This window comes from Pleuronectes platessa, chromosome 9 (assembly GCF_947347685.1).
Source record: "Pleuronectes platessa chromosome 9, fPlePla1.1, whole genome shotgun sequence".
NCBI classification, from domain to species: domain Eukaryota; kingdom Metazoa; phylum Chordata; class Actinopteri; order Pleuronectiformes; family Pleuronectidae; genus Pleuronectes; species Pleuronectes platessa.
The window spans coordinates 15,372,472-15,444,358 of NC_070634.1; the positions used below are offsets into that span (position 1 = coordinate 15,372,472).

Genomic DNA, 71,887 nt, shown 5'->3' on the forward strand with positions numbered 1-71,887 from the left:
GAGAGAGACTCCCCTCCTGCTACGTGTGTATCTGGTTGCCATGGAAACTCAACTGAATGCAACTGCTCTCTCCTCACTGGGAAGAGATAAATCTAAACTCTGAGTGCACCACTCAAACAACTATAATTCAGAAACTATAAGTCCTATCTGTGAAATAAAGACATCGGGAGAATTCCAAGACTTTGCCGGACACACAGATATATTTGAAATTTGTGAGAGTAAAAAAATAGGACCGTGTGAGCAAGTTATCCAAGTTGATGCTCCTTCCAGAAAAGTTTTCTCTGAAATAACATTAGACCCAATAGAGAGGTATTGTTTTTTTCCTTAAAGCAGCTACACACCTCATGTAATGTGCTCCTAGCATTAACTTAAGCTTCCGTCAACTTTGCCTTCAACACATTCAAACTACACATTAACCAAAAAATCACCAGTAAATTTTTTGGGGAAATAAAACTTCCCTCATCAATCACCATGGCACCAAGCCCCTTTGATTTGAATTTGAATCTGAATTTGATTGGCAGTGATGGAAGCTGTTGTTTTTTTACTTTATCTTAAATACTAAAGTTAAACACCAAGGTTAATCTTCCCAATGTTACAAAACACATCGTTTGGTAGAATAAGATGTGAAATGGGAACATTTCCTGGTGCTACAGGTGTTTTGTCCACAATGCCTCGCTCTGCCTGGCCTCGGTGACCTAACGCTACTTAGCATCACGTTAACACATATCACTCATTAAGATAAGCAGCAGAAAACACAAAAGAAGCCAGCAACAATATTTTCACATTTGTCATAAAAGCAACAGAAAACCGCACATTATCAACATGTAACAGCAGAAGCTTCATATTATACAGTGGTTTAATTTCAAACTTGAATAATGAGCCTGAATTGTATTGGTTAGCATGCTGGGTAAATACAGAGAGAGGGTGAGACATGACTTACCTCAGTCAAGGTCAGAGTGCAATAGCAGCTGTCTTAAAATTTAACAGTATTTAAAGCAATCAACAGCCAATCAGAGGTCTCCTATCAAAATACCAACTTTGATGCTGTTCATCAAAGCATCAAAGGAGGTATTGAGAGAGTGTCCCTGTCAATCAAAATAATCTTCTATTTCAAATCTTAGCATCTGGTTGCTATGGTGATATAACCACCTACTGATGAGGAAGTTTTGCGATCATTTATTTCTGTAAATAAAAACAGGACGTTTCATTTTGGTGGACTTTTAATTGCGTCATTCTTGCAGCATCTGATCTTTAATTTTTTTAATGGCTCCTGTCTTATCACCTTCTTGTCTTAGTATTTATATATATATATATATACATATTATATATATATATATATATATACAATATATATTTACATATATGTTTATATACATTAACATATGCATGTAATAAATGAAACAAAATACATTGTTCATTTCGTCGTGTAACTCTTAGCCGCAGTATTTCATCACAAACGAACATGTGAACATTATACAACCCAGGATATTTCCAAACAAAATTCAGACTTAAATAGTTTAAATTTATTTTACCAAGAGGTTCATGTCACACTGTATGGAGAATATTTAAGATAAGACGATTTTCTACAACCACAAATTCCATTGCACAAGTGTTTTGCAGCAGAAAATACCTTCATAGGTGTCTATGGATGAGAGTAATTCAACTCAGAGCTCAAACAAAACCTAAAGAATCACGGAGACGGATGACCAATTACAATACATATGATTAACTGGATATGAAATGACTTCTACAAGAGGATATGACATTTTGATCATTTTGCGCAGCCCTAGTTTTCATTGAAATGCTTGTTCTCTCACATGAAAATACTTTGTTCTTTAAAATGCACAACAATGTTTGTCAGTAGGACTTCCTGATATCTTCCTCAACGATGAATGGACACACATTCTGTTCATCCACCGACTGCCCTACCTTACACATGGCATGACAGTATGATTTTGAAGGTCGGATTTCAAAAACATCTCAGAGTTAATTTTTACTGTTTTAGATTCTTAGTACTGGAGATTCTTAACATCTTTCTGTCTAAAGTTGATTTTAGGTCTATTTAAGAAGACGTGTACTGTTTGTAGTGATCTATTAATGCAAAATGCAACAAATTGGTAGCTAACATGGTCTATCAATGAGGCCTAACTGGTTTGACCGCTATAGAGGCTGTTGGAATATATGAACTTCATTTGTTTGGTTAATCTTTATAGTTATTTCTAGTTTCTTGGTAGTTGTTTGTTCTGCCTTAAAAGATATAAAACAAGCACGACGATTTCCATGACTTTTATAACTTCAGACGACAAGAAATAGCAAATAACGATTCAAAGGGAGCAAACAACATGGAACCTCGAACAAACACAGGAGAAATGATACATGTAAAATGATTTAGAACAGTCAATTATATTAATGATTAGATAATAAGATATAACAAATACGATTCTTAGTTTCAAAATGAACTCAAAGGAGAGACGTTTAAATGTGCAAGAGTATTGACATTGACAAATGTGACAACTGAAACAATAACATTTGTATTGGAAGCTATCAAATCTGCACCATCAGCAAATGTAGTCATCCTTATAAATCAAATTCAAAAATATATCAGGTAGCACTATTTTGACATGTGACCATCAAATACTACAAATTGCAGCACTGACTGAGCTTTCTCATAGGTTTGACCCAATAGTTAAGTCTCTGGGCTTCAGAAGAGAGTTTCCCTTTAAGTGCCACAATAAGAATCCTTTTCCAACAGGTTGGACATCTCCATCCACGACAGGTCCCACTGCACCTCCGTCACATCCAACTTGGTGGCAGGAAGCACCCCTGCTGGAACTTCCTGTTTGGAAACAGGCCAGCAGCTCCAAGTGCAGAACTTCTGGTACCTTCAAGAAAATACAACAGGCAGTGAATCATTTACTTCACCACCTGTTGGGCTTGTCGTTCATGCAGTAGAAAGTAGGAAGTCAAGACGGATGAAAATTTTATAAATACTAACCTGTAGTGACAAACGAGCCAAACAGTCAAAGGAATGACGATCAGAAGTAGAACCCCACATGAAGCAATGATCCATTTCCAGGAACCTGATCAAGACGACATAATACTTGTTTAAATAAATAAAACTGATATAATAACAACAACAATTGGATTTCCAATCAACTTGGCAGACAGATGTAGTAAGTGTCAGGAAAGGGCCCACTGTATTTTGGTATTAAGCCGATCCAGTCATTTTTTAACTCTTTCTTTAACATTGTGCTTTTAAAACGTTTTCCTAGGAAATAATTCTTGGACCTTAATGAAAAAAATCTGCCGTATGTAGAGGACTGATATCTATGAGTGTGTGAAATTTGGTGCAGCTTGATTGTATTTAAGGGGACTGCTGGGCCTTGTTGAATATGCGCTCTACTGAGTCCCATTGTAGTTTCTTTCATCTCATTAGATCCTGAGGGATCTTCCTGATGAAATTAGACCTTGATGAAAAGACAGAGCAGGAGGAGAACCAGACAACCAAAAGGCTTCACTCAATAATGGAAAATGTGTTGATTAATATTGAGTATTTCCTCCAAAACAAGTAGATGTATATGAATAAGAAAAATACCAGTGGAGGCTGGAGTCTCCTCTGATGTGAAGTTTCCTAAAAGAAACAACAGTTGATATGTGACACTGATCCACTTCTATAGAACACACAGCAGAGTGATGATGTTCAGCTGACCTCTGTCCGGTCTCACTGATAACCAGCTCTCTGGACTCTGCAGCTGTCTGTCGTGGGATGCACACCTGTAGAAGCCTTCATCTTCCAATGTCACATTCTTAAGAGTCATCTTTATGACTCGGTCTGAACCGGACGAACTGTTAGAGTCAATCAATTCTCCGTTTTTAAAGAAGCTGGTTTGTTTATGTTTGCCGCTCTGATGCTGATAACACAAGGTGACATCGTCATCCGTAAACACAGGGGAGGCTTGGGTCTTCAGAATTATGTCGCCATCTGTGGAAGAAAAATAGAAGGCAAGATTGAACTCCTACTTCTTTTAGCCCCTAAGGATGCTGAATTTTTGCGGGCGCAAACATTCAGCATCCTTAGGGGCTAAGCCCCCCCTTTCTTTCAACCCTAGAAACGCCCCTGGTCCCACCCTCACTAAACTCTCGCAATTAATCCAGACAGGCAGAGCCTCGATTAGCAGAGGACACGGGGGACGAGTCCCATCGCTCAGCGGGGCCACGTCACCCCACATGCACCGTCACAGGCCGGAAGAGGGAGAAGAGCTCTGCAGGTTGGTTCTGTAGTTAAAGTTTCGCACCAAGAATATTTAAGGTTGCATTTTTAGGTCAGTATCAGAATAGTTCTTACACAAGCAGTGGATGTTCTCAACCTGCCTGTTTGGAAGGGGCTGTTTGGGCCGGTGCTGATGCTGGTTGCATGTTATCTTGCTGAAATTGAGAAAGAAAGAATGACCCTCAGGAATTGAGCTGTGGCAAGAAAAGTCCGACGAACACAAAGAGCAGTTCACCTGTTTACTCAACGTTCAGTGAATCTCAAACTGGAGTATCAGTTTTCATAAAGTAACAAACACAATCTTCAGACACAAGTTTTCAAAATAAAAGCTCTGTAATTCAGCTCGATATAAAGTATTTTAGCAACAAAATTAAGAATGTGCTTTTATTTTGTGGACAAATTGCTTAAGATAATGATTCTGTGAATGGTGTCGCCATGAGGGAGATCAGCATCTGCGACACACACGAACGCTCAGGTCAGTTTGATGTTGTTAAATAAAAAAAATTCATAATTTTCAAAAGGATCTGGCAGAGCAGAAGATAAGTTCATCTCGGTCCACAGACTGAGGCATGCTGCCCAAGCCCCTCTGACCGCAAGGCGCTGTTTATACTGTTTATACTGAACCTACTGTGTGTGCTAATCACATCAAATTCAAAACTGCACATGTCAAGTGTGAAGCCTAAGACACGTGTTCCAAATACACACAGACTTCTGGAATCATCAGCTGAATACAATTGGAGTCGAAATTATATATTTTACTATCAGCTCTGGAAATCCAGAACAGAAAAGTTGAACCTCTGCACTAAAAAAAATACCCAGGGCTGTTTCAGCAGATACTGAGAATCACCGCCCCAGGTTGTATTAGCTGCTGTTTGCCTCCCACACTGAGCAGCATTCAGTTGTGGTGTACTTTATAGACAGGGCATGCGAGTGCAATAGACAAAGGTCAAGCTATTTCATTAAAAACATCTCCTCCTCCTCCACAGGCCACTGGGAGCGCTGCCAAGAGCGAGCGAGTGGAATCCCTCCGACACAATCAGGGCAGGAGGGACAGCGGAGTTACAGCGTCCATATGCATGGCCACATTCATACGTCAGGGGCTGCATTATGACCGATGGACAAAGAAATGCGCTGAAGGCAGGGGTGGACTGGGACAAAAATTCAGCCCTGGCATTGTCTGTCCAGACCAGCCCACTACATTATCAACGGACACCACATAGAAGTCCACAAATCTCGCGGCGTCTTCTCTCATGCATACTACTGTTACCACCTAGCTCAAAGATGGCAACAAGAAGGGAGGCCACACACAAACCTCTCATGCCAAAAGTAAATGTATTTAACTCCAAATCAAGATAGCTCTAACTACGTAGTGGGATTTGTCAAATATGTTACGCGTCAGTGGTGTAAACAGTGTTTGGATGTGTGAAAATAAGGTGTGATGTATGTTCTAAGGTGCAGAAGCAAAGAAAAACAAAGGCTAAGGGCCCCATGCCCCTGGAAGCAGCCTTTAGATCTGCAGCTGAAGCCCAGCCCAAAAGGGCAGGCCCAGGGTGACGCCCCTGCCAGCTCTACCTGTGTCTGGAAAACAACTCCTCAGGCTCTCACATGTCAAGTGGTCAACCTGAGAAGGACATGGATACATTATAATGTCTCTAATCATCACAAATTAAGTATGATTTCATAAAACATAAAACATGATAAACTCACCAGACTAGAGGAGACTAAACAGACAAACTTTGGTACAGTGAAGGCAGAGAGTGGAGGCAGACAGAGAGCAAGTCCTCGAACATGGACAGAGGGCGAACAACTCCTCAGGCTCTCACATGTCAAGTGGTCAACCGGAGAAGGACATGGATACATTATAATGTCTGAAAAATAAAGAAAATGTTTTCCTCTGTCCTGAACCTAGAGTTGAGAACTTTTTGGATGTGTGTTTCTTTTAAAACCTTTTGAAAATTATTATAATAATGAAGTATGAATTTATACATTAAAAAATACATGATAAACTTACAATTCTAACAGTGGTCCCAAATGTCCACATATAAAACAGAGGGAGAACGACTCCTCAAATATATCACAACAACCTGTAATAATTGATAATTTAGTGTACATGATCACATCATTAAGGATCAACACATAAGCACTCTCATCTCTATTTACAGCTCAGAAAGTTTACTGATGCTATGGCAACAGTAAACAACGTTAGTAGCTCTTAGCTAGCTTAGCTAAATCATCTGAACAATAATAACCCATAATATCACAATTCGGCATATTAAAACCAAATCAAAAACGTTTTCTACTCTGTTTTGGACATGTCTCAAAAATGTAGCCTAGCCAGCCCCAGGCCAACGTTACTTAACATGTCTGCCTCCACTCGCTCATCATTGTCGAGTCCTCCTCGCTCGTCTCCCGGCGCACCTGCTGCTGCTGGGCTGGTGAACCCGGCACCAAATAGGTCCGTCAGTTTGGCACATTTAGCAGCCTCCACCTCCAGAGACTTAGGCTTTTTTTCCCGATGCTTCTCAGCGCCACCCAGGCGTTTTTTACTCTTATTATCCATTTTAAGTTTCTGTCTCAGCAGCAGCCCGTCCCGCGACTCCCCACGCCAATGCCATGAGGTCCCGCCCCACCCTGGTTTGTGTTGTGATTGACAGCACTGTCAGGGCTCTCTGAGCCTGTCAGCCCATGATTGATTGACAATGACAAACAATAGACCAATAATATGTGTCGATACTGGCAACACACTGCTAGCCCTCTGTAGCCAATTGGCCGGCCCAATTGGAGGGAATTTAGAGAGGAAGAAGAGAAAAAAAAACAAAACATAGCGGACCAGACCGGCCCACATTGGGTCAACGGCCCACCGGGACGATGCCCGGTATGCCAGATGGCCAGTCCACCCCTGGTGATGTCACATAATGCTCTTTCGGAATGACAATTGGGTGCTTGAAAGAGTCAGAGAAAGTTGAATGGCAGAGTCTTCCTCCCACCTTGAGAAGCCCACCTGTGTCAAGAAATAGATCAAGCTGGTGCAGCTTGTTGTGATGTGGCAGTTCGCTTCCTTTGCTCAACAGCTTTATATCCTTTCCAAAGGCCTAGCTTTGCACATTCTGAAGTATAAAATGTTCAGCACGTTCCTGTTCACTTACTGAGGTTGGAGCATGTGATCCCATCTTCATAGCTCACCGTTGAAGGCGGGCCACAGCCTTGGTGCATTTGGACCATGAAGAACACTCGGAAAGATGATCTCCAAGACTCTTTGGTTCTGTGGTTTTTGTCAGCAGTGTCTGTGCGCAGTTCGCTTCTGCGCATGAGGTAAATATATTTTTTTGTTAAATTAAAAACAAAAACAAATGTATAATAACAAAAAGCCTGAAAAAAAAATATCCTTACAATTTCGATTGGGCCTCACTGTCTGGCAGTGCTCAAACTCTAGATATACATTCATACATTTTTCATTTTACCTAACAAGCTATCCTAAGCATGATATTGATATTCAAACAAATACATGTATACATCACAAATTACAATTTGTATGTATGTGTTTACTCTCTCTCATATATTTGAAATAACATAATTATTTCCCCACAATCAACTATAAATCCTAATGTTATAAAATATGTTTTATTGAAACACTAATCAACAACATTCACACACAAACATTCTGCTTACAAGGGAAACATTTATCCACCACGAAAAATGATTTGCACGTCGTTGAACTCCGTCTCCCACAATCCTCGGTACCGGGCAGGAAGGTGACGTGTTTTTACTACGTGTCAGGAAGTGGTGTGTTGTCAACATGGCGGCGCAGCAGAATGATGTCGACGAGCTGTTCGATGTCAAAAACGCTTATTACATCGGCAGTTATCAACAATGTATCAACGAGGCTCAGAAGGTGAAGGTAGGTGACGTGTTTCAACAGCTGGCCTGTCCATGTTGTGCCTCTGTGGCTCAAAGGAGCGGACACTGCGCCCACGAGCTAAAATGCTAACTGGTCTAGCTAATGTTGTCTCTCGCAGCCCAATAAGGTGTATTTAGCTGCTGTTTGTGTTTTCTGTCTTCGCAGCCGTCGTCGCCAGAGAAGGAGACGGAACGGGACATGTTTTTGTACCGAGCATACATCGCCCAGGTGAGCGTTCAATCCATTCCGCTGAGTTTCACGTCATCAGCTGTGAGTTGTTGTGTATGTATCGCCATCATATAGTCTCAACGGCCTCATCCTGATCTCTGTGTGTCCTTGCAGAGGAAGTACGCTGTCGTCCTGGAGGACATCAAGGCCAGCTCATCCCCTGAGCTTCAAGCTGTCAAGCTGTTCGCAGAGTACCTGTCAAGTGAAGGCAAAAGGTTAGAGCCTCCATTTGACGTTTAGGTGATCATAGAGCTCAATAGCGTGGGTAAAAAGTAACACACATCTTGTCAGTATACTGTACAGATGGTCAGCCTCTACACATCCATTCACAGCTAGCTACTGCTATGACAATCATATTCCATGTGTCTGACTCAAGCATCAATGATGTCTGACCTGCTGAGTGGGATTCATTGGTTTCATAATGCTGCCATACAAACCAGTAACCAGTCAGATTTACCTCTAGCCTCAGCGTACCCTCAAGGCCAAAACACATAATGACGCTACGGTGCACAACTGAGGTAACGTCCTTAAATTCCTCTGGTGACCGCTAACACCTGCTAACATCTACTGGTAGTTAGTTGGCAACTTAAATTGTGCAGAAGACCGTCTTGTCCTAGATTCTAAAATAAACATTGAGCTTAACAACGTGTGTAAAATGTAACATACACTTTGTCAGTATGCTGTACAGACGGTCAGACTCAACACGTCTATTTATAGCTTTAACGCAGGAATCGATCAGTCAGTGTCAGAGTTCTGTTTCTTCAGAGCAGAGATGACTTAGAGGAACATTGCATGTGTCTGACTCAAGCATCAAGTGGAACCTAGTTCTCCTACATTATGGATTAACACCTTGTCTCCTCAGATGACATGTGATAGAGCAATGCCTGTGTCGTTCCAGCTTTTCTTGTCCTTGGTGTATTACATACGGCACCATTTGATAGAATAGATCCACAAGTTATCCATGTGAGACTTCGACTTGTGATGATAGCCACAGTTTCATGTGAAATATGCTCTTTGATATGAATATAATACTTTAACTATCCTGCCAAATTGGGAAACTGTCTTTCTCAATGTTTAAAAGTAGATCTTCAAACATCTCCTGTGTTACAGATTATTTTCTTTGAAAGAAAGTAATCAAAGGTGCATCAGGGTTACTGCATTCTGCTTGAGAGGGGTCAACAACCAATTCTGTATCTTTTAAATGCTCAATATATCACCCAATTCATGTAGAGGTAACTGAACAGCATTTGTAGCTGATTTTTGTGTCTTCTACCTTAGTGTGATTTAAAGAATTCTCTTGTGTTTTAGAGCCTGATAATCAAAATCCTTCTGTCTCAATATTTTTGCAGGGATGCTATTGTGGATGATTTAGATAAGAAGATGGCAAAGAGTATGGATGCCGCCAACACCACCTTCCTTCTCATGGCTGCATCCATCTACCACCATGAGACGAACACAGACTCTGCTCTGCGGACTCTCCACCAAGGAGAAAGCCTGGAGTGGTAAGAAGCGGTTTAAAGTTTACTTTTAACCATGTCACGAACCAAACTGATCTCAAACAAATGTATCTGCAAAGAAAACTAAATTTGTTCTTCTATTCATCTATCAAAAATAATGAAGCAAATTTCATATGTGCATTTTATTTGTTATAAATCAACCTGGTTTCATATACATTACATAAAACGACATCATTGTTGTCAGTCAGATATATACATTCTAAATAGAGACTTTACCTTTCTCAAAAGCACTTTAAGGAAACTTCTTCGTCCCAGAGAAAATGTACAATCTTTGTTTTACAGGACAAATTTTCTTAGTAAAATACATATCATTTTGTTAATTCTAGTTTCAGTGACGACATCTGCTCCTCATTTCTCTGTGGGTTATGTGAGGTTTCTTAATTCTGAAAACTGAGGAAATTGACCTATTTGTTTTTTATTTTTCAGCATGGCCATGAGCATTCAGGTGTTGCTGAGTCTGGACCGTGTTGATCTGGCAAGGTATGAAAGCAAGCAGTGCAAGATTTATATTGAATTGTTGGGTCAGGGATTTCTAGAAATGTCACAACACCATATATTTGATAGTCAGGAGTGGGACCTCCTTATGGTCGGTGTGCAAACAGAATTAATTTTTTTTATTTTGGAATCGATTTGTGAGCAAAGTATTAGTTCTCGCGACATCTCTAATGGTGTCCTTCGAAGGTGGAAATATTTTTGATTGTGAAATCTACAGTAGGAACATACAGTACATGTGATTAGGTTTTAACCTTTATACACAAAAGCAAATACTTAATGTTTGAATTGGAGCTGTGTTCCTCCAATAATGAAGATTTGTTCTCTCTTCTCGTCCCCATTGACAGAAAAGAGCTGAAGAAGATGCAGGAGCTGGATGAAGATGCTACTCTCACCCAGCTGGCCACAGCCTGGGTTAATATTGCTGTGGTGAGTGGACAATATCAGTTGATTCATAATTAAAAGCTGTATGATTAATCCATGTCTATCCTGTACACAATAGAGTGGCTTGGATATCAGCTCTGTCTACACAAGTTAATCAAGTTTCTGTTTGCATTATATTTGCTTACTATTCTGTGGTCACTGACTCACACGCCTGTTGTTCAAGGGTGGAGAGAAGCTGCAGGATGCTTACTACATTTTCCAGGAGATGTCAGACAAGTACTCATCCACACCGCTGCTACTCAACGGGCAGGCAGCCTCTTACATGGCCCAGAATAAGTGGGAGGAGGCCGAGGGAGTGTTGCAGGAGGCCCTCGACAAGGTTAGATGAAAGATAAATCTTTGTTATTGTCTTTCTTGTTTTATTTCTTTCTCTCAGGGCTAGGGTTAGTTATCAACCTGGATGTAAATACATGGACAGTTGTTTATCCAGACAGTTTTTGATATGATAATATTCTTCAATTGCAACTCTTTTATGTATCCAGCTAATCTGAACATCCACTCAGTTTGATGTTACAACTTGAAATGATGATAATTATGATACTTTTTAGTGAATTATACTGGGTGCCCCAGGCTTGTATTTGTAGTGGCATTAAGAAATCAGAAATAAGGCCAAATCTTTCCTATTTGTTGAATGGCTCCGTCAATCACATAATGTTAAAATTGGCACAGCAAAAAAAAAGAATCACTGCTTGCATTGTAACAGCAGATGGCTCCACACACACTCTTTTGTGGTCTACAGTTATTGTGCTCTATCTATAACTGGATGAGGTTTGACCAGGGTGTGTGTGTGGGTATGCTCTGCTCTGTGGTCGTAAAAGTCACAGCTTTCTGCAACATGTTTACCAGTAGTATGAGGCCTGAGCTAGCCAGACAGTGAGAAAGGTGACTGTGAAATGGCTTAAAACTAAATCAGCTGTTTAACTGATCTTCAGGGAAGTGTCTCAGATCCTTTTATGAAATACACCATGTTTGCTATCCAGGTAGCTTTGACAACTTGGTGATCCTGCTTTATGAGATAAAGTAGACTCCAGGTTTATGATGCTTTGTGTGATACTTCAGTATTAACTGGTCAGACTTTTACAAAGTTATGGTTATTGCTTGATTTTATCTCTTGCTAATTAAGCATGCAGAACATAACAAAAGTAATGTAAATGTATATAAATGTTGTAGGGGCTCACATTCTAAAGAGCTAAACCAGACAAGTGATTTCATGTTGATGAATGGAATAAATATCAGACATTTGACACTTGCATGCAGAAATTGACACTTTTGGAGCAACTCTTCCTAGGTAGTGTTGAACTGAATCACTGCACAAAGGCTCCCTGCACCACACTGTTTGCTGCACATATAACAGAGGAAATAAAGCTTAATATGTATTGTATGAATGTACTATTCCATTTTATTATCTAGCTCCAAATTTTCTATTAAGACAATTTTTCTTCTGCATCAACCCTTCGCTTCTGTGAGCATTTATACTTGTGTCTGTTAGTTGCCAGTGGTGTTTCAATTCCACTGTCTTGAGTTTCTTTGTGAACTTCCAAAAATGGCAACTTAAACTCGGTGTATCAACACAGAAAGTAGAGAACATGTCAGAGGTGATGGAGTATAAGACCACTGATTTGACTCAAGCAGAGGGAAGGTGAATTTCCTGTACTTGCGTTGAGACGAGGAGCTACATTTCTCAGAGGTGCACGTCACGCTGCAGTGTAGAGGAGGCAGCTCCTCGTACTTACAGCATAAGCTCTATCATCAGAAGTACAAACTAACCTTTAGTCTCACACTGACTTGTCGTCTCTGTCTTTCTGTTTCCTACTTTTAGGACAGCAGCCACCCTGAGACGTTGATCAACCTCATAGTGCTGACACAGCACCTGGGCAAAGCTCCTGAGGTGAGACTTTGGACTCCAATCTGTTAACAACCTCGCCGTCTTAGCAGCCTTCAGATTTCCACTTTCCTATAGACAAGCTCACCCTCGTTCAATAGAGCATATGAGTGCAAAATTCCCCTCAGCAGTTTTGTATTTTTGCTTTGATTAAACCAGGCAAATGCATTCAAGCAAGGAATTTCTTGACTGGGTTTATTTTCCATCTTAAAAAGTGTCTTCTAGGCATATTTCCTAGTTTAGTGCTGGGTGTGAGTTTTACTCCCTTGAACTCAGAGTTCATGAGATTAAGACTCATAATCATTTGATGTAGTTGATGGTAATGCAATATAATTCTAACCGCTGACCTCTAAGCGCTAAGAAAACAGTGATAACCCCTGATTTGCACACCTCCCTCAAGGTTAACTGCGATAATGTGGACATTTTCTCACTAACAAGCCTGATCCTCAGCGGTAGAAGGGAGTAACCTTTGAGAGGAGTTTTAAATCTAAGATAAACAATGTAAACGTTCAAGTTCTGTTCATTTTCTTGGTCATTTGGTTTAATAATTTTTCAACTTGCATTCATATTGCACAAATCTTCTTAAATCTCCTAAACAAACGGAGCAAGTTGGACACTTTCAAACACAGATGAATAATAGGAAATGTTTACTAAACGATTAAACATTGTTTTCTACGCTAGATGGTTGTATAGATATTAGTTAGTTGAAGCAAAACAGGTTCACTTTTGCATCAAAGATGGTACACAGCTGTCAGCCAGATAACAGCTGGAGCAATGTGTGACCACATTCAGCTCAGGCATGTGTACGGGGCCCACTGGGGCTATCATGTGACATCTTTTACCCGAAGATGCAGGTCAGCAATATTTGAAGTACATCATGGCCTTAGAAAGAGTTTGAACCAGGTCACATAGTGAACCAAGAAAAGTTGAATTGAGGGCAACTTTGTTGTATTTCCATTATTGACCTCTCCTTCAAGAGGTTTCTTCAGGTCTGACTGGTCTGAGAAGCAGTTATTTAGTCCATTGATGTATCTGGATTTGTTAGTTCTACTGTCTGATGTAATGTCAGCTGATAGAGTTCACCTGAGGCTCAGTGTCGACAGCTGTTGTTTTGGAATCACAAAAAAAAAACGTACATTTTTACTCAACTTGGATGGTCGTATAATTTTTCCAAGCCAGCGTTGCTTATTCAAAACTAATCACAATCACTCAGATCATTGAATTATTATATTTTATACAGGAATGTTTGTTTTCAGCTCCTGAAAACAGTTGTTTTTATTTGACAAGCCTTCATAACCTTTACTTTGTTCTACTGTTTTAAGAGTCTTCTAAAACCGTGTTTATGAGGCTTTTACACTGTTATACACTGTTGTGAGTTTATATTTTAATGTGATCTGTTTACTGCTGTCCTCAGGTAACCAATCGGTACCTCTCTCAGCTGAAAGATGCACACAGAGTTCATCCATTCCTCAAGGACTATTTAGCCAAGGTAACTTGCTTGCGTCAGAATGTGTAATTCATTGCTCTTTGTTCGGCTCAAATTGTGAAAGACTTCCTTAATCGTTATTTAAACATCCATTCATAACTTTTGTACAGCAGTACTATACTGACTGCTTCTGAACTAGTAGATTGGTTATCTTTAAAAAATATCAACACAAATTACATGAGGAGAAAATCATGAAACATCAGACACCACTGAAAATTGTTGGTTCATAACCTTTACTCTGATGATCTGATAATACCGGGCTTGGTTGTTTTTATGGCCGGGCAGCAGGTAACCTTGGAGCAAAGCCAATGAGAGCATTAAACTCTGAATGTTATTGCCTTCACCACACATACAGTGCCTTGCATAAGTATTCACCCCCCTTGGACTTTTTCCCATTATGTACTGTTACTAACTGGAATTCAAATAGACTTAAATAAACTTTTTCCCATTTGATCAACAAAACATGCATAGTACTTTGGAGGTGCAAAATAAATTTTATTGTGACACAAACAATAATGAGAACAAAAAAGTTGACATCTGTTGGGTGCATAAGTATTCACCCCCCTGTGTCAATACTTGGTAGAGCCCCCTTTCGCTGCAATTACAGCTGCAAGTCTTTTGGGGTATGTCTCTACCAGCTTTGCACATCTAGAGATGGAAAGGTTTGTCCATTCTTCTTGGCAAAAAAGATGAAGCTCAGTCAGATTGGATGGAGACCGTCTGTGAACCGCAATCTTCAAGTCTTGCCATAGATTCTCTATTGGATTGAGGTCTGGGCTTTGACTGGGCCATTTTAAGACATTAACATTCTTTAATCCAAACCATTCCTTTGTAGCTCTGGCTGTATGTTTAGGGTCATTGTCCTGCTGGAAGATGAACCTCCGCCCCAGTCTCAAGTCTTTTGCAGACTGCATCAGATTTTCTTCAAGGATTTCCCTGTATTTGGCTCCATCCATCTTTCCCTCTATTCTGACCAGTTTCCCTGTACCTGCTGAAGAGAAGCATCCCCACAGCATGATGCTACCACCACCATGTTTCACTGTTGGGATGGTGTGCTCAGGGTGATGGGCAGTGTTGGGTTTTCGCCACACATAGCGTTTTGCATTGAGGCCACAAAGTTCAATTTTGGTCTCATCTGACCAGAGCACCTTCTTCCACATGTTTGCTGTGTCTCCCACATGGCTTCTGGCAAACTCCAAACGGGATTTTTTATGGATCCCTTTCAACAATGTCTTTCTTCTTGCCACTCTTCCATAAAGGCCAGATTTGTGGAGTAGACGACTAATAGTTGTCCTGTGGACAGATTCTCCCACCTCAGCTGTGGATCTCTGCAACTCCTCCAGAGTAACCATGGGCCTCCTGGTTGCTTCTCTGATTAATTTTCTCCTTGTCCGACTCTTCAGTTTGGGTGGACGGCCTCCTCTTGGTAGGTTTGCGGTTGTGCCATATTCTTTCCATTTTCTTATGATGGATTTTATGGTGCTCAGAGAGATGTTCAAAGCTCTGGATATTTTTTTATAACCTAACCCTGCTTTATATTTCTCCACAACTTTATCCCTTGGTGAGCTCCTTGGTCTCCATGATGCTGTTGTTCAGTAGTGATCTCCAACAAACTGTGAGTCCGTCACAGAACAGGTGTATTTATACTGAGATTAAATTGCAGACAGGTGGACCCTATTTACTAATTATGTGACTTGCAAATGTGACTTGTGAATGCAATTGGTCGCACCAGATCTTTGTTAGGGGTTTCACAGTAAAGGGGGTGAATACATATGCACTCAACACTTTTCAGATTTTTATTTGTAAATAATTGTGAAATCCATGTAATATTTCCCCCCACTTCCAAATGATGCACTATTTTGTGTTGGTCCATTACATAAACTCACGATGAAATAAATTTTAATCTGTGGTTATACCATGACAAAATGTAGAAAAGTCCAAAGGGGGTGAATACTTATGCAAGGCACTGTAGTCACACACAAGCAGATGTGCATTAACATGCTGAAAGCTGGTTAGACCATCACCAAACAAACCATACGATGCACAGCTGTTGCTACGGTCGGATGTTTCCCTGGTGTCCAACTGTTTTTTCTGCTCTTTATTTTTCTGCAGGAGAATGAGTACGACAGACTAGTGTTGCAGTACACCCCCACTGTTACAGCGTGAGACATCTGCATCTGCTGAGATGCCTCAACAATGGACCTAAGCTTAACACCATGAGGATCACACACTCTGTCCCTCTTACAAACATACACACAATACAATGTAAATGTACTTTGGCTATAGATGACACATGTCTCCCTCTGTATGCATTCTTTCTAAATTTGCATTTCTCTTATTGAAATCGAAACATCTGTGTAATGTAAGCATTCCTTCGAAATATTAATAAATGTTTAATACGTGTGATGTGTTTGATTTATGGTTTATGAACAAACAAAATAGGTTTTATCTGCAGACTCTAAGAATTTAAAGATCCAGTGTGTAATATTTAAGTGAAAATGATCTATTGGCTGAAACTGAATATAAAATAATCTTAGTGATGTTTTCACAAGTGTCTAATCATCTTCATCAGCCCTTTATATTTATATAATTCATATTTACAGTCCAAACTGGACAATTTGACCCCTTTTGAGTTTTTATGTCAAATGAATGCTGCCACAGGTTCCCTGTCATGTTTGGAAGGGGAGGGGTATTCAGCTGCAACATGCAACTTCACCACTAGATGTCACTAAATTCTACACACTGAAGCTTTAAGTCAGGGCTAGATTTTCATTTAGGAACAGTGGAGAACTGCTCAAGGCAGCCAGATCCACGTGGCTCCAAAAAACTTTAAGTTTACTCTAAATTATTTGGGTTTACATATATGTATTATTATTTCCATGTCTCAGGTGTTTAAAACAGAAACCTTGTAGTAAATTGTGGAAGCTGTGGAACTTCCTACATCCCCATAAACCTCAAGTTATTAATTTGGGTCTATGTAATTAGATTTATCAATTTGTAGGGAATTTACAGAGATTTGTAGAGATTATGCTATTCATAATAATATTTCCTCCAACCTCCATCTTGTACATTCTGTCCAAATCTAGTTTTAGGACCTTGGAAAAGGACATTGGTCAGGCACGGGTTCAGCAGGGTGGTCTGGACTGAGGTTGGTTCTGCTGGGTGGGGCATTGTCTTGTCACAGTAGTTTCCTTGCTGTCTTTTCTGCTTCTGTGGTGGGGATGCATTTGAAAAGTGAGGTTGCATCATATGGTACCATGGTTTTCTCAGGGTCTAGTCAGACTTGCGAGTTATTTTGTGGTGTGTTCTGTTTCCAACCAGAGGAGAGAGAATGGTGGCTAGGTGTTTGGCAATGTTGTGACCACCACCTATTTCCAATTCAGTGAGGGCTTCTACAGACAAAAACCCTGTTGTGCCATGGAGTCACCAGTGTCTCCTATAGTGGCCGATCTCTACATGGAAGAAGTAGAGAGCAGAGCCCTGAGTTCTTTCATACAAACTTCAGTTTACGTGGATGACGCCTGGGTTAAAAGGAAAACACAGATAGTGGAAGCCTTAACAATACATCAATGCAGTGGACGGCAACATCAAGTCCACTGCGGTAGAAGTCTGGCCTTCTTGGACTGGGCAGTGAATATTGAAGGTGATGGAAGCCTCAACATTGAGGTATATAGAAAACCTCCAGACACAGATCAATATTTATGGTTTGACTCACCATCCACTGGAGCGAGAAGCCAGGGGTTATCAGAACCCTGCACAATCAGGATTAGTCTGTGCCCACAAGGTCAGATGGTAAAGAGAAGGAACAAACACTGGGCCTTCGTCAAAACCACAGAAAAGAGAAATGGAACAGAAAGGGTGGAAAAGAAGGGTCAATGGAACAACGTTGTAATCCTAATGCTTCTGTAATATCTGAAAAACAAACACCACATCCCAGAACATTTCAAGCCTACCAACACACTGAGGCTGAAACTGGTCCACCCCAAAGACAAAACGCCCAGACATAAGCAGAGCAATGTAGTATATGCAGCAGAATGTAGTGAGGAATGCACAGACCTGTACTTTGGGGAAATTAAACAACCCCTTCACGAACTTACAGCACAGGAGAGGCAGCTCCTCAGGTCAGGACTCAGCAGTCCACCTGCCTCTAGAGGACAAGGGACATTCATTGGAACACAACATTTAGGCCAGGGAAGACAGGAGCTTTGAGAGAGTGGGAAAGGAAGCCATCTATGTCAAACTAGAGAAATCATCTCTGAACAGAGGAGGTTTAATACGTCACCTTTCAGCCACACACAACACAGTCCTGACTTCCATCCACACCAGTTCACACATTAGGACACATGACTCACAAGGGGTGGGTGGAGCCAGTCTCTCAGTTTACCTCAACACCCAGCAGATCAGTTAGAAGTGACCAGGCCCCGTGGATGAGAGGTGAAACGTCTTCAATTAACTCAACCTGTTTTCAGAACTTGGATATGTCTTGTCTTGTGTTGTTGGCCATGGCAAATTAATCCAAGTGACATAAATGAGGGGGTCCCTCGATTGTTTTTTTTTATTTTTAAGGGCTCCTTGGTAAGAAACGAAAATAGAGAACCTCATATCTGGTTGGTTACTGGGTGCCTTGGGGGTGAAATGAAACTATAATGTATAGAGGGGGCCAACAGCATATTTCTGCCCCAATGACCCCCCCAGGAGGTCAATACGGCCATGTTTTAAACCCACTGATGGAAATGAGGTGAATCAAGTGCTTTGTGACCCATGTGTGTGAAGCGTGTACAGTGCGTACTGTACTGTCTCTTTAAGTCATCCTTTTTAATCTTCAGCAGGGGCTTCAGAAAGAAGAAGGTCCTAATTACGTCACGCCCCCCCCCCCCGGTCTCTGTCTCATAAACGCGTGCTGTCCAGGTTTACCGGTCCAGTCGATCCTCGGTGAGCAGCGGAGCGCGGCTTGTCTCACAGAGCGCTGCCTCCCCGGACACGGCCCGCAGCAGACGAGGAGGAGGAGGACACGGCAGCTTCTTCGCGTCACACTTCGACAGTGCTCATTTATTCCGTCTCCTCTTCGCGGGGACACCTCGTCGAGAACCAGCCGCCGTGGCTCGTGAGTCGTTATATAAAGCGAGTAACGGACCTGGATGAGCGCGGACGTTCCGGCGTAGCGGCGCAACAACAGCCGCATGTGTTTGGCCGGGCTCGGCACTGGGAAGGAGACAGAACCCCTCGGAGCTGCGGGTGAATCCGTTAGCTGTGTGCGTGTTTTGGTGCTGAATTCATTCAAATAGCGAGCAGCTAGCTTTGCGCAGCGCGGCGGCGTGTTTCACTATTGTGTGCGTTTGATTTGAACCTAGCTAGGCGGCTAACGGGGACGCGCCGCTGCTGATGAACGATGATGATGATGAAGACTCCTTCACCACTCAGGCGCTAATGGCTCCGAATAACAGTCACATCCCGGTTTCGGTTTGAATTCATCATCGGATCCACCTTCAGCTCCAGTGAGTGCTCGGACCCGGTGGGCCCTGCTGCCGTCATTCATAAAACGGTCCTCAACGCGAAGAATGGGCCCATCTTTTAATTTGGACAACAAAGAATTCGGCTCCTGGAGACTGTAAGCTGCTTAGAGGAGCTCGTTTGAGCGTTTTTAGGCGAGCTAGCTTGCTGCCAGGCGGATTACTGTGGACCGCACCGCCCTCTGTCCCTCAACTGGACTAATTTGTCTCATTTTCCACGTCCCTGTTGTGTGCACCGCGCCACGATGAGCCCTCACACCGGGGACGCCGGCTCGGAAGTGGAGCCCATGCCGGGATACTTGGACCTCATCGCCCGAGCCTCCTCCACCATGCTGGGCGCGTGGAGGGACTGCAGCGCCTGCGGTCTGGAGCTCTCCAAACGGACTCTCCTGGATAACGCCTACATTACCTGGAGCGAAATCGCCCTGTTCTTCTTTTGCGCCTTTTTGTGGACGCAGGTCAGGCGGGGACTGACAGAACGTCTGTTTCAGGTGGGTGACACACGATCGCAACACACACATGCGCGCACACACACACCGATCTCACCTCCCAGTGTCCCATTGGGCCATTTATCTGCTTCCCTAATTAAAGGATTTAGCAGCTAATTCCTCCCACCAGAGCCCCGGCACCGCACAGGTGTGGCCGGCGAGGCTGCCATCTCTCTGGGGCTGTTACTGGAGGCACGTGCTCCCTGTGGATCTTAGCAGGTGACAGCTGTGAGCACATATTTGGACCAGTTGAAGTTTAAAGATAACAACAACAACAAGTCAGCAGGAACATTCGTAAAGCTCGAACACAGCCACGGGGTCAGGGCATATTAACCCGGGCCTCACAGTTTACCAACAGCTGCACACCGAGTTCACCGGAGGTCCTCGTTTGAGTTCAGTGCGAGTCATTCAAGATGGTGGCAGATTTAGTGCAGTGAGGAAATGTACACATGAAACCCAGTCAGCCCTTACAGATGTATGCGGTAGCTGCCTCTATGTGTGTGTGTGGGGGTGTGACAGGGGACTCCCAGGGGAAGATATGTGTGCATGTAACACAGTCCACACCCTAATCTCTACATGACTTGGGCAAACATTTGAACTGATAATGTGTAGTAAATAAGTGATGAGACACAGTTTTTGTTGTTGTGGCTCTTTTGGAAGAATGTTTGTGTAGTTCGTGTTACTTGAAGTGCAAGTTTGATTCCCTCATGCACTACACAAGCAGCTATGGGCGTTTCTGTTGCCAACTACTCCAGTAAAGTATTGTTTTATAGCTCCCAGATGATGTATCATAAATACTGCCGGTAGAGACTCTTAATGCTGTTCTTCATCTCGGATCCTTATCTGAGACAAAGTACAAGTGTCCACTACAAGCATAAACTTTTTTACATAAATATATGCTGATTGAATACAATCTACATATTTCTATATTCTTTCCTACCTCGGCCATTTAAAAAGACTAAATTTATGCCAGTGCTTTCTGGGGCATAGCGGCATGGTCATTAATTGCAATTATGTCAAATTACAAGTGGTGCACATGTCCTCCCCTCCTCTCTCTCTGTCTACGTCTCTATTACCCCATACAGATAAAAAAAACAGTGTATGGGATTTTTACCCCCAAATCAATATACTGCATATTCTAAAACAATACGTCTTGGTGGGAAAACCCATAGTGCAGCCATTTGTGATCTAACTATGAAGGTGAAAATTCCGTTTTAAAATCTACTAGCTATATACTAGCTTTAATTTTGGAAATGTGACTGAGCAACTGTGTTGGGAAAATACACCACGCTGCTACCATAAAAGTTAAAAACGTCATTCTTTACCTTTCTAAGGACCTAGAGAGAGCACTTACAATCCTGCAGTGTCTCTAAAAGCAACATCACTATATTGTTCTTGACAATATGTCTCTCTGCGGCCAGATACTCAGGCTGATGCTCTAACAGATTGGCTCTATGCCCAGGTCTCCTACATCAACCTCCCGAGTACCTCCCCCCCGTCGGTGCTTCCAGGGAGGGGTCCTCTCTCCACAGATTGGCTGGATGTTGCCTCAGGCTCGTTATGCTGCCAGCGTTGTGGGTGGGGGTGTAGCATGACGTCCACACGTGTTAGACGCTACGACGATGATGCTATACATGCTGCTGAGCACCATTACATGTCATCACCACATGTTCAAAGCCAGATGTGGCCAGAGAATGCAAAGAATGAGGCCGGTTTTCCCCTTCACCTCATGTATGTGTGTGTGACTCACTGACTCCTGGAACTGACGCTCTGAGATTATAAGTTCTGTGAAGGGAAGGAGGATGTGAGTTTTATTTTTATAGAGATGAATAAAGAATCAGTCAGCGAGTCTTTAGTTATTTAATTCCAACTGGTCATTGTTTACCCGAGTAATGAAGAGGATGGTTCAGTGTTGGGGCAGCTGTGCTGAGCAAATGCTTTACAATTATTGCTGTTATACATCACAAAAGCTGAGCTGGGTGGTCAAAGGACTAAACAAAACTCTTTGAGGACCTATATGAGCACAGCGTATACCACTGGCTTGAACACAATAGGGTGCTTTCTCACTTGTTAAGTTGAAAATTAAGAAAGCCACAATGCATTCAATAACCTGTCAGTAATGATTGATTGTGGTTTTAACAGCGATAAAGTAAACAATTAGTAAGGGCGCTGATTTACAGCAAAGTGGAAATCAGAGAACAATAGATTACACAAAGACAATTAAGAGTACACATACTTATGTGCAGAGCTCATGCGACCTTATTGATGTTACATGTTAAATGAGACACCAGCGGCCATAACAGTGTGATCCTATCCTGGGATCTTTTGAAAACTGTGATAATGTGATGTGAGAGATGAATGTTTGATCCATTGAAGTGCTTTGAAAATGGCAAATGGAGCACTTAACCAACCAGTCATGTAGCAATAGAGCTGATGGATATTTGTCATCTCATGGTCAGGTTTTTATGAATTTGTTTCTTGTTTAAAATCAAACCCATTTGCTGAAGTTGCCAAGGCAAAAAAAACAAAAACATTACCTGTTCATTTACTTAAATGACTTCCAGTTACCTTTGCAGAATGAAAGTTGACCCACTTAAAATCTCAGCCTCATTTTGGTCTGCAGTTTTTGCCGCGCAGGTCACAAATGTGGAAGCAGTCTGTGTGGTATCTGCATTTTTGACTTTGGGATATATGTATGAAGTTTCTGTCTCCATGGGGACAAACTGTTGTAAAACCTCTGCTGGACTTTCTACAGAATATATTCATTCATCTATCTGTTGCCCTCGGGGCGTATGTTTACATGGCTGTTTGTAACTTAGCAGGATTATGCTAAAACTACGGACCCAATTTCCACAAAATCTTTTGTAAAAAGGCAGGGCATTACTCAAATTAGATTCCATTCCATTCTGGATTGATTCCATATTACCAGTTCGATCCAGGAAGCCTCCTTCCCTTTCTTTACTATGGTCAGATGGGGTGTCGCCCTCCGGGTTCATCTTTATTTCTGGAGAGTTATATTCACAAAATCCAGTCACATGGAGGTTTCATCCTTTCTGTTTCTATGTAACCCAAAGAAGGGAAAGCAGGTTGCACATAGTAACACCATGTCACAGATCATTGAGCGTGCGGTAGGCTGAGGTGAGCGAGTGTGATGGGGGTGGGGTTGACCCCAATGCACAGATCTCTATGGTCCTTTGAGTGTTTGTCGTCATGTTTCACATTCGGTTGATGCTCGAGCGCATGAATTGCAGCAAAACATATTCAGGTCAAATTAAACACAACTTGTTTATAGGCCACTTGAGCTCCAGTGTTCCATGAACACACTGAGCAATGCTCTGCGTTATCGGTTCTCTCTAGTCACACTGAAACATTAAGATTTAAGGAAAGATGGACACATCCTTCCAATCTCGATGTGGCTTCACATCGAGACTGGTTGAAACGCATTGAACAATCCACTCTGCTGTAACATTTAAAAATCTTCTAACATGTCACACAGGAAACTGAAAGTAAAGTTCTCTTTCCCCTTTTTTTTTTATAACCTCACACTTCACAAACATTCTTATCAAAGTGGATGCAGGCTTTTCTCTCTGTTGCCGGTACATTACAAATAGGTGTTCTTCATGTGAGGTTTCAGAAATAGAATGTACTGCATATTATCGTTAGTTTATATTTTGTTAGTCAAAGGCATGCACTGGTCGATTTTAGCAAAGACTACAAAAGTACTAATGACTGAACAAGCATGCCCAGGGCCATGTAGTCTCACGCGAAGGTAAGGACGTTGTGGTAGTAATACTGGGCACGGCAGACGCCTGTGCAGGTAGTAACCAAACAACTGGTACACAGCTGCCATTGTGGTTGTTTCTGGTGCATGCTCATTACACAAAGCAACAGCGAGCATGCGCAAAGTAAGCTGTGACATCATTTCCCAAGCACTCCGTTTCACATGCACACAGATCAAATCTTTGTTTTAGTGACTTAAAATGCTGATTGCATTTGGAGGAGGGAACCAAAGACAGAGGAAAATGTTTGCTTCTGCAAAATATGCGCGTGACTGTGGACAGGGCGAAAGAATGTTTAAGAAGAACAGAGACTGAACGATGCCGCTTAAGTGTGGCAGAAGGCGGCAAAGCAAAAGGATGGGGCAATCGGTGAGTGTGAACAGACAAATAAGGAAGAGGGAGCCAGAGGAAGGAAGGAACTGCTGAGGGAAGTGGGCTGAGCAGTTGTGTATCTTGGCTCAAGCCTGCTGACTCAGCATGCAGCAAGGAATCGGCAACGCAAATGCACACATGCATTTATTGGTGAAAGGACATATGTTCACTCACACACGCACACAACTTCTGCAACTGAAGTACAACTGTCCAACTTTTCTTTCCATCTTGAAAGGGGCAACACACACATGCACTGCTCAGTACAGAGCAAACAAGGCAGGCAGTGGTCAAACCCTCTCAGCAGCAGCAGTTTATGCTCACACTGATGCCTCCCATAGCCCCTCTCTCACACACACACACAAACACACACACACACTGAAGCCGTTACTCAAGGCCTGCTCCAGCCTTTTTGCAGCGCTTATCTCCCTGCAGAGGGCTGTGTGGAAACCTCTCCCCCTGCTGTTGTTCTGAACGTGAAAGCATCCTGAGGTTTGACAGGGTCCCTGAACCACAGATCCTAGATCACCCTTCACTAAGCTCCTGCTCATTACTGTGCATTAGAGCCGCAGGGAGAAACCTGACACTGGACTTGTGGTTGAGGGGAAGTGCTGTCCATTCAGCCAAAAGTGCCCACTCAGGTGAAACCTGCTTGTAATTTTGACACGGATTGCCGGCAATTGTTCCTAAGTTTGGTTATTATAAAGTCATATCCTCTTACACCCTCCTCCTCTCTGCCTTTTCCCCTCATCTCTCCTCTTGTGACCCAGCTATCTAATTCATCATCACATGGCATATTGGCATGCAGCACTTTTAACATAAGCTGACACGTGATCGATGGCTCCTTGTGTTTCCACCTGTCATACATCATAAATACAAAGCACTCAAGGGTTCACAAAACTGTTTGCACCGCTGTTTGACATCGAGTTTGAGCTGCTATCAATCACAATTTGTCACTTTGATATACAAGGTTATATAAGCGTAATTATACCCATCAAATTTGTCCACAGTGTTTTTGTGTTTAGATTATAATATAACTAATGCTTGACCTTCTGTGTACACGTGTGTAGAAAGTTGAGGGTCGGATGCCTTTCTGATTCCTGGATTTTCTGTTTTGTATCATTTGAAAAACCTTCACGTTTGTTGAATTAAGCAAAACATTAGAAGACGTTTCCCAAAAGTTGTAACAGGCAATTTTTTCACGTCTGCTTTATATTTGGTAAACCAAGCCAAAGATTAATGAATTATGAAAATAGTCGTTAGTTGTATCTCTACTCTTTATCTGGGGAACAGAAGAGTGTGTAGCCTTTAGGCACGCTCAGAAATTCTCCTTTTTTAATATACACAATATTTGATTAAACTGTAGAAGCTTTTTTTTCACAACGTAATATACTGTGGTAAGGCTCTTGTGATCCTGAATATAGAACTCGCACTAAAGGAAGGAACAGACTGGTCGGACACGCTTCAGTCTGGTGAATCATCGCAGAAGCATCCGTATATACCACCAGCTACAAAGCAGGCTCATGTATCAGCTCTGTTTGCGGACTGTGCCAGTCGGGCTCTGTGCTGGTCAGCGCGAATGTGCTGCGAGGCCTTGACTGCGACGGAGCTGCTCTGGCTGGCCTCTCGATCCTTTTCCTGTTCCTCTCTCTTTCTCTGTCACTTATTCGCCTCTCGATACACACAGTGGACAGTCTCTGATAGACACAAGAACACACTGTCACTCTAGGCTTCACACTTGGCAGCGGCCTCTGTTCTAACAAGGCCATGATATAACAGTGTTTGTGTGATTGAGGAAACCAAAGATTATTTTTGCCTGTGAAGATAGTACATTATATGTCATGCATATTTTTAGGCTTTTCTATGTCCATGTATGTGTCTTTTTACATGCTCACATGTGTGGTTCATTCACATCCACAGGGTTTTGATAATGTTTTGGTTATCAGAAGCAGCAGATCTGCTCTGGCCCTGACCCTCTCTTCGTGTCTTTTCTCCCTCTCTATCCACCTGTCTGTCTTTGGGATAGACTGGTACATCCCCATGGTGTCACATTGAGAAAAGGAGCACTTTCCTGCACCTAATGTGATCCAGATAGTTTCCTGTGGCTTTCCTCCTTGTCCTCTTCCCCAAATTCACCTCATCTCACCGTTCCATCTGTCTTTATGTCTCCTCTATCCTTATGTCTTAGGTCTTGACCTAATTTTTTAATCTCTTGTGGTCTGTCCTCTTGTTTCCTTCTCGCTGTCTCGTCCCCACCCACCGAGTGGTATTGGGTTTGCATAGCAATATGGCTAGTTAGCACAGACTTCAATGTAGAGAGGATGTTCTAACTAAATGACTCCAGCTTAAAGTGTGACTCAGAGAGACCACACCGATGTGGGTAATGCAAAACAAATTCTGATCTGGAACAAAGTCAGGATGTAAGTTTGAGTTTATTTGGGTTTTTAGATCTTTTTTTTTGTTAGTAATAGCAGTGAAACAATATGCATAATGTAGATTTCAATAAAGACTGTGAAATTGAATTATCTAGATTTGAGTCCTTTAGAAACAAAATTTCACAATACATTTTAGGACATAAGTGACCTATTTATGAGTTACTGTAAAGATAAATTATGTAGCTTCAAATCACTCAAGTGAATGAAAGCTGAAATAGGCACAAGGATAGTTCCTCTGTAATCCATACCTGAACCAATAACCTAACCTTAATCCAGACATCCGATCGCTAACACCATTAGATTGTGTAACAAGGCCTGTGTGCAGCACAGGAGCTAAGACCATCAGCCTGAGCCTAGCTTCTCCTAATATGTAGAAGATGCCGGTCTGTTTGAGAGACACACATTGGTGCAGACCCATACAGTAAGTTATCAGTAGTGTGATATTTACATTGAGTTATTACATTGAAATTCAGTATCATAAGCTTTTTTTTCATTTTGATAGACTACTGGCAATGATGACCGTTATTATATCACCATACATTAATAAAGCAGATAACATGTGGCTTGAATTACACAAATATGCATCTTGACCGATTGAAGTTGAATCTTTGCCCATGTAACATCATCACATCATAGAAACACATGTTTTAACTAACCATCCCATGTGTGCATATTCACAAACAGGAACCCAGTAGAGCACAAACCTGTGCTAAGGCCCAACAGTCCCCCTAAATTCAATCAAGCTGCACCAAATTCCACACACTCATGGATATCAGTTTCCTGAATAATCATCAGGATCCATGTGTGCGTGTGGGTGTGTGTGTGTTTTTAAACCAGTTTTAGATTACCTGGGGCGATAGTTATTGTGAGCTCATGACCCACAACCTGGTGTTGAAATAGAGTGTTGAAGATACACAAACAAATGCATGCACTCATATTTTACACACAATCAGTCCTCATTTTCTCTGTGTGTTGCCAGTGGCATGGCTACTGCATTATGAATGATGCCATATGTCTTGGAGCTGTCAGTTTGCACCGGGAGCAGCTTGAGTGAATATCTTAGCATCACCATGTCTCATACCGTCATGTGTCTTCTTTTCCACTCCTTTTCTGTCGCTGAACATAGATATTTTCCCTCTGCAGAGCAGGGACATATAGTATACAGTATAGTGGCAGAGACAGAGATGACACTGTGAAGATTATATTTGTATGTGGTCATCTGATATAGCTATAGGCCGTGTGACCACACATAACAAGCTTGATGGTGTTCCTGCCCATAGCAAAACGGAAAAAAGCATATAAGTGTTCAACTGCATCAAATACATGATAGCAATTTGCTACAGTGGGACTGTTGTGCTGTACACTGTTTCTGTTGTGTGTGGAATAAATATGTTTGTCCCTGCAGCGAGGAAAAATGCACAATCCTTAACCAAAATTTCACTGCAAGTTTGATGAATGAATGAATGCTCATGATAATGTGAAGGAAATGGGCTGTATTTATATTGCAGTTTTCTAGTTTTATCAACCACTCAAGGCACTTGATTCTATAAGTGCCATTTAACCATTTGAACACACATTCGCACAAAGTTTCTATATGCTGCAGTTTTTCTATCACATCATTCACACACAGCTGAATAGGACAATTTGGGGTTAAGTGTTCATTTTTGTCATCATTGGAGTTGACTATCTTGTGTTCCGTATGATACATTTTTAGAAACTGCCTGTACACAAAACTCTAAATTGAAGGAAATGGTTCAATGGAAATCTTTGTTTTCTTAGTCAGAAAACCCACATCTTAATTATTATTGTAAGAGCATGACTTGGCAAGTTACCACAATACTAGTCTGTTGATACTTTGTCCCAGTTCACATAATACACCATCCAGAGATTTTTCCTTAAGGTCCCAACTGCCCTAAAATAACTGGTACATTTTCCATTTGCTTTCATGCACCTCAGGCTGGACTCGGCTGCAAGACATTTTAAACCTGAAAGTCGAGAATGAATGTGTACATTACATTTACATTGTCATTTGGCAGACGCTTTCATCCCTAGCGACTTACATTAATATGCATTAATCATTTATGAATAAACATGAATAAACCTCCAGTAAAGCTAACTATTATCAGCAAAAGACTTACACAAAATTGTTGTCGTGGAAGTGAATGTATATTTAAGCTTTTAAGGATTTGCTATGACGTTTGTGTTCATTTACCTTGAAGCCCCAGGAGTTAATATGGGAGCTAATTGTGGTGTTAATGCCTCCACTGGGATCAGCTAATAGCCTCAACAAAGAACATCGTCTCTCTCACTCACTCTCTCTCACTCTCTCGCTCTCTTTCTCGCTCTCTGTCTCTCTCTCTCTCTCACACACAAACCCTTACACATACAGTATGTGCTGGGGAATCATGTGCATCCTCACTCCCTAAAGACAGAAGAGCTTCAAACCCACTCCTTTGAATATATTTACTAAATATATTGATTGTTTCTCTGTCGCATACTGAAATCTGTCACATATTGAAATCACTGCAGATGTATGACTCTGAATAACTACTCGGTACAACCTAAATGTGTAACATTGCTAGGTTTCAAACTGGTCACATTTCAAAGAAGTCTCCAGTGGTCTACTCTCGTAAAGGTAAGGGGTTTCAGAGCGTGTTTCCTGTCTCATTACAGACTGCTGCAGTAGACTTGCATAAACTGTTTATTTTCCAACTCATGGTAGTTAGGTGGGTCATCGGCACTTGTCCACTCACGTACTTGTGTGCAAATATTTCTTTCAGTGTTTGTTTTAATTGTGGTTTTAATCAAATCAGGTTCATGTGCTCAGCCAATCTCTTGTTTCAGTATCAGTTTGGCAGTTTTAGACTGGTCATCTTGAGTAATGGGCGTTTTCCTGCGGGGCCAGCAGCATCCACAGGGGAAAATATCAAATGCTGTTTGATCATACATAAGGCAAGCTTCATCCTGATGTGCTTTATAAATTCATCAAATCCCATGATCCTCTGGAAGGAACCTTTTTTCCCTAATTTCCTGTGGTGAAAAGCACACAAGCCTAAACCTGATGACATAGAACATCTGTGGCCATTCTCTACAATATACTGGTGCAAAGAAAAACTGGTTCTAAACCATATATTGGCCCTGACAGGACTGGTACATTACAGGAGCACTAGATTGTGCGCATATACAATGAGTGTGTCTTCCTGTGTGTGTTCTTCATCATTGTAATTTGATTATTAAGTGAATTAGTGTCACTCACATGTCTCTTTCTTCATGGTGAGGCCCACACAGGACATCTTTAATCTGTTAACAGTTTATTTTTATCAAGTCACATACAGAGCATTTTCAGACCCACTCATTCTTTTCACATGTTGCAGGGTTGTGTTAAATCATTTAAAATAGTTTGACCTACTTGTTGAAGATTCTTCTACTTTCTACCGAGCAAAGACTCAGAATACTCGTGTTAAGTTGTATTTCCGTTTAACATTTAATCATTATGCTGTATTTAGTTTAGATAGATGTGAGGTCAATTCATTTAAGCTATTTTAGCATAAAGCTACAACATAACATGTCAAACAAATGCAGTGGGTCTGGACTCTTTCTGAACGCACTGTGCAAAGTAACAGCTGACACATCTCCCAGCATGCATCACCACTGCCGGTCATCACCCTATCCCACTTCCAGTAGGACGACAAACTATGGGTGTGTGGGGGGGCCATGAATGAAAAAGCTACCATCAGTGAGATGGATGGGTGAAGGAAAAGTTCCAGGGCATTTTCACATACAGCATTTTCCCATTCCAGACCTGTGAATAGGTGAAGATTGGTTCCATGATTGCAGAACTAGGTCATTGGGTTTAACACTAAATAAGTAATTCTCCTATACAGCTAGCTACCTTTTTACCCAGGTACATCCATGACAAATAGCTGCAGCAAAAGTATGAATGCGCTCCACCCTGCTCTACAAAAGATGTTGTGATAGAAATTTTACTATTAGGGCAATGATTAATATGAGGAACAACTTTGATCTTTAGACAAGACAAATGTCTCTCTGAGAAACCAGGGCGTTGATCCACCATATGATGTTATGTTACTTTCTCACCCTCACATTTACCTAACAGAGACTTTACAGCACGGGGATTTGTTGTGGTTGTAGACATTAATTCAGATGTTACACTCCAGGGGTCTGAGATAGAGCAGAAGACAGGATATTCATCACCTATTCTACACATCAAAGAGGTTGATGTATAACATTTGTTTTCCTCACTAGGAGGGGCTTGGAGGTGTATAAAGTGTTGCTAATTCTTGTATGTCATTGCTCATTGTATGAAATCTATTCCATGGTCTTGTACATTGATGCCCATCTGCAGATGTAGAATAAACTTCCAGAAAGACATTGTAATGACTTGTGCTTGACTATTGAGAAATTCCCATGACAATGTTCTATATATTTTATCCGCATGAAACTCTTCTGGTTAAATCATTGACTCAAAAAATTGACTTATTAATATCTCGTTCTGTGATATAGAGTAAAAAGTACAACTGGTGTCCTGCATTTTGTTAACAACCGAACACAATGAAGCATACTGATTTCACCACCACTCTGATTTGCACAGCTGACTGGTATTATCGAACCATCGGGCAAACTGATGGATAAAACATGATTTCCCTGAAAGAAAGCTTAAATAATTTCCACTGTTAGCCAACACGATCCGTCTATTATCAATGAGAGACCCATGTTTCTTTGTTCAGCTAAATTGTTGAACGAAAAAGGTGAATATAGAGCCAGCGGCCCCCTCTCACGTTACAGCTTCTGTGTGAACTGTAAATGACAGAGAGGATGAATTCCTCACTGGCAAGAGCTTCATCCCCGGTGGCAGCTGTCTGCTCATCACCACCCTAAGAACAAGGGGGTAGATGGGTGGTGTGGGCGGCTGAGATCATTGTATTTATAAAGATATTCATAATTCCCTGATAGGAATGGAGGTCGTCAGTGGAAACAGAAAACCAACTAAATAAGGTGGAAATAGTTGATTGTATCCTATAAAGCTCAAGAATAAGACTACTGAGGCAGTGTTGGTCTCAGATAAATAGGTTGTATTTGTTTGCCATCCATTGGATTACCCTTGGCAAGACCCCTTTGCCGAGGGTAAAAGATGTGTGTGGAAAAATATGGCGACCAGAGTGACGTCAGACCCAACATGAGAGGTCGAAGCTAGACAGAGCTAGAGGAGTGAGAGAGGATGTGTGTGTGAGAGAGAGAGAGAGACTTATTGAACAGATCCACACGATATGAGCCAGCATCCTGACTCACTGCCCCAGTTTATCTCCTTATGCAACAGGGCCCGCGGAGTCCATTCTCTCCTCTCTTGTCACTTGCTTCCAGGAAGGGCAGAGGAGGGGAGGGGATAAACTGAAAACTTTTTTCGAGAGAGGGTGAAAGGGAGAGCAGTGTTGGTGCAGCTGCAGATTAGCAGGGGAAGGAGATGAGAAGAGAGGAGGGGTGAGGAAGGACTGAAGTGGAACAGAGATGGAGGGAGTTTTTCGCCGCACTGTAGGGCTTTGTCAGTATCACCGAATGGCTGCTATGAAAACCACTTATTTGTCATCAAGTCTTTTTCACACTGACTCTTTTCCCCGCATAGATGCTCTACAACTTCCTCTCTTATTCTACGACATTACCTCCTCTACTTGTGTCTTAAGGCGGCTTCTCGTTCTTTGGCTGGGACACTGAGACAGTAGTGGAAAGTGAAATGAAAGCCAGTGATGTCAGTGTCTGTCTGTCAGAGAGAGGAAGACGGCAGGGGAGCCGCTGAACGGTCATAGGTCCCAGCTGAGTGTAATTCAAGACTCTGTCATTTATCGGAAAGAGGACGAGTGGCTTATCTCAGTGTCCTTGACCCACTATACCCTCACACTGTAGTGCTGGCACAGAAAAGTAAAGGCTGGATGGATGGAGTGTGTGGATAAGGCGACAGTGGGCAGGGTAGTACACAGAGTGGCAGGCTGTTTGTCTCGGAATTTGAAACAAAGATTTTAGAACCAGGATATAGAGAGATCAACTCTCCTCGCATCTGATAAAGAAAAGCTCTCAAATATACCTTTTAACAGGGAAACAAGACATATCAGAAGGTAATGTATACAGAGAAAAGCAGTGAAGTACATTTACAAAATGGACAATCGAGATGACCAAAGTATACACAGACTATATGTTCAGTGGATTATGATATGTTCTTATCATAATCACACACTGCACAGCGGTTCATAATGCTTTGAGGAAAGCTTTCACAACAAAGTTCCCTTCTATCTGCACAGTAAACTATAATTTAAGTCAAATTGCAAATTTTTCTTTACACAATTGTTCTTGTATGTGTTGATTGGCCAAAGCGGTGCTTTGCAGGTTTGTAGGTTGATGTCTCAACTTCATCGGTTTATATGACAAAAGTTGGGTTCGCCCTTTTCCTGGATTGAATTGTTTTTTGGCTTCAGTCTCTATGTTGGCACACTTATTGCATGTGTGTTGTGGTCCTGTTGAAATGAGAAGGCTGCATTTTATTCACACAGTCTTAATGTTGGTCTGAACATCTGTAGTGTAAGTGTCTGAGACTGTCAACTCTTTTTAGTGTTTCTGTTTTATGGTTTTAATGATCAGGTTTTTGAACTCCCCTCTTTAAATAGTGTTTCAGGTCTTTCTTGTATTCCAAAGCCCTACTCCTGATATCTCTTCTCTACACAAAGAAAGCCATGTGGCAGTAAAGGCCAGCATGGTAAATGTCGAACAATGACCAGTTCCAGTACAGCTTAATGAGCTAATGGGGCTAAATGAATTAGCTGATTAATCCGTTGACAGTAAATCAGTTATTCAAGAGCAATCTTCTGTTTTGAGGATTTGCTTCTTTTAATTACACTACTGTACAGTAAATATCTTTTGGTTTTGGTCTGTTGAGAAAGACTTTTGGCTTTTAGATAGATTTGTTTTGAGTGGCACGGTTGCACAGTGGTGAGCACTGTTGCCTCACTGCTTGGTTCAAATCCCTGTTTGGTAAGGGGCCTTGCTCAGTGTCTGCATGGATTTTCTCTGGGTACTCCGGATGTGTTGGCCCTGCGATAAACTGGCGACTTGTCCAGGGTGTGCCCTGGGCCTGCCTCTTACCCAAAGTCTAACCCCCCTCCCCAGAACCTTACAGGATAAACAGTTTAGATAATCAATGTGTTTCTCATAATTTTCAACTGCCGAAGTTATCATTCAAATAAGCCCTGAACTGCAGAAATACATTATTGTAACTGTCACTACCTACCTGAAAATGTCCCCACACCACTTTGTTTTTAAAAGTCGTAGGCACTGTCATAACCAAACTGTCACTACTTCTACCAGCGGCCAGGAAGATAGAGAAGATGACCGGGAGAGAGGATAGATGGGATGATACAGGAACTAACAGTGGGAGAAGGAATATGCAGATAAATAGAGGAGATAGAATGTAAATATGTGAACATTAGTACGAGATGAAACAGCAGTGAGACGGCACCAATGGTGATTAACGGGTAAGATATATATGTCGCAGAGGCACGGCTGGTGTTTGCAGGAACCTGTATCAGGCTCTATTGTATTTCAGCCCTTTGTGATCATGCATGAGTGTGCCTAGGCTCATGTGTTTGTGTTTGACGGGGTTGTTGGGGGTATGTGATATGGTGGAAGATTGGAGGGGTGCTGTGTGCCGGCAGCTGGCTTCTATAAATAAATGTCGTAGGCAGGGGGGAGATGGGAGAGAGAGGGAGGGAGAGAGAGAGAGAGAGAGAGAGAGAGGAAGAGAGAGACTGATACAGATGTACTGAGAGACTTAAAAGAATGTGGTGAATTCCCTGCGCTCCAATAATGACTCGCTCGACATGCGGAGCAACCTATCAGCAGCCCCCCAGTGGGGTCATGTGCTGGCTTCATGCTAACTGTCTTTTGTGAAATGTGTCACGAAGGAGAACCACAAAGTGTTTTGCTGTTACATTTTTATCTCGCATCAGTGTTGCCCTGTCAGCTTCCTTCCTGCGTTGACTCTGGAGTGTGTGACGCAGGGAACTCATCCCATCCAGAAAACATCAGGAAAAAAGAAAAGTAAGGGAGGCAAACAGAGTAAAGGTCAGTTTAGAAGGTTTAAACAGAATTGCTGAGAACGTGACTGTCAAAGACGTCTGTACATTGAGGTCATGTTGTTTTTCTTTTACCATTTGTTTGTTTGTTTGTCAGAAGGATTACACAAAAACAGATATTTGGTGGAAAAACGGCATATGAGCCAAGAAATAACCTATTCAATTTTGCTGCGGCTTCATGTGAGGGGGCAGAGGTTTATTTTCTTTTTTCAATTTCTGTAACATTGTGAGACAGAGCCATTTTTAACATTTCCACTGATATGGATGACATATCAAGTGAATTTAAATGTTGTCTCATAAGGGGACTGTTGGGCCTTAGCGTAAGGTATGCACTCTACTGAGTGTCTTTCTAGTTTGTCATTTAATCGCCCTGTCGGATCATGTCCTGTAGACGAGCTGCTTGGTAACGGCAACTGATTGAGAAGTAGTGTATCACTGACAGAGGCAACTTTCATTCTCCTGCCTCCAGTTACACTGGGCGTGTGTGTGTGTGTGTGTGTGTGTGTGCTTGCGTGTGTGTGTGTGTGTGCTTGCGTGTGTGTGTGTGTGTGTGTGTGTGTGTGTGTGTGTGTGTGTGTGTGTGTGTGTGTGTGTGTGTGTGTGTGTGTGTGTGTGTGTGTGTGTGTGTGTGTGTGTGTGTGTGTGTGTGTGTGTGTGTGTGTGTGTGTGCATCCGTGCGTGCATCCATGCAGGGTTGGGTTCAATTCCCTGCCTTGGCCCAGCCATGAAACACTGAACACCTGCCAGTCTTCCTGCAGAACCAATGATCCTAGTTTACCTGTCGGCCAGCGCCTCCATGTGTGTGTATGTGTGTTTAAATAGTCAGTATGGGTGGGGCCATGTTATCAGGCGACATCAGTACATCAGGAGCCTTCTGTCTCTGACTTCCTCTGTTTCTGCTTGCATAGCAAACCACGAACAGACTTGTGAAAGACATACTTCTGTCTGCAGTCTCATGTGTGTAACATACTCTAGCTGTACTGATTATGTACATGTGTATGAGGGAGATAAGAACGGGAGAGTGTGTGTTAATGCAAATTAGATAAATACTTTAATGTTTAGACCACATCCTGACACTGTTAGTAGCACTGGCAGAAGGTAAAAACAGTGGTTCAACTCTTTATGTCTCAATATAAACCACTGTTGCATTAGTTTTGTTGTTTCATTGTGTGTGAATCACTTCATAATTAATCACTGTAAGTTACTCTAGGATATCCCTCTGTGTCTATTGTACATGATATATGAAAATACTTCCATTATGGTCTTTACAAGGAAACCTGCAGAATCCCTACTTCCGTTTTAAAAGTGGATTATTATTATTATGTTTATTTGAGGATAAAATGAAAAGTGTCCTCTTGGTTTTAACTTCCTTTGAAGCCCATTTGTTTTCTGCTGTCAGTGTTTATTAGTTTAGAAAAATGTGTCATAAAAAAGCATTTATTGCCCAAGCAGGCAAACATTCGATCCATGACTTGTCTCTAAAGGTTCCATCTGCATATCTATGCAGAAATTTGAAAAAGGTTTAAAAGCAAATCTATGAAGATATGAAGCCGTCCAAGCAGTCCATTTAGAAGCAACTCAATTTCCTGTCAGCTCAGAAGCCACTGAAGTGCATCGACAGCCTGTGAGCAATACTCGTAGTGAAGTGTTTGCTCCTCCTCACACATTGAATTGAAGTCTTTATGTTGAATGTTTAATGCTGTTCAAGAACACTGTCTAAAGGAATCATACCCCTGCAGATCACCCAGCTGCATGTCTGAGGAAACGGCTAAATGATTTCTGTGTGTCACTGCCTCACACTCCCTCCCCCCCACCCGTCCCTCTGTCTGACTCTGGTTCTCCTCTCTGCTCTGTCGCTGCAGCCTTTAGCACAGTGGTGCAGGCTGCTGCCCAAAGATGCTACCAAGATGCCGGAGAGTGCGTGGAAGCTGGTCTTCTACAGCCTGTCGTGGTCCTACACCTCCTACCTGCTCTTCTTCAGCTCCTACTCCTTTTTCCACGACCCGCCATCTGTCTTCTACAGTAAGATACACAAAAACAGATGATGTGACGTCATGTGAAGTTTATGTACTTAGCGCCAGTCATGTTTAGGATCTGTTCAACTCTTCTAATTGCCATTACATTCAAATACAAAGACGTGTGAAGGCTAAAACCAATCTGAGAATCTATATTTTGGGAATATGTTGAATTGAAATTGACTTGCGCTATTATTATGAACCCAGAATCAATTATTTGGTTATGTAAACCTCAGAGAAATTCTATTTAATATCACTGAAAGAGAGGGACTCTCTTAGCCTCCTTCTAAGGGCAGATTCAGAGCTGAAGTCGTTTAAATCTCAGGAGACAGAAGGCAGCAGCACAGTCTATTATAGAGGCTCAATGAGGGTAAAATGCCACTTTGAGTATTGAAGTGAATAGATTTTGAAAGCAGTGCATTCAGGATGTGCAGCCTAATGCTTCATGAATATTCTGACCATTGAGTTTAACGGGTCTGTCTGTTATTGATACAAAACCCCTCCAGAAAACCTGATTTACTAAGTTTTCAGTTCAGTTAATATTGTCCGACTATGGGAAATTCAGCTCCCAGCAAGGCACAGAAAAAGAGCCATGACAGTATGTACATACATTCAATCAATAAAACAACAATAAAATCAATTAAAGAGTTTTTAAGAAGGTTGATCAAAATCATAAAGTGCTATGTTTAAGTTGTTAACTTGGATTACCTCTCCTCTGTCACACATTTAAAAACAACCACAGTTCACCAAAGTGCTGCACAATAAAAGGAGACAGTAAAATAAAATGAAAATAAGAAAAGTAATATGTAAATTAAGCGTACGTATTGCACCAGGTACAAAAGGAAATACTAACATTATTTACATAGTACCTATCTAAACTATGTGACAAAGTGCTTCACACCAAAAAAATCCATGGCAAAATGAGGAATGAATTATAATAAAAGGGATTCAGTTCAGTTCAGTTTTGAGCCACATCATAACATAAAATGTTGAAGACCTTAAATCTATAGAGAAACAAATCTATTATACCTTGCCCCTTAACCTCTGAACTAAGTAGGGGGGGAGGAATTGGGGAATGGTCTTAGCTCCTTCAAATCGATCTTGCCTGTCTTAAGACCTGGTGAGGAAAGCTGTCGCTGGCCAATAATCTGTCTTGACAGTATTATCCAGTCTCACTACAGGAGGAAGTGCAAGTTATGTAAGTGTAAACCATTCAGCAACCCAACTGAGAACAAAAGTTTTCCTGATCTAATAGATTAAGTTCACCTCCACCACTCTGAGTGGAGCCAGCTAAGGCTGTTTGACAACGCCAGGTTCATCTAGAGGAGCGGCATCATCTCTAATAGCCGTCAGCTTGAGATGCACAGTGTAGTTTGGCTGGACTGTTGGGGAGAAAGAGAGAGAGAGAGATCTGAAGCTACACAGAGAAGGTGAGGATTTAGATAATGAGACATTTAAGAAACGGGAAGGCGTAAGCGAGGAGGAGCAGAGGTTGTGTATCCTGAAGACAAGAGAGGAAGCGGCCATCTGCAGGAGAAAAAGAGTGGCTCCTGTTCCCATGCCTCCTCTTGGCAGCTCCTCTGTCGCGATCCATCCAGCAGTTCTCTTCTCAATGTTTAATGACGGAAGGTCCAATCAATAAACATTACACACTGCCCGAGCGTAACCCCATCCCGCCTGAGACCAGCCTCCCTCAAACATCGCAAGAGAAAGTTTCCGTCCAACATCTGATAGCTTTCAGAGACATGAGCTCTCCTCGTAGCCTCAACACACATTTGGTTATCTGTGACCTGCAGTGTTTTAGGAGTCCCCCCCCCCCCCCCCGTAACGCTCTCCAGAGCAAACTGGTCCCCTCACACACTGAGTCCGCCAGCTGACCCTTCTCATCTGGCAGCCACGCCGGAAGTCACTGTTTATGGTTCAGTATCTGCAGATATTTGTAATACTCTGACTGTGTCCATATGGGTCTATGTGTGTATACAACAATGATAATGCTGTGTATACAACATATTCATCATCTGCAGCCGATTTGAACTGCACATGCGTCTTTACATTTAAGAGACTCGTATTTAGATTAAACATAGACGAATTAAACATATGTAAGTGTAAAGAAATGAACAAAGCAAGAGACATTATTTAGCAAATCCACGAAAAAATCCATGACTTTTTATTAAAAGATTAATTAAATAATTAGTACATGTAACTAAACTTGCCTAAGTAGGGTTTTCATACATTTAAATAATATAATTGTCATTAAAAAAGCTTTAGCAATCTAAAATTGGTTAGGCCCAACACATCATGCTGTGTTTTAAATCCACATCCTGGTTTTACAAAGTTATTCTGAAAGTAAGATTTTTTTTTTTTTTACTTTTATCTGTTTCTGGATGAGATAACTTTATCAAAATGCACATATTGACGGGAAATTATCAATTGGCTGAAGGCAGCCATAACTTTTGCAAAATAGAACAGCTGTTTTCATGAATGCACAATCTTAAATGAGTAACAATACAGCCATTTTATCATGTTCCTGTTGTGCTGCCTATAGAAATAAATTGTTTACATTTGGTGTTTTCTGATGTAAAGGCGTTCTCGTGCAAACAGGATAAACAATTATTGGCGTTCATCTCCCTCTGTCATTTAACAACAAATCCCTGAAGTTGAATGAAGCTGGTGATGGAGTTAGAAGACTCTCTTTGAGCTCCTGTATCGGCTCCTAACCGCTCCCCTCGTCTCCTTCCTGTTCCTCCAGACTGGCAGAGCGGTATGTCAGTGCCTACAGATATCGCCATCGCCTACCTGATCCAGGGCAGCTTCTACGGCCACTCCATCTACGCCACAGTCTACATGGACGCGTGGAGAAAGGACTCCTCCGTCATGGTGGTGCACCACATCATCACGCTGGCACTTATCTGCTTCTCCTACGCCTTCAGGTATTTTATTCCTCCACACACTTTTGACTTATAGGTTTTTATAGGTGAGTATAAAACTGTGACCGAACAGAGGAATAAACTTCAGCTGGTTATGCATCTGATATTTTAAGACCTTATTTCAAAGTGTCTCATCATCGAGTTTATGTCACGTCACCACATCGAGACAGTTGAGACACACAAATGAGCACAGATGCTCAGATTCATGTGAGTGATGAATTACACTGTGGTCATTGCAGTTCATTAACTCGCTTTCAGCATCTGGCAGCATTAACTACGGCTTCGTGCATTGTTGCACCCAAGAAAATGCAGAACAGAAACATATCGGGTTGGTTGTTTTTCATTTTTCTGGTCGGAGCCCACAAAAGAAACAACAGCCAACCAAACAAAATAAAACCATTTAACACAAAGCCTTATATGCACATAATGTTGTGTAGCTGAAAATAGTTATTTTACAGAAAACATGAGATAAGAGCCACAATTGTTACAGGATTGGGGAAAATGGATAAACCAAAATCTGAAATGCTTCAGTGGGTTAATTTCCAGTAATTCAATAAAAATGAAAGTAAGTGAAAGAATTGATTAAAGAGGGTGTTGCTGACATGTACACATTTTCTTTCTGTATGTTCCCTCAGATATCACAACGTGGGGATCCTGGTGTTGTTCCTCCATGACATCAATGACATCCAGCTGGAGTTCACCAAGCTCAACGTCTACCTGAAGACCAGAGGGGGAGGCTACCACCTGCTCAACGACATCCTGTCCAACATGGGCTCTGTCAGCTTCAGCATCACTTGGTGAGGCTCAGCAAACACACACACACACACACACACACACACACACACGCACACATTTTCCTGTCTAATTAGTCTTTGATAGACATGGTCATCATTCGGTTTGTGCTCTTCACTGTGGTTCTATCAGGTTCTGGTTCCGTCTCTACTGGTTCCCTCTCAAAGTGCTGTATGCCACGTGTGTGTCCAGCCTCCAGTCCGTGCCCAACATCCCCTTCTACTTCTTCTTCAACACTCTTCTCCTCACCCTGCTGCTCATGAACATCTACTGGTTCTTGGTGAGGACACGATACACAAATACTGCAGGTTCTACAAATCCATACAGGTTTTAGGATGATGTAGGTATAAAGTACAGGATACCAAGTTCCCTCGTGTGAGCCTCTGTGCCGGCGACAGCCTGTTGTCTGTCTGTTCAATATATACATATGTACTTTGGCACATCTTTCCTACTTGTGAACACGATATCTCATGAACTCCTTACAGGGAATTTATTTAACTGATTAGGATATGAGGTCAAAGGTAAAAAAAATCGGGTTTTTGGTCTTGTGAGCACACGAACAACACCTTGTGGGAATCTAATGAAATTTGGCTCAAACGTGAAAGATGAACTGTTTGAATTCCGGTGGTCGAAGGTGATCAACCGCAGGGAGGTTATTCTAGTCTTTTTCAGAAGTTTTATCATTTATGGCTCATGTTTATTTGTCTGGCACATTATGACATGATCTGATCCCTTTGTGTTTTCTGTTCCCCTCCCCCTCCTCTATGTTGCAGTTCATCGTTGTGTTCGTGGTGAAGGTGTTAAAGGTGAAGGAGGTAAATGATGTCAGGGAGTATGAGGAAGAGGACGGCAGCAAGGCGGCTGCAGCGGCAGGTCTTCACAGAAACCCTCAGGCAGCAAACAAGGATGCTGATGATGCTGGACATCACAACTCTGCCCAGGGGTGAGCAGCACGTTCACATGCTGTCATTTGTTAAAGCTAACACAGGCCCCACAGCCGGCTGTCGACAGGTTTTCACTTTAGATAGTGAGTTATTTTAGGAGCAGGCAGATTGGCAGTCGAACAAACCTGCTGTTCTAAGATGCTATTTGTGTAGTTCCACTGCTAAATGATTAATTTTAGCACCGGCCATTAACAAACTATTAAAGTTGTTGGGCAGCTGAGTGTACAAGAAATAAAGATACCCAAAGAGTGAGCCTAACCCTAACCCAGCTGGGCAACATTTTCTATTCAATACACAATATTCAAACAATCCACAGCATGTAGTTTCTCAGTTCCACATTGTTCTGCAGAGGAGCTGCTACTGCAGCACAATGTTTTTACATATAGGCTTTGATTTGAATATGGCCACAAATATGATTTATTGCCTTGTGTGAAAGAAGTCCCTTGTACTCAAATAAGTACTACACAGTACTACACAGTATGAAGCCCTGCATCTTCTGCTTCTGCAGATATTTCACAATTAAAAAACCTTTTTAAACAAGGGTTTAAAAAGGATTGTAACTCAATCATCTCTTCTGTTGTGTAAATGAGCAGTCGGCACTTTTCACTGGTGAGCTTTAAACAGGAAAATGCTAACTGGACTAAAACCAACGTGTATTTGTTTGAGCCTTATCTGAACGTATGGATTCCTCTGTTTTTATCAGCCTTGTAGTATCGGACCAACATGAGCAGCCCCTGTCATCTTCTGATTACTATCACTGCAGCCTTTGACCCCAACATCTCATATGACTCTGGAACTGCCGACGACTTCTTCCCCCACCCAGAATATTCAGAGTCAAAAAAGCCTGAAGGCAGCATCCACTGTCCCGTCGGGGTACAATTTAAATATTTGATAACTCGGGCAGATTGTGAGATTATCCCTGTTGCCTCCCCCCCTCTTCCAGACGGCTGGTGAAGATGCAGAGCAGTGCTCCCTCTGAGCCTGTGTAATAAGCGTCCTGTAGGCAGATGGGATCAAAGACGCTGTGACCATATGGACGTGTGATTAGGTGGCTTCTTATCGGACTGGCCTTGAACACCACTGATATCTCCTCTGCCTGCTAATTCACATCACCCACCTGACCAGCTTATTCTCTCCTCCTCCCCCCTCCCTCATCTCTCTCTCTCTGCAGGAAGCACGTGCAGAACGGGGTCACCAAAGAGAAGCATCTATAATGGGCTCTCTGTCGCCACCACCTGGATCTAGGCTACAAGTACAACCAAGACGCCCCCTGCGGGACGGCTCCCACTCAAATCGCAGCTCCTGAAGGGAGGAGTGCTTCAAACAGAAAAGGGAGGAGGAGACCCAGTGAGGGCGCATTGAGTTTTTTTTAATTTAATTTTTATCGGTTTTAGAACATTTGACTTCATCACTGTTTAGTTTTCGGTCTTGTTTTTTTTTTTATTAGAGCACTATGAATGTCATTTCAGGTGACTTTGTGTGTAATTGTTGCTAACTTAACATTCACTAGATTCAGTAGAAACCAACCGGTGTGAGCTGGGCTGTGATTGGAGTTACAGGCGCGTAGGAACTGTTATTATCATGATCAGCTCGGCAGCACAAAGCCCAGGTAAAGGATTAGTCCTGTTGTGGGTCAGTCGACCTGTAGTCACCTGTAGTAGCCCCCCCCACAGATAAGAGACAACTGACCCTGGCGGGCTGAGGCATGTTCGCCGTCACTCCCTTTCCTCCTCCTCCCTCTTCTGACTCCGTCCTCCCTCTTTCTCTGTCTAAAGGAGAAGAGGCAAAAAAAATAAAAAATCCAACCCGAGGGAAACATCCCATTCTCATGGGAGCTGTCTTTATGTCGGCCATGATGCTGGAGAGCTTGTCCGGTGCTGTTACACCACATGTATTGATTTCTCATATCATTGCACAAGTCAGTGGTGGCGACGGCACAGCTCTGCTCCCCCTCCCTGCATCCATTAGTGTGAATGGAAAAGCCACATAGATGTGTGTGTCGGTGTGTGTGTGTGTGGGTGGGCGGGTGTGTGTGTGTGGGTGTGTGTGTGTGTGTTTCAGGATGTGGAGGAGCAGCCGAGTCTTTTAAATCCACAACATTTCACCTCTCAGTTTGTCTCTTGTACTGATGATCAACAGGCGATGGGAATATTCACTCGTTCATTCCTGTATAGAAAAAAAAAAGCAAACCTTTTATTAATATTATTATTATTATTATTATTATTTTGATTTCCTGGTCTTTCCCCCAGCGTATCTGCTGCTGCACTGACATGAAGGCATTCAAGCTGAACGCTGCTTTAATGACAGCCAATTGCTGGAATTGATTGACTGGGTCTTAAGTTTCGCCCTCATGGTTTTAATTTGTGGAATCGAATCACGTTCCAACCCGTTCACATCGATCGGGGGGGTCCGAGGAAATAGGGAACAAAAGCCCACGGCTTGTTTTTAAGATTAAATTATGAAATAAAACATCATGTATGCACACATTATGGTATTTAGGAATGCATGATATCGGAATGATTTAAAAAAAATGAAAATTATATGAAATTGTCTTACAAAGGAACATTGAAGAAGAAAAAAAAATCATCTAAATGTGTAATCAAATGTCTTTATAAATGTCTGGAACTCTTCCTGAGCGGTGAGCAGCGGCGACCGCTGAACACACGTGACGTCGGCGGACCCACAAAGAAACGTTCGGCCGGCATCGAAATGTGAATCTTTCAGGTGAATCCTGCACACGGGAGGATGTTCGATGCCGTCGAACGCGTCAAAGTGAAAGGGAACGATTTCATTTCGACCGTCCTCTGTGGGTCCCGCCGCTCTACCCCACGTGTGATGAGTGCGAGCAGCTGCTGCACCTCTAGAAAACAAGGGATAATTCTACTCCTCCTACCTTCTCGATCAAATTCAAGCTCTTGTTTGGATGAACAGCTGCTTGTGCTGCTGGATCAGGCCGCAGATGTCGTCTGTCCGAAAGCGTCCGTCCTTTTGTTTTCTCTCAGTTTATCTGTTCGTCTTCCACATTTCTCACCTCAGCTATTTGAGGTGTTGAAAAAATAGTTTTTCCGCTATCACTTTTATTATTATTGTCGCTGTAGTTCAGGTTATAATTGTTGATTTATTTTGGAATTGCTGCTGTTTGAATTTGTTTCTCTGAGAGCACTGTCTGTAATCCAGGTGTTGTTTTTCTGCCGTGTCAGTGACGTTCTGCTCAGATCATCTCCAGGGACCAGGGAGACGTTCATCATACACAACAAACATCTGGATTTAGTTTCGCAATCTCGTCTATTTTAATCTGAATGCTGGCTCACTCATTTTTACTGTAGTCATTACACGTGTACTGTAATGTGACATGCTCTATCGGGCATGTCGCTGCGTGTGTAATATATCAGACACTGTGTCCGACTGGTCTTTAATGGCGCGGTGTTCCGACAGGAAGTGACCACCGGCGTCCTGCCTGCTCAACTGTGAGACTACAGTATGACAGTTTGTTGATTTATTGTTTTTGGTTATTATGTGATAGCAGATGACGAACGGGTGGGATGACGCCCACAGAGGCCTGTGATCTGGACTAGTTGCATCTGGTTTGGTACTAAGTGCAGAAGGTGCCTCTTCAGTTTCTCCTCCGCTGTGTCAAACTACAAACAGTGCTGTGACGTGTGAGCGGTGGGGGGGGGGGGGGGCGACATGATGAAGTACCTAATCACCACCGACTAAATCTGAGATTTCGTTTTATCATTAATATCCTGCTCACTGTACTCTAAACATCTCGGGGCGGATTCAGAACAATCTTTTTAATCTATTACATGTTTTCTGTTTACTTTATTCCCTCCCAAGATGGTTCTGACACACCTGTATAAGAGCTGTGATATCACCCTGTGTATTAATGTCAGCACATGAAATGATGTATATATTCTGATGAGGATTTTTGATCCATATCGCCCGCTCCTGACTGCTACGCCCACCACTGATGGAACTGTCCAAAACTGAATGAAGATTGAGAGAAAGTCATTTTATTTTTTCCTTTCTGATCTGATTTGGCTGATTCTTGTTTCAATGTTTGATACATTGGCTCACAGCTCACTGACACATCTTTGGTTTACGCTGTTGGACACATGTCGCCTGTGAAGCTCAGTTCTGTCAGACACTCCCCTTATGTTCAATCAGCAGAGTACTCACACTCACGGACATCAATTCCCTTAAGGCATTGTGTTTTCAGGTTGTGACGATGTGCGTACGTGAAGAGCACGTGGAGGTGAAATCAAAGATTAACCGATTAGATTTGAGTGGTCAAAGGTCACCGTGAACAGAGTCTGGAAAAACTGTATGTGAACATAAACTGCACTGGTTGGAGGAGGGATACAAACACAGCATGCTGATTTGAGTTTAGTCAAGATCGATGCATTATTTGATTGGAAATTGGTGAAGCATCAACAACAACAAAAAAGGATCCGCTTCAAAATTTAATGGCTTATTTTTTAGGCCAACGTCCAATCACTCCATCTAGTTTCCTGGAAATCTATTCTATTAAGAATTCTGCTGACAAACCGAGAGGGCTGAAAACAACCTCCTCAGGTCGGCATCTCTCGGCTCCGACCTTCCTCCAACATCAGCACAGGGAGGATCAGTGGGAACAGACCTGAGGCAGCAGCTCTGACAGAGACACTGTATCCCAGAGGCTGTGTTGGATGTTTTTGAAGTGAATGTAACGGGAGCTGTCTGAACTGACTCACAGGCGTCATGTCATCACAACACAAAGCATCTGCATGATTGTGCCAAATCGTCGCCCTGAATAACGAGGCGAGTGTTTGTGGGAGCTGGTGACGAGTGAAGAGGAAAAGCTCGTAGAGCGCGGCGGTCTGCAGAACAGCCCTGCTGGTGGTTCTTATAAATGCACTGTAATTTATTAGTATTGTTTTTATTGTTCATTGGTAGATCTAAATTAGAAAAAGAAAAAAAAGGGAAAGGGTGAATTTGGGATTTTTTTTATAAGGAATTTCTGGTTTGAATCACAATTTTAAATCAAGTGTATTTTAATTATTTCAACAAAAGTGTAAACTATGAATTGCCCCGTTTGTTTTGTTCCTCAACTGTTCTAAAAATCGGATCACTTTCTAAAATCGGACCACTTGATGAAGACTTGCTCTTTTGTAATACAGTTTTAATACCATTCAAGAAATGTTTTACTTTCACTGTTGCTCCTCTCCCATAAAATAAATAAAACGTGTCATTAAAACAAGGACGTGCGTTTCTCATGACTTTTTCTTTCTCATCGTTTATTTGAAATCACAACTGATATCGTTTCCATCGCACGGATCAAGAATCGTGGACGAGGTGAAACACGAGCTCAGAGCAGAGTTCATCTCAGTGCACACATGAAGACTGCTTCAATAAATTAAAAACTCACATGTACCACACAGTATTTCCCTCATGTTGGTGAATACACAGTCACTCTCTGTTGCCGGGAAGAGGGGGGGGGGGGGGGGGGGGGGGGTGTACAGGTCATGCAGTAACACATGTCAAAATACAAAACGGTGGAAAAATAACCCATAACACACAAGGCAAGAGGCGGGCAGAAAGATCAGGGAAACAGATACAAAGATACCGTTGAAGTGACAACTTATTATCTGGATGTGTTTAAGGTCATTGAATCCAACACTTTTAAGACACGGATGTATAAATACTGCAGCTCTGGCTCAACCACCATCTTATCACAGCTTTAAAAAACCTTCTGATTGAGTCAGTTTGTTTTTGCTTCAGTCAGCGCAAGACAGGATTTCTACTGATAGAAAAGGAGTAAAGGGAGAAGTTTAATCTCGTCGACTCCCACCGGCTCCGATTAGACAAGAAACAGAGACAGTTGCGTTTGACCTTTTGGAACGTGACAGTTCAGATGAGAGAGCTTCAGCATAACTTTTTTTCTTTTTTCTTATCAAATCAGGATAAAAAAAAAAAGTAAGAAAAAAGGCATCGAACATGAAAACCATGAAATCACACAGCAACAGAGAAATAAACCTGGAAAAAAGGAGAAGCAAAGAAGAATCTGTTATTACATTTCTATATATTAAACGGGGAGAAAAGGGAAGTTTCATACACACAATTATTTGAAAATGATTTCTTTCCCATTCAGCTTTGTTTTAATTTGAATTTACTCACTACCATCAAGATTAAATAAATCCTACTTCACATTTTAGTTATAGACAACTCGTCTTCTCCGTAAACTTGTATTTTCAGAGTCATTTTCTCATCTGCTCATTGCAGCACTCGCAGACCTATATCTACATTCTTAGTGACTTGATCCTCATGTCCTTACTGACTATGAAGAGATGTGGAAGCAAGAGATCAATCAATCGATGTAAAAAACACGGGGAGACGGGCGGCCTCGACAGGAATTAGTAATTAGGAGAATTGTCTTGTCCTTAAAAAAAGTGGTTGATCAACACGTCTCTGAACAAAATCAATTCTGGGCTAAACTCTCACATTTGACCTCCAGTCGCTGAGTAAACATGCAACTTGACCTCGTGTGGTAGCGTCACAAAATCTCACTTCATGGCATCTTACACCTCTGAGGTGTGAACACGTGAATTTAAATCGAACAAAAAGAGTCAAATAGTGGAATATTTCCGACGCTTGGTGTTATCAGAAAAGAAAGACGAGACATCTGCGGAGAGAAGAATGATTCCTGATTATTCTGGTCCTTAAAACAGAAAAGGGATTAAGTTGGCAGCAGGACAGGATCTGACATCATAGTTTGTGGATCAGGATTAAGGACGTGGGAAGTGATTCTGCTGGTTGGAAAACCGCTGCGAGAACGGCAGCTCGGCCCAGCGCCTGTGTTCTTACTGGCTTGAGTTTCATGGATCAGACAGGGGGGGGGGGGTCAGGGACAGGGACGAGGCGGGTGTGTGTTGGATTAGTGGACCTTCGCCTTGGGTTGAGTGATTCTGCGGACGACGCTGTAGAGGACTCCGAAATTCTGTTGAGAGACGACAAGACAAGAGACGCTGATCAGGTCACGTTTCCAGAGAAGACATCAGCACATTAAGAAGTGTTGATTGGTTTGAAGTTTAGACTACATGACTTACAAAGTTCTCGGATCACTGAGCAGTTCACACAACTTGCTGTATTGGTCTTTCAGTCATAGTGAATTCATACAACACAACTGACTGATGAAGGGGGGGGTAACGCACTACAGAATCTTCCACCAGGAGAACCCCCCCCCCCCCCCCCCCCCACGAGTATAGTTAGTTATGCATGCTTTAGGCTTAACTATCCAATAGGGTGGGAACACCAACATGTAACAGAGAGTGACAGCAATTCTAGCCATTCATGGATGTGCTCTTAGAATGGGTGATGCAAGTAGAGGGAGATATACTGGGAGGCTGTGGGGGACATCTTCAGACTTGGTGGTGACAGCTGCTCATGTAACTCTGTTGACGATCGTATATGGTTGCACCTGCTGGTCTCCTTGATGCATCAAGTCTACATTAAAACCTTCTGTAAGACATCAGCTGCTGCCTGAGTTCTCCTTTCACCAGCTTCCAGAAAACTTCCCTCCCAGTTTTTTTAAGACACTTTTTACGCTTTACAGAAATGATCGAGGGTGACATGCATGTATGTAACATGTTGCGTGTTGTAGAGGAGCTACAGACTCCTGCATGAACAGCGACTCACCAGGATGGCTAGGTACATCACCCCTAAGTAGGCTGCGATGCAGACAGCCAGCAGCAGGTCAAAGATAGCAGGCTTCACTCTGAGGGAGAGAGAACAGCAGCAGCAGAGAGATGGAGCGTTAGACAGTGAGCATTAAAAGAGAAAGACAGTAAGTAATGATCGCTCTCGTTATGTGATGGCTGTTTTTCAGTAAGGACTAAAATGTAAAAAATGTAGTTATCTGAGGATTCTGTGAAACCCAACGAGACAGACTCCTGATGCTCCAGATAGCCGAGAGCTGGGGCGCTTTTACCGAGCGACAGTAAATCAGTAGGAGCTGCAGTAAAAGATTATGGAGGGATAGGAGGAGGAGGAGGAGCAGACTAAAGTTTACCTGTAAGCATTCATCGTTTGTTTGAGCTGGTCATAGAAAACAAACTCTGGATCCCTGAGGAGGAGAAAGATCAAAACTGTCACTTTAACATCGAGACGAAAACGGATCAAAATATACAAATATGAATTTTATTTCTGGACGATCCACATTTAATGCTGTGACCTACATTTAAACCCATAACCCAGTGTGCATCAGAGTTTCCTGTTCACCCCCACCCTCGTGTTTACCTTTTGTCAGCTTTGACATAGTGTCTCTTGACGTCCTTGAGGTAACGTCCGAGGTGATACTCCAGGGTGGACACCACGCTGCTGTCTTTGTCCAGCAGCTGAGCGGCACGTGGCTGCGCCGTGAGCCAGTCCACCACCGCCGATAACTGCTCCTCCTGAACCTGCTGAGGTGGCACACACCAAATTATTATATCACACAATATGAACACGGTACAGGCAGAGAGAGATTCACCAGCAGCCTGTGATGGAAAACTATACAGTGAAACAAAAAATGCAGCGAATCATTACATTTAGAAATACCAATGTTTCTAAGCAACATGACCTGCTTGCTTTTAAATATTCTAAATATTTGGAGCAGTAAAACAAAGTTATGACCTGAAAAAAAGGCGGCCAATGGTCACCAATGTTTTTTTCCCTTGTATAGATCTGTTATGTCTGCGCTCACATAAGAGCTTGATCAGGAGTTTCCAGTATTGGCAGGTACAGCTACTTGTCTATTGCACCATTTGAGTAAATGTCAGTTTCATTTTAAAGCAACACAATGTTACTCTTGTAGAGCAACAGCGCCCTCTGCAGCCGCACATTGTGATTTAGTCTGTTGGGCTCAGTGTCTATTAAGTGTTTTAAATTTATTTAAAAAAATTAAGCCTGTTTATCTCTGACTGCAAAGTCCTACACTGTGAAATTAAGCACTAATTAACAGAGTTAGAATTCATGATATTTTAAAAGGTTCCTGGCTGCATATTGGAGCTAAACTGGTTTTTAACTGATCTACAGTTGGGAATAACTCTTTAACTGGCTGGGTCTGATTCTGACAACTGAAGCTGCAACTGTGAGTCAGCTGCAATTATATGGTTGCAAATTTGAATAGTGTTGCTTTCATGCAGGGACATCATGCATATTGATATACAGGAAACACGCATGACACAGGCAGAGTGAACCTGCTTTCAACTCAGCTGTATTCAGAGTAAACAGCTGTCATAGATGAATGTATTACATTACATTTTATTGTGTAGAGCCAAATCACAACGTACAATCTCTGCCATTGTTCGTGTGATCAGTTTTGCTCCTGTAACACATCACAGCTAAACTTTTAAATGACGCAGGAACCTGCAACCTGGTTTTACCTGCATCAGTGCATCTCTTACAGTTAATGTAAATTTAATGACTTACCATTTGTTCGGTGAAGATCTGCAGGTCTCCAGGGGCCCCCTGAGCAGCAGAACATAAATATCACATCACAAGCAGGAAAAAGACAAAGCTTTTACTGTCTCTCCCCCCCCCCCCCCCCCCCCCCCCCCCCCATACATGTTCTCATCCTTCATTCATACCTTCTCTGTGAGGTTGTAGATGACCCTGGCCAGTGCCTCTGCTACCACCTTGGTGTTCCTGCTAAGTTTATTTACATCGACGTGTGGCCTGGAAGACACAATCATAAGTTTGCTGACAGTTAGAGAAATAGATAAAACGCCACAAAGCATCAGAGGAGAAACTACAAAGCCTGCGCAACAAGTCACAGAGGAGAGACTGATCCCAGAGCACCCAGAGCCACACAGGCAACTGAAGGGTAAAAGAAACCCAGGTAAAAGAAGTAAAGAGGATTAAGAGAAGTCAAACAAACAGACACCGAAAACACTTCAGTTTGTCATGAAAGTGACATCAACGATACGAAGTAAGACAGTTAGAATGGAAACTGGAAATGGAAATTGCAGTAAGGAACCCACCCAGCAGGGGGCTCTCCTGCTCCGTGGTGAGAGGAGGGGGACACTGACCGCGAGTCCATGATGCTGGAGCGCTCAGCCAGGCGGTGCGAGGCCAGGTGCGACAGGGTGAAGGCCGGCAGCCGGCGGATCCCGAAGCGCTCGTGCTCCCAGGCCAGCATGTCGTCGGCCAGGTTGATTTTCTTGTGGACCATGGAGAACTTGACCTCCGGGTACTGACTGTTCACCACCTGGGAGGAGGAGGAGAGGGGGACAGAGAGCGACAGCCGCTGCGTCAGTTTCCTGAGACTTTTCTACAGACTTACAAATGAAGGTAGATCGATATGAAGAAGATATGAGCCGTTCACAGACATATTGGTATCAGGGTTTAAGTTGGCTGATATGCTCCATCATGAAAACTTGAATTTACCAGAAGAAAAAGAAATTCATTAACATATTTTCATAATTTGAGGTTTATATATTTGATGGCATTTGTGCCGAAGTCGCAAACGGGACGCGTCTTATCTGTCACCAAAATCTGGTCTATTTCGACCTGTTTTAGGATCAAGCAAGAAATAAATGTCTAGTATTTCCACCGGCAGAAATCTTTGAAATCAGTCTTCAGTGGATCAAGCAGCATCATTCTTACCGTCTCCAGCTCTTTGAGCAGAGAATACTGTGGAGTTCCCTCTTTAGGAGGTTTGGACACATGGAGGTGCATGGAGTCTCCGTTCCCCAGAGTGTCCAGACACAACACGAAGGCCACGTTGTCCTGCAGCAGACTGGAGTCTGTTGTCAAACAGAGGGAGAGGTGCAACAGGAGAGAGAGTTAGTAAATATACATTTGTGAAGACGGCCACCCAGCATGTTCAAACAGTTAAAACACAGAAATATCAAAGCATATATAGAGTAAAGACAAGTGCTTATTTCAAACAGGCACATATAGCACAGTGCATGACAGTCATGGTGTCATTTTAGTCTGTTCTATACTTGTTTATAAGTTCTTGTTAAAGATGCTGGACGTTACCTGTGTGATCCAAATTCTCCTCCAGCCAACGTTTGGTGCCCTGATAATTAAACTTGCCTCCACCCGACACAAAGAACAGCAGGTTGTACCTGAAACAACAGGATTCACAAATGAGTCCATCAAAAGTGGATGAAGGAGGATGTGTGATATGAGGAGATGACTGTCTTGAAGGGGGCTTTAATAGTAAAGTCCATTCCTCCTTTTAAAGACCACATTCAGCTGCTGTAAAGTACATTCAGACATCAAAATGTTATTAGTACTGAGCACTTTCGGTGTTTCACAGTCAGATGTGATTCTTACAGCGAGCACAGTGCTCAGCTAAGGGTCAATATGGTTCTCAAAAACACTCAATGTCACCAATAACACTTGGTTTAAGACGGAACACTGGGAAATCGATCCTCCTACTACTACGGTTTCATCATATACAAAATGCACTAAGTGAGTTTGCAGCACACAGCTAAATGAAGGTGTTAAACAATATGTTGTTCTGAATGTGATGGTCGCTGTCGTTTCTCACCCAGCGTGTGTCCTCTTGTAGGTGTAGAGCTTCGAGAAGAGACGAGCCAGCTCTAGTAACATGGACACTCCACTGCCGTTCGAGTCGGCGCCGTACGACAGCCACTGGAAACAACACACGCACAGTCACATTACTTTTCCGGCCTCATCTCTATTTACTGATATTACTGTGTTATTTCCTGGAATATTATTGAATGAATTTGAGCTAAATTTAACCAAATCCTCTAGAGATTTGCAGACAAAATCTTTCTGCAGCTAACTTTCCTGAATGTTTTGAAAGGTATGAAGGAGGATTTGAGAGAAGAAAGAAGCAGTGAACATACTGGAGCAACACCAAACGAGTCGTAGTGGGACACTATCACGATAGTGGGCAGGTCCTCTCCTCCCACTCCAGCCAAACGACCCTGGTGGAAAATCATAGGAACAGATCAGAAACTGAAAGTGTGTCGCATTGAATTTAGCAACGCAAACGCAACTGTGTGTATTCAAGAGTCAGGCAGTGTGACTGTGCAGAGCTTTAGTGAGTCACAGTCGACCTCCTGACCACAGACCTAAGACCTGCTAATCCCCTGCAGTGTGACAAACACTTTCTGCTTCTGGTGTTAACACATATCTCAAATTAGAAACCGCTGAACCAACACTTGTGCTGCTTTATATTGTGCCTTTCTGACTAAAACAGTTTCACTTAAAGCAATGAGCGATGTCATTCACTTCCTGTCATGATATCAAAAAAGGACTGAAGCAATCGAGTCTTATCGAGTCTGGATAAAACGAAAGATGAAGCATGACATCATAGGCCTGTACTACGAAGCAGGGATAAAACGCAACTTTACGTTTTACCCGTACTACGAAAACCCCGGAGGTACGCTCCCCCCCACCTCTCCTTTGTGCATATGTTGTCATGTATTGTATGTGCAATGTAAAAATGTAAATAAATAAACTCTTCAAATTAATGTGTGTTAGTTATTGTATGTTATTCTTTCTGAATATAGATACAGAATTCATGGCTCTGATCAGTTACAAGTACTTGTTTTGTTTCTTTCTATATTTAAATATATCCCACTTGTTTTCCACTTCGTGTCAACAATAGCAATTAGGGTGAACTGAAGTCAGTGTTGCCCATCACAGACTCCCTTTGTTTTAACTCTGAGTTCAATCAGAGTAGGTTCAACTCTTTTCACAGTAAAGGTCTATGGTCTCACATTGAACAACAGGTGTTGCAAAAAAATATTTTATTGAAGTTTAATCTTGACAACAAAATAAATGAGAAAGACAGGCTACAGAATCTGTCAGTTTGTGTGTGAATTCATCTTTATGTGACAAAGAGAAACTGAATAAACACTGAATAAAATGGCCGCAGTGAGCCTCTCTGATCAAACTCATCTATGACTTAAAACCCTCAGGCTTTTAGTAAACACAGCAGTTTTTGTTCAGGAGTTTAAGCCCACCCACATAGAGAAAAACACACAATGGGCACTAAGCTACTGCAGCAGGTAGCACACACTAGATACCCAAAGCCTGTTACCGCAAAGGGTACCAGGAGACTCTCTACCTCCACATCACAAGTGGATGTTTGCTTATTTGGAGCCTGGTCTAATGCGTGAAATCAGCTTCACAAAATGTGAAGTATTAGCGGCACATTGCCACAAAACAAGTTTTAGGTCTATTAATGACCCATTTAAAACTATTTTCATTGACATCAGGAGGAGGCCTCACACAACTTTTTGCCTTAATGCTTTTACCATTACATCTCAGAGACTTTAAACACTTTTTCTAAAACATTCATCTTGAGAAAAGGGGTTTTAAAGGATCAAGGAAATACTCCTGACTTGTGAAACACGTTGTGGTATTTTTTCTTAGGGGAATCATATACAAAGCTGTTAATGTTGATACAGGACAGGCACAACCTGGGGCTAGTAGAGAGATGACATATGCACCTGAACAAACACCAGTCGCATATTTTTAAATACAATTTACTTAAACCAGATCTCCTATCTAATAAAAAGTGAACAACAACCACTCCACTGTCTGGCAAATGAGGAAACCTATTTGTAGAGGATTGCATGTGCAACTATATTTTCTATTATAAATTGGAGAAAAAACTTTGGAGCCCCACATACATGAGCTAAATAATGAAAGCCTGAGTACACTGACAGGTTTATGGAATGACTGACACATTGAAAAGCCTTTCTACTCGTATGCCGAGTCTCTCACCTCTAAACTGGTGATGGCCCAGTCATTGACTGCTTTGCTCTGAGCTCCACTGGTGACCATCTGGAAGCCATTTGCTGTGGCCGTGTGCAGCAGCACTGCAGAAAACAGAGTAAAAGGAAATTCATCAGTGATCTGTGTGCTATCCACTCATACATTGTGAGAGGGTTATGGTGTGTTACAGTCGGTCTGGTGAGTACAATACAAACAAACAGATCACACAAGCAGGTGCAGTCTGGAGTGGGATGAGTTTCACCTTCAGCAGCTGACAAGGAGCCCTGTGAGGAGGACGAGGTCAGGGTCTGGGTGTAGATGGACAGCAGCTCATCGTCCTCCATGGCAAAGTACACGGGGACGATGGTCTCAGTTGCTAACATCTCTGGCTCCAGCTCCATAAACTGCTACAGGGGTTGAACAGATGGGAACATCAGGTTTAACAACATAAGAGACATATTAAAGAGAGATTGGTTAAAGTCAAAAGACACTGAACAAAATATATAATTTATACATCTGCTCCTGCTGCTTTCCAGAAGGAGCCCGGTGAATGCGTGTGGTCACGTATAATCCATATATTTCATATATACATTGGTGTAGAGCTAAAATACTTGTGTCGACAGAGATCGTTTTGGTCTTATAACAAAAACATATTAGTACCGAGGAAGCCTGGCACGCTAAAACAGGGATATCTGGATTTCTTGTCTTCCTCAGCTGAATATGTGTGGATCAAATCAACAAATGTTTTGCACAGTTTGCCCTCGATACCAGCGTGACTTTCTTTTGAAGATAGAGGAGAAAGGCTACATTGTTAGTTCACAACACCACTGAGGGGAATCAGTCGAAGGCAAAAGCCATATTCATAGTCATATTTTTGACAATGGTGTGTGTGTCAGTACCTGCACTATGTCCTGGGGCATAGCAGACATGTTCTTGGGCAGCGTGATGACCACAGCTCCCGCCGACTGGCGCAGGGCTTTCTGGTACTTGTCGTAGGAGAAGTCCGCCAGTCGCATGATAACACAGCGACGACTTAGTACCTCTGCCTCCACAGTACGAGCCTCGGTGTTCAGGATGGCGTTCCTGGTACCTGGGGACAACACGTCCATTAATCATCACACTTCATACATGGACTCCTGTCTTCATGTCCACCAGGACCAGGCGAGGAGTAACACAACAGACCGTGTCACACTGAGACAAAGGTCACCAGAGAATGTGTGGAATAGGTGATCCATTTGTGAGGTTTGGCAGCTTCTAATGATTATCATCACAAACACTGGAGAAAAAGAGGAAACTTCACCTTCACCTTCTCTCACACTTACAAACAGTATTTGAATTTAAGATGTGATTAAGAATCATATCCTGCCATCACAATCAACCCTTAGCGGAAGAGGAGGGTTCATATTCGTTGACCTATATTATGACTCTACCCTGTGTAACTTGGATTTTTCAATGTCGCCAAGCTAATGGTTAATCCACACGTGCAGCCACGGTTTTAAAGAGGGGACGCACACTTTAGCATTTGCACAAACATTTCAATTCCAGGTCACGATCCTGATATGGCGATTGATGCTAAGCTTTAGCATTAGCAGCTAGTTAGCAGTAGCGACTCCTGCGTGCTGTCATTCATGGAGGCTGCACAGAGCCGTGGGGACACGGACCGAGTCGCCGCCGTGACGCGGACATTCATTCCCGGGTGACGAACCGGAGAAGCGCCCGACTCACCGTAAGGCTGTCCCTGCAGGTCGTACTGCTGCATGCGGTACACCGTGAACTCATGTGCCGCCTCGGCCGGGAGCGGTGACACCAGGATGAGCACCGCGGGGATAAACACGATGAAGGTGAGGGGAAACGACGACTTGAACATGTTGTCGAACACCTCACTCGCCTCCTCGAACATGTTGGCGATTCTGTTGAGTGCACAGGCCGGGGTGGAACTCTGTTTTCTGCTGTCACCGCTTTCACACAGCGACAACCGGGGACGAGCTCAAGCTAACCTACCGGAGCCTCTGCTACGGGATTGTGATCAGGCGAATAACGGGAGCACCTCTATCTCTGGACTGAGACCTCAACAAAATCAACAGTGTCACTAGTTTCATAGAACACTTCATTTAAGTTTTAATTATGTTTTAAATAAAGTGTTAACTTAAAACATGAATCTGATAATTAAATATTTCCCAGCTGAATAATCAACGGTCCTTCAGGGATCTTGAAGGACAGCTACAAATGTAGAGGCATGGAGTAGTTATTGCCACTAGATGTCGCAGTACACCACATCTTGGAGACTATGGACTTCAATAAAATGAAATTAGATTATCTCTAAATATAAAGTAAACAAAACAATAAAACCAATAACTTTCAGGGCCCGAGCACTGACAGGCTCTGACAGACAGTGAGGCCCTATTGAAATTGTAATGATTATTAATATTATTTTCCAGGCAAATTAAATGGCTTTTTGAGGGCTTTAACATGCTCAAATTCTTACCAAAATTTACAGAAAATTAGAAAGTGGTGAAAATGTCACTTTTCTGTAGGGATTTTCAAGGGGCGTGGCAAAATGGCTAAACGGTGCCCCCCGAGACCCCTGCAACGCGTTCACATTGACCGATCTTGTATGTATATTTTTTATTTGAATTTACATAGTGTAAGATATTGTGCAATAAATAGGTGGTTGAAGTCCTGCCATTATTAGGGGTTCAGTATCTTGCCAAGGACACTTAGGCATGCAGATGGGGATGAGTGGGGATTGAACCCCCAACCTTCTGGATCGACCATTCTACCCCGTTGGCCGCATCGCCAGCTCATTCCTGTGAGAAACTAAGCACATCAAGAAAATTGACAAATTATTGTGTGTGTGTGTGTGTCTGTGTCATTCTATGCTGCTTTTGATACACATTTCATAGAAAAAAATTGTATTATCTACTTTACTACATATATTTGACAACCTTACTTAAAAGATACTTTTATATTTTTGGATTTTAGATACTGGATGATTTAACATGCTTTAATAACCTATTGTTAGAGAATAACCCAGTAGTTTCCAACCTTGGCTTCTGACGCCTTACATTAATCACAGTGTGGGACACATTTCATTTAATATAATTCTGAAAATTCGTGCAAAACCTTCTAGTTTATATTCGGGGATCAAATAAATGACATATTGTTCCCATCAACTAGCACAAGGAGTAAGGGTCACTCATTACTCATTAATTAAATCAAACCTCCAGCCTCCTGAACTTTTACTTTGAAGGTGAGCTGTCTCTCTGTCCCCCTCTGGATGTCCTCGTTCAAGTTTAGTTATTATTAGCATCAGATTTTGGTTAGTTACACTTAAAATTGATGTTCTGCTCATATAAATCAAAATGCATCTAATAAATTCTGCATCTTTTTCACATATAAAATCACATAATCAATATATTTTGGGGATATTTACAATTGAGGCACAAGTCAGAGTTTTGTCTCTGCAAGACACAGAGAAATATAAAATGCATTTTATGTTATTAAATTGTTCTGGCAGGGACCTTGAACAAGGAGATTCGATCTCTAAAAAGAGAGGGGGTGCTTTGTACCAAATTTTGTATTTTAGACAATTTTCCATCTGTTTCCTTAGGCCGTATGTGTCCTGCTGTATCTCAGCATATGTCAATTAAGTGTCAAAAGAACATTTGGAGTTGGCAAATAAATATAAATAAAATCCCCTCTTGTTCTAACATATTCTTGCTGACTCATCTTGCACTTTTGGGCATGTAGATAACACATCCAATCAAATTAAATCATTTCACTCAATCACTTTAAGGGAAAGGTAATAGGATTACAAAGGGATCCAAAAGGCTCTTCTTCTTCTATCCATCCATTAATGTGCACATTTATTGGTTTTAGACAAATAGGTGAGGGGATATGAAAACGCTACTTTCGCCTGGAATCAGCTTGTTTCACATATATCTGCTCAAACAGGTGTCCAGTAAAAAATGAAATGCAAATGATATTAATACAAATAATAAGTCAGAGTCCATCTGGGAAGAGCAGGAAATCATGGTCTCTCTCTCTCTCATCTCCTCCATCCCTGTCACTCTCTCCTGGGGCTGCTCTGCTAAGTGGGAGATTAATGCTGATATGATGTCCTGCCATCCTACTTAATGGACCTTGGCGTCATTATTTCCTGTTGTATGAGTAATCCATGCCCAGGCTGGTGAGAGCTTGGGCAGCACACAATGCATAAAACCAATTTAGCGTGGACGTTGAGACTCATTGTAATGAGTTCACATTACGGAGGAATTAGCGTTTGCAGATGACTCACGGTCTGGTCTGAGGAAAACATGGCCGCTGCTCAAAATAAGAACAAAAGTAGAAAAGAACACTTGTTTCAAGAGGAAAAGAACGTCCTTGTTCCCGAGGTGCGTGAGTCATGTCACATGAATCTTATTCCTCAAAATTCACAACATCCTGTCATCACAGGATCAACACAGTGGCTCACGAAAAAACTCACGTGTTCCCTCATGTTCATCAAAAAACATCCTTATAAGAACGTGACACACACACAGTGTCTCCATGAATTTGTCTTACATTGATTTCCTAGAGACTTACTCTAGCCTTAACCAGTTACTACTTAGCCTAACCCTTAACACATGTCTTCAACTTAAAGTTTAATGCTTTATGTTATACTAATACTTGATTTTTGTCCCCACAAGGACCTTATTAGAACTGCATTGCCTCCCATATATTTTGGACAGCCTAACCAAAACCTTATCCTTGACCGGGACCACATCTAACTCTAACCTTAACCTGACCACAATTCACATCTTACTCCAGACCTTAACCAGGACCTCAAATATTAGGTTCGGCTTCGGTCCCCATAAGGTCCTGACAAGGTCAATGTTTATACTGGATAAAGTCCTAAAGACGTAACAAAAACGAGTACACACATACACACTACACACACACACACGCACACATACAATGCACACGCTGTTCAGTGTCCTCATTTCTTTCCAGTGCTCCTGGGAATGTCCTGAGTCAGACCAGCCTTTGGTCGCGACCCCCGGCCACAGGAAAACACTCGCTCTCTCTGTACGACCACACAAAAGGTGCAGTCACTGTGTTTGTGGGTAAGTAGCACTCTCATTAATCGAGAGATCAGCTTCGTAGTAAAGTAAGCAACTTCTGTGTAGCTTGCCTATGTAAGCAGCTCCCCCCCACCCTCCTCCTCGGTTTATCGCCCCTTCCAATTCTTAGAGGGTGCTGTCATTTTCTCACCATGCTGGCAGGTTGCTCAAACACCGGCCACACTAAAGTGCTTCAACCGCCCAGCGACAGGGTCAGAATCACAGAATAGCAAAGATGTACTGTCAGAGGGAGTTGCTCTTTGGACCGAGCCCTCCACACTAACACCACTGTCCCCACACAATGGTGGTTCAGATCTATGGAGCAGGTCTTCTGAGTCATTCACTCCTTAAAACACTATAATCCTCTGGATAATGAGCAGAGGCTTAGAAAACAGCAAGATCCTGCTTAATGGATGGATCTGCCAATAAGGACAGAGTGGTCAGAGGATCTGAATGTTTTTAACCTGACACTTAATCTACTGTATTGAGCTTGTAAACGATATATAACCATCACTTGATTAAAGGTTGTTGGATCCTGACTTCATTATGTTGAGTCTTCATCATGCAAACATCCAAGTAAACCAAAGACAAGCTATATATGTATATTTTTTGTTATATTTTATGTGAATGTTAAAATAATGACATGACCCTTATGGCCAATGCTGTGTGTTTTGTCCGCATGTATAGAAAATGTATTTATGTAAGTATGTATCATATCATATCCAGTAGGTGGAGTTCTGTCGGTTTATAACCTGTGTTTTGTTCACATGGATGTTTGCCTGATCACAGCCCTGAAGGTGGAAATACTATATTATATAGAACTGGAGTGACACTCAGTAGAGCACATACCTCAAGGCCCAATAGTCCCCTAATGAAACCACATTTAAATTCACACATTTGGACTTTTAACAAGATCTGCAACAAATTGAATTTAATGGTAATCCAACCAGAAGTTTTTGCGTAAACCTGCTAACATCCACACAAACAACAAACTGAACATAACCTCCCTTGTGGAGGTAAAAAAAAAAGCGTACTCACTTACTTTCTTTGGTTGTTGTATTTTGATAAAATTGCCCAAGCAACAACAGTAACAACTTTTAAAAATCTTTTAAGGTTTTGTTGGGTGCCATCATCCTGGAAAAAAAAAACTTCAATAATCCTGAACTGCAGGTGAAACCCCTGTATTCAACATTTTATTTAAATTAAAGTATTTTACTAATTAGTAAAGAGCACCAATTATAGAGCCAGACTGGCCCCTGTTATTGTGATATTTGTATACATCATTGGATTATTAATTCTGATGTATCAAAGGATATTTGAGAAAAATAATCTTAAACATGTTTTTATCAGTTTATAATCAACTAGGAGGTGTTGTGTTTTTCTTAGAATGAGACTTTAGACTGTGTCCTCATCGGATACAGGTCTCTACCTTATGTACGGCAGCCCAGAATGGACAAACTTAAAAATGATGTTGATTGATAGTCAATATAAGCATCAGTAAGAGATACCTAATCAACACATTGACAAAGGTAGAAGCTGTAATATCTTTGTGTTTTAGTGGACAGTTGCTATTCATTGAATAAAAGAAGTTGTATGATATAAAGTATTATTTGTGAGTGTTTGAACTGCACTTGCTCTCTCAACACGGTAATGATAGAGCGGCTGTGGCCCTCAATACAAAATATGACCATTCTCTTCCTTTCCTCTCCTGCTGATTTACAGTGATTTGTGGCCACAGGGCCAGTGGAGGCAATATCCCAACCCCGGCTTCTTTACGTAATCCGCCAATTGATTTACCAATCTGTTTAATTACGGCCGGTGGAAATAACAGAGAAGAAGGGAGAACATGGTGTGTGACAGCTGAACGGCAGCCACTGAGACCAGGAACCTATTTGGTTGCGAGGGGCAACAGTCAGATAATGGATGACGAGGCCTCTTGGAGCCAGACGTTCCATTAGGATTTGTTAATGCGGTCAGCGGAGGTTGGCGTGGCTCATCCGCCCTCATATCCACTTTCAGAGACGCTCACTCATGCTGACCACTGGATTCAGACGATCCCTCGCTTCTCCTCCTGCTCTCTCTATTGTCTTGCTTCTGCTGTTAACTTGTTTTTCTACTCTCTCTATCCTTTTCTCTCCCTCTTCTCAATCCTCCTGACTCTATTCCTCTCCTCTTTCCGGGAGCACATCTGTTTGGTGTTGCTGTCTTAGATTAGTTGGTGGTTTTTCGTACGGCATCATCACAGTGGGTTGCACAAGAGTAAAGGGTACACACTGTCTCTGAGTTATTACGCCGCGGGATTTGCGGTGTATTCGCACTTTTGCAACACAGAATTCTTCAACAACTAAAATCTCTGCACTTCTCCAATTCCATATATGCATGTCACTGCACTGTGTGTGGCAAACTGGGAAGTCCTGCCTTGTGAAATGGAGAGAGGGTGTGTGTTATGGCCGACTGTGTGTACTATGTGTACTGTACATTGTGGGCGGGGCTTGAGAGAAATTCATGAATGGAGACATGGGTATGTGCTTGTGTATGAATGTGGCAACCACTTTCTGCATCGTGCTGGGAATGTAATGACTGGAACAGATCTTAGCCAATACTTTCCTGTCAGTCCATTTTTGTCTATCTATCTATCTATCTATCTATCTATCTATCTATCTATCTGTCTGTCTATCTGTCTGTCTGTCTGTCTGTCTGTCTGTCTGTCTATCTATCTATCTATCTATCTATCTATCTATCTATCTGTCTGTCTGTCTGTCTATCTGTCTGTCTGTCTGTCTGTCTGTCTGTCTATCTATCTTAACATTTCTTTGGGTTTGAACATTGTTGAAGAATTGATCGATTATGAAAATACACAAGTAAACTAAATAAATGACAAATGTCTAGATATGTTAATGAAGAATTCTTCCATATTTGATCTTTAAGTCAACTTGTGCTGTTTTATACTGTCTAGGATAAAGCATAACTAATCCTAGTTAACAGGATATATTGATTTGTTTATCTTGGTATATTGTGTACAATTTGTTCTAAGGTTTTCCTGAAATCTTTTTCATAGTTGACACTATGAAGTCAACACCTCCCCACTAATCGTCCCTTCACCACGTCATACCTGTACATTTCCACTAGAGCGTCCCTGATTTCTCCCAGTACGAGCAGGCCGTTCCACTCCGCCTCGACTTCCCAGTCATGTTTCTATCTGCCAAGGCTTGGGCATCACAATGGACGCCTGTGCCTGCTGACCTTCTCCCTCACACAGCACCCCCCCCACCCCGCTGAGCGGGAAGCGGCGTCTCTGCCAGCCTAATAAATACAAAAACAAATTGCAGCAGGTTAGAAGTATGCAGCGTGGGCCGGAGCTGTTAATGTAATGAACTTGGCTTCATGGAAATACGAGGCAATTAAACTCCCACGGTGCCTCCCTCTGGCCCAGACAGACAGACCGAAGGGGGGGCGCTAGAGACCCAGGAGGGAGACAGAGAAAGAGAGAGAGAAAGAGAGTGAGAGAGCGAGAAAGCGAGGGGGTAGAGAGAGAATCGGGGGCTGAAAGAGAGAATAGAGCCATTTAGCAGGCTCACAGGAGTAGGAAGTGTGCAGGCTGTGATCGAGCTTAAACACCAATTAGTCATGAGGCTGTCTCGTCCGGAGGTCAGGTCGGGCCCACAGGAGCACCTTGTGACCATCGCTCAGCCTCCTGCTGTTTGTTTTGCTTGTTTGCCGCCCTGATTGGCCTGATTGGCCTGATTGCTGACTGATTGCCAGCCGGGTTTAGGTCGTTCAGCAGGGGAGAGAGAAACAGGAAGACGGGGTTTAGTGTCACATGTTGTACCGACAGCTCAATGTCTGATCGTGTATTATTCCAACAGTGGTCTGAGGATTCTTCTTGCAAACAGACAAATTGTACCGGCATCAATCTTCTACCGTCTGTTGAAAGAAAAACTCTTTACACTGCTTTCTCACTTACTGTTCTAATTGCGGACTCCAGTTGATCGTAAAACCAAGCGCTGCATTTTTGGAATGGCATTCTGGGACTTGCAGGACTATAAAAAAATTATACAATATATTGATCATATACATATACATTTGGAGTATTTATTTAGTAAAATACATATTTTACAGCGCAAACTTCTGACATACATGCAGTGTGATTCTTATCATTTTGCTTAGGAGTAGTTTGAGTAGTCTTCAAATCTTTCTATCCAGATTATGATTTGCAGCCAGAAGCCAGTTAGCTTAGCTTTCATACCGTAAAGAGTGGTAAGAGAGGAAAACAGCTAGCATAGCTTTATATTAGCTTTGCCTGACAGAGCAACTAAATCAGCATGTTTACCAAAACATTAGACTATTCATTAAACATGTCTTCGATCGACAAGAGATCACAGCTGGACAACACAAACAACCGGATGACGCAAGCAGAGCAACTCTCATGTAGACCTGAATCAAATGTGAGACATTGATCTGGTCCAATCAGGAAGGCCTGATCCCACGGCTTTGGCCACATCTGGTTTGTAATTGGACGTGCTGCTGTAAGGGCGATGCAGTGGGTTGAATGGGCTGTTGAGGGCTTTGTTGTCCTCGATCAAGCCAGCCGGAGGAGGCTTATGAGGGAAGTCCAATATCTGCTGCCGGCCCATCCCAGCGTGGCTGCTGCAGCGTGGCATCTCCTGAGCCACGCGGCCTGAGTTATTCTATATCTCTCTCTTCTGTGTGCCGTCTTTGTTTGTTATGAATATAAATATTGGCTGGCATTTGCCAGATGTACAAGAGAGGGGGAAAGGAGGAGGGGCTAAATGATTGAAATTCTGGTGAACCCTCAGGAAGTAATCAGAGCTCGGACACACAGGAGAGAGAGGCGCATGTCTCCGTCTTCTTCTTCTTCTATTTGCACCTGAGCTGAGTTCTGTGTGAAACGAGACTGTCGTCCTGCCACATGACCCACTCTTCTGTATTGGTCTCTGTGGATATACCAGTTCTGGCCCGCAGCTTATCGATATCGCCCTGCTCAACACAAAACATCTGTGCTGCTGGTTGTCATAAAGCCGGCTGACCACCTCAGTGAGAAACTGCGCTCATGAAAGCTCTTTGGTTTGAAGGAGCTCAAAACATCTGCCGGCTTTGAAGCTACCAGGAAGCCGTGCTCTCACTCAGCACTGATAACACTCAGGCCTTACAGCCAGAAACTCAGCTCCATCTGCTTGCTGCAGGCAGGAAATGAAGAAAATGTGATGAAATGAGTGTGGAAAGCAAAGAGTGTGAAGTTAGAACCACTGCACAGTGTGGCGTCTGAACAGGGTCTGCATCAACTGTGGACGAAGAGTGATGACTTAGTTTATATGTAACACCGCACACTGGTTAATGTAGTACAGATGGCAGATATGGAGTTGCATCATGGGTTGCATCTCTTTCAGATGATAGTTAAAAATAGCAACAGGTTGTAGAGATTTTTTCCTCTTCTTTTTTTTAAAGTTTTTCTAAATGTTGTAGGAGACTTTCCCCTGTGCTGTTTGGATTGAGCCACTTCAAGCTACGTAAAGACCTGTGTTTATCATGATGCGTTTGTTACTGTGTTGTTTTGTCTACAAGCCACACAAAGCCATCGATTGAAGTCTGCATGTGCCGTTTCATGTGCACAATTGGAATTAGAGTGGAAACCAGCTGGTTCAAAGGAGCCTGGCGCCAGTTGAGCTTTGGTGTGTATCCTTCATAAATACCACAAAAACAATATATTACATTATACTGAGGATGATTTAAAACAGGGAATATTAAAATAGATCCAGGAATGCTGTCTTTAGTACAGTAAGCCTAACTCACTCCACATTTATACCCTTATGATGTAGAGTGGCTAAGTTATTTTCACCTACCTTTTTTTTTTTTTTACGTTTAAATTGAAGTCAGATTCCCAGTGGGGCAGTGGTCAGTGCTGTCGCCTCACAGCAAGAAGGTTCCTGGTTCAGCTGCGGTTCTTCTGTGTGGAGTTTGCATGTTCTCCAGGTTCTCTGGCCTCCTCCCTCAGTCCAAAGACATGCAGATTGGGGGATGGTTATTGTGACTGTTAACCCTAACCCTGGGATACGCTGGACACCTGTCAGGGTTTGTACCCCGCCTGTCGCCCAATGTCAGCTGGCATCGGCTCCAGCTCCCTTGCAACCGTTACAGGGTAAGCGGTGTAGACAATGGATGGATGGATGAAGTCTGATTTTGAGAGAGAAGAAGTTTAGTCTTAGTTAAAGGCATTTGATGACCACAAATTGTGTCTTTAATAGACTCTCGAATCAGTATCTTCACCAATGACAATCACACAATATACACATCACTTCATCATGACAACAGGACATAATACAAACACTGTAAGAGCAGAAATCACTGAAATCATCGTCCCTCCTCAGAAGATATGAGATGTATTTTGAAGTACAACACAGGCCAACGGGGACGCTCCCCTCTTCTTATGGCTGAATCCCAGATGAGAGTGCGTTGAGGACCTGACAGCAGGCGATTCATCATCCCTCACAGGTCATCCATCACCAGTGGCTGGCGTTAAGCTGGGTGAAGGCTCCAGCCTCGGCTCGGAGTGCCCCACTGGCTGCTCAGTCCAACATGTGCTTCAGAGAGCGCCCTGTAAGGCAGTGATTTATGCTCACTGAGCAGTGTCCATGTGTGGAGGTGATACATCGGTAAAAAACTGAAAATGGGCAGTGGTTACAGCGTATATATCTGTTAAAGTCCTCCCACAGGCAGAGAGGTGCAACGTGAATCCATGGCGACAGAAATGAATCAGACAGTCATATTTTAAAGGGACTGAATTTACTGGGTTATCTGATACAACTAACTTTTCAGCTGAGGAGCTTCTGTTTTCTTCAGATATAAATTGCAGGGAACGGTTAAGTCCATTAATACATGAGACAATCAATTTTGTTTTATTCATAACTGGGAGGAAATGTGGTCTCTCCTGGATATCATTCATCACCAAACTTTTTATGCAAAGTTCAGGAAATGTTAATCGATCAGTGTGAAAGTCTCCTTGGTTCCCTGCAGTCTAATCAGTTTGCCGCTTTTCAAAATGTATGTATGTATGTATACACAGTATGTGTGTGTCTCAGTCGTATTCCCACCTGTCTGACCATCCTTCCCTTTGATGCCGGGCAGTGGTGTGTCGTCCAGATGTGGCGGCAGAGGAGCTAAGAGTTCACTTAGTCCCCGGGGATTTTCCCCCCTGAACCCCTCGCTGGGATGAGCAATAAAGCTGACGTGTGTGTGTGTGTGTGTGTGTGCGTGTGTGTGTGTGTGTGTGTGTGTGCGTGCGTGTATTTTACAGCTTCTCCCTCTAGCGCTCCTCATCCTTTCATTCTTCTTTTGACTTACTTCCATAGTTCTTCTTTCCAATCTCTGCGACTCCTTCATCTTACCTTCTGCTCCACTTCTAATTAGTAGTTGTGGTAAGATCTACTGTACTGGATAAAACCTTCAGGATTCTCTCCAATCTGCATCCCTTCACAGTGTCTTTCCTTCTATGTGAACTCATTAGCAGTAAATTCTTGCCTCCCCATTTTTTAATTTGTCCCGTCTCATAGCAGGAGGAGCACAGGTCTGATTAATATTATCCATAATACCCAGGACCCTGCATTATGCTCACTATCTCACAGTTTGGCTCAATGAGAAATGTTCATATCACTATTTTCACCTGTTCTACTCCTGCTTTGACAAATCGAAATGTCTGTTGTTGGTTGAATGACACAGAAAATGGTCTCATAAAATATACGAAATGCTTGTAATCCATCGCATTTACACAGAGTGGAGGAGGGAGCATAATGAAAACCAACGTGCATGTGGCAGTTATGAGCCGAGCTGCGTACGACTCTACATGCTGGAGAAGCATGGGAAAGAAAAGAGTGAGAACTTTCATGTAGAGCCCTCCAGGCAGCATGTATCACCCACAATCCCTCTCTTTAACGGCTTACAGCAAAAAGCGCCCGAGCTTTAGGGAACACATGTGTCTATTTTCACTCATGAGTCAACACCACCACGCCCGTGTGTGTGTGTGTGTGTGTTTCTAGCTTGTGCTTGAGTTACTTTTTTCATTATATCTGGCAAACAATCGAGGGCAGCTGCAGAGAGGGTGCTCCGACGGTCACCGGCGTTATTGATGCAAAGAAAAAGTGCAGGACGGTAAAAACTGTGATTCTTCAGCAGCAGAAACAGATCCCAGCCACATGATCTGAGTCCTGTGTCAGCAAACCTTTACCGTGCCTGAAGTGCCCTTGAGCAAACCAACATGAATCACACACTCTAACGTCTGCTGGGTAGGAAAAAAATGTGAAAATGATCTCATGCTAATAGATTCAGAGAAACAGAGAAACAGGACATAACAAAGAATTGGGTGTACTTAATGTGTATTTATATTTAGAGAGTAAAACAGAAATGATGCATAGTCTAAAAATCATCAGTGTCATTTTTCATCGACGGCCATGCTGCTACCCTGCGCCTGAAGAGGCGAGCACTGGTTCGGACTGGAAACAGGATGTGGGCAGGAGAACTGGGTATCTGCCACATGCGATGGAGCCACTGGAGCTCATTTGCATAGGTTATGTATGTGTGTGTCTGTGCGTGTTTGTTTAAGAGTTTAGTTTGCATCTGGGTGTCCATGGAAATCCCTGTGTGCATGTGTGTCTGTGGTATTGTCAGTTTGTGTGTGCTCACTAATTTCGGTTCCATGCCCCGAATTAGTGAATTGCTTGTATATAACAAGTGTATATTGCGTGTCCGTGAGCACAAATGTGTGTCTGTGTGTGCTGACTCCCCCAGTAATGCGTAGGATTCTTTTCCTGGCATCGCACCATGCATGGCATCCCCTCTGGCACTGTCTTCAGCCCACCCTGGAAAAGTCAAAGAGAGGCAGCCAGGCTGTCTGTCTCCTTCAGTCTGTCATCGGCCTCACCTCTCGATCTTTCCGCTCCGGCAGTGTGCGCCTCAAAATCTAAACATGACGACGGTTAGGACAGGAGCTACATGCACTAAAACTATTTACCCAATCAAGTGCATGAATCTTACTCTGCAAGCGCCATAGGTCTTTTAACAAAAACAACCGTTCAGCCATGAATGGTTAAAAAAAAAAAAAACACTGGTAGACTTGCAGAATATGATGTGAGATTTGACCTCCTGCACAATTACCTCCCGTCTTAGCAGGATTATACAAAAAACTACTGGACAGATTTGTGAAGCTTGGTGGAAGGATGTGGAACGGCTCAGGGAGGGACCCGTTCAATTGGGTTGTGGATCTGGATCAGGGGGCGGATCCAGGAAATGTTTTCTGTCTTTCTCTAACATTGCGATACAGGGCGTTTTCCAACTTTTCCGTTGATTTCTCCGAGAATAATTTATGGATCTTGATGAAAAAAATCAGGCAAAGACAAATCCAGATGTTGTGAATTTAAGTGTGGTTTTATAAGGGGAGTTGGTGAAGGTAGGCACTCTACTGAGTGCCTAGTGGCTGGTATATATAGAGGGGACTTGATCTTAGCTGCTTTAAAAGTGGATAAACAAAACAACACTGCTGATGAATACATTTTTTGCTTTATCTTATTTATCTGTCAGCACTTCAGGATCTGAACGGCTTGCTGAAGGAGTTGTGGCCTCGGGGTGTCCCCGTCACAGTTGTGATTTTCAGCTTTTAACAGCTCATATGGTACTCAAGCTATTTCCAGGCTATTTTATTTTTTTAACATTGCATGCAGCTTTAATAACTGGATATTGGGCTGTGGAGCCAGATACCTTTGTTGCGTGTCTTTCTCCCATAATCATCACTCTGCTGTCAAATCTATCTATAAATCAGCAAAACACATTAGAAAAGAATTTGAATTGAGACCTAGTTTAACAAGATATAAGACTCGACATATCCAGAGTTTTCCCACCACACTTTTAAAAAGGGCGACCCCTCCAACATATGAAGTTGATGCCAGTCTGGAATCAAGAAAATGTCAAAGCTTTGGACAATGTCAAAGTCAAAGTATTTTCTTTCTGTAAACAAGGCCACATCATAGAAAGTGTGTACATAGTGTGTGACATTGTGTATAAGCTCGAACATAAAAATGTGAAATACACTAAAACTCATTGAATGCAGCGAAACCTTTTCGTGAAAGTTTGGTATTAGTCACTGAAAATTAGGGTTTGATCCCAGTCGGTCACGCTGCTTCTTAGCTTCAGTCTGGCTCAGTCTGCTGGAAACTCCAAATGCCTTAGACTAGTTTAAATAAACAAATAACTCCAGAGGGAAACTGTGAGAATTACAGGCATTCATCAGCAACTTCAGTTGAGTAATGAGCACCCATTACTGACTTGAAAGATAGCTTCTTTTGTGCTGAGACGGCATCACCTCGTGATCCATGATTAATGTTGTCATGCCACGTTCCGTTTTCGTCTCGCGAAGCTTCGCTCTCAGAAGTGTTAATTAACGTCGTGCATTTTTCAGAGTGGGTAGTGGTTTCTTACAGTCAGGTTATTATATGTTAGCTTTTGAGAAATCCATCTCTGAGGTTTCTGCTCCAGTACAGTGGAGGTCAATACAACTTGACTTGTGCCAATCAAAGTCTTGAAAGATTACTTTAAAATATGTCTGACCTAGAAAAAAATTGAACATAATAGACTATATAGTTGTTAACTGAACTTTTAAAATCAAATAAGAGCCTCACATTTAGCTCTTATGTTGCAACATTAGGGATAGGGTTAGGGTTATTTGGAGCTGTGTCTTTGTCCACTTGTGCTATTCTAATCCTTCTCCTGTTAGCTCTGTTTTTGGTCTCCACCAACAAGTGGAATATTTTTATCTTCACTGATTACTCCAATACTTTCACCAGCTATTCACTAACCTTGTCTGTCTGCTGCTTGGTGCTGGGCAGGTAGTGCACAGTAAAGCTTCACTGAAGACAGCAGCTGGATATGGGATTGATGAGAGCAGTGAGAGTGAACCAGAAAAGTACGAGTAGAGTTGAGCATCGTAAAACAGAAAGTCTGAGCTGTTGCTGTAATAATAGAAATATTGTTAATGCAGCTTTAAGCACCACAAACCAAATCCCACTCACCTTCCTTCATTGCATTGTGTTCGAGGCAGCAAACCCAGGGACAGATATCTCAAAACCTGCAGGTAAATAACACCTGACATCAGCAGGGTTAGATTCCATTAGAAAGACATTGAGAAAATGTGTCATTGTGTTGTTCAGGGTGTTTATCTGTCATTTTTGGGGGAGAAACTCTGCATCATTAGCCTCGTGTGCTCAGAAACAGTAAAAACCAAGCCTGGACAAAAAGACAGTAAAGTCAAATTTTCGGCAATGAAATGATAGGTTGCAGTGATAAGCTGTGAGATATGAAACGGATGGATGGCTCCAGGAACATTGCAGTGGCTGCAGTTCTTGTCCCCAAAACTGCTTTTGTAAGATATGATCTAACTTCAAAGAGA

General features: G+C 42.4%; 3 protein-coding genes across 5 annotated transcripts; 2 read left to right on the forward strand and 1 right to left on the reverse strand.

Moving 5' to 3' along the window:
* The first annotated feature begins 8,011 nt into the window (after positions 1–8,011).
* Positions 8,012–16,620, forward strand: cope (COPI coat complex subunit epsilon). Its single transcript, XM_053431205.1, has 10 exons — positions 8,012–8,168; positions 8,334–8,396; positions 8,511–8,611; positions 9,746–9,898; positions 10,340–10,393; positions 10,753–10,834; positions 11,013–11,168; positions 12,669–12,737; positions 14,146–14,220; positions 16,330–16,620. Exons 1-10 carry the CDS (start codon positions 8,067–8,069, stop codon positions 16,381–16,383), a joined length of 909 nt encoding a protein of 302 aa, XP_053287180.1. The 5' UTR covers positions 8,012–8,066; the 3' UTR covers positions 16,384–16,620.
* Positions 16,621–19,138: 2,518 nt separating this feature from the next.
* Positions 19,139–46,856, forward strand: cers1 (ceramide synthase 1). 2 transcript variants are annotated; one of them, XM_053430023.1, is made up of 7 exons: positions 19,139–20,218; positions 36,799–36,958; positions 39,701–39,881; positions 40,514–40,675; positions 40,803–40,950; positions 41,444–41,613; positions 42,786–46,856. In XM_053430023.1, exons 1-7 carry the CDS (start codon positions 19,973–19,975, stop codon positions 42,826–42,828), a joined length of 1,110 nt encoding a protein of 369 aa, XP_053285998.1. In that variant the 5' UTR covers positions 19,139–19,972; the 3' UTR covers positions 42,829–46,856. The 2 variants fall into 2 exon arrangements, with proteins under 2 accessions (XP_053285998.1, XP_053286000.1); XM_053430025.1 differs by lacking the exon at positions 19,139–20,218 and adding an exon at positions 24,209–24,363.
* An 872-nt stretch (positions 46,857–47,728) lies between these two features.
* On the reverse strand, positions 47,729–57,376 carry ncln (nicalin). 2 transcript variants are annotated; one of them, XM_053430022.1, is made up of 15 exons: positions 57,062–57,376; positions 56,236–56,426; positions 55,599–55,743; positions 55,346–55,440; positions 53,455–53,535; positions 53,133–53,236; positions 52,616–52,704; positions 52,238–52,377; positions 51,661–51,839; positions 51,220–51,307; positions 51,062–51,100; positions 49,889–50,049; positions 49,662–49,715; positions 49,289–49,367; positions 47,729–48,590 (listed from the first exon to the last, which is right to left on the reverse strand). In XM_053430022.1, the coding sequence occupies exons 1-15, from the start codon at positions 57,234–57,236 to the stop codon at positions 48,528–48,530; spliced, it is 1,683 nt and encodes a 560-aa protein (XP_053285997.1). In that variant the 5' UTR covers positions 57,237–57,376; the 3' UTR covers positions 47,729–48,527. The 2 variants fall into 2 exon arrangements, with proteins under 2 accessions (XP_053285997.1, XP_053285996.1); XM_053430021.1 differs by having other exon boundaries at positions 49,889–50,052.
* Between the last annotated feature and the right edge of the window lie 14,511 nt (positions 57,377–71,887).

Excerpts from the sequence above, each read along its gene's own strand:
- cope (XM_053431205.1), top strand. The coding sequence starts at position 8,067 with ATGGCGGCGCAGCAGAATGATGTCGACGAGCTGTTCGATGTCAAAAAC. Across the intron at positions 10,835-11,012 it reads CCTGGGTTAATATTGCTGTG|GGTGGAGAGAAGCTGCAGGA; the intron begins GTGAGTGGACAA and ends CTGTTGTTCAAG. Across the intron at positions 11,169-12,668 it reads TGCAGGAGGCCCTCGACAAG|GACAGCAGCCACCCTGAGAC; the intron begins GTTAGATGAAAG and ends TCCTACTTTTAG.
- cers1 (XM_053430023.1), top strand. The coding sequence starts at position 19,973 with ATGAGCCCTCACACCGGGGACGCCGGCTCGGAAGTGGAGCCCATGCCG. Across the intron at positions 40,951-41,443 it reads TGAACATCTACTGGTTCTTG|TTCATCGTTGTGTTCGTGGT; the intron begins GTGAGGACACGA and ends TCTATGTTGCAG. Across the intron at positions 41,614-42,785 it reads CATCACAACTCTGCCCAGGG|GAAGCACGTGCAGAACGGGG; the intron begins GTGAGCAGCACG and ends CTCTCTCTGCAG.
- ncln (XM_053430021.1), bottom strand. The coding sequence starts at position 57,236 with ATGTTCGAGGAGGCGAGTGAGGTGTTCGACAACATGTTCAAGTCGTCG. Across the intron at positions 52,378-52,615 it reads GGAGAATTTGGATCACACAG|ACTCCAGTCTGCTGCAGGAC; the intron begins GTAACGTCCAGC and ends GTTTGACAACAG. Across the intron at positions 49,716-49,888 it reads TATGTCAAAGCTGACAAAAG|GGATCCAGAGTTTGTTTTCT; the intron begins GTAAACACGAGG and ends TCTCCTCCTCAG.